The 70755-nt window shown below is 44.1% G+C and overlaps 5 protein-coding genes across 9 annotated transcripts in view; 1 reads left to right on the top strand and 4 right to left on the bottom strand.

Moving 5' to 3' along the window:
* LOC121582311 (Y+L amino acid transporter 2) overlaps positions 1-9554 on the top strand; it is a 24266-nt gene extending 14712 nt beyond the window's left edge. The window contains exons 3-11 of one of the 2 annotated variants that reach the window (XM_045218311.1): positions 2097-2675; positions 3300-3425; positions 3542-3686; positions 4185-4308; positions 4771-4874; positions 7758-7854; positions 8121-8270; positions 8476-8604; positions 8780-9554. In XM_045218311.1, coding sequence (XP_045074246.1) covers positions 2174-2675; positions 3300-3425; positions 3542-3686; positions 4185-4308; positions 4771-4874; positions 7758-7854; positions 8121-8270; positions 8476-8604; positions 8780-9124 — 1722 coding nt within the window. In that variant the 5' untranslated portion in view covers positions 2097-2173 and the 3' untranslated portion in view covers positions 9125-9554. Of the gene's footprint in view, positions 1-2096; positions 2676-3299; positions 3426-3541; positions 3687-4184; positions 4309-4770; positions 4875-7757; positions 7855-8120; positions 8271-8420; positions 8605-8779 lie in introns of both variants that reach the window. The other variant, XM_041898029.2, reaches the window with a different exon arrangement.
* Positions 9555-10892: 1338 nt separating this feature from the next.
* LOC121582312 (probable RNA polymerase II nuclear localization protein SLC7A6OS) lies at positions 10893-14005 on the bottom strand. Its single transcript, XM_041898030.2, has 5 exons — positions 13752-14005; positions 12723-13031; positions 12306-12512; positions 11523-11655; positions 10893-11405 (listed from the first exon to the last, which is right to left on the bottom strand). The coding sequence occupies exons 1-5, from the start codon at positions 13941-13943 to the stop codon at positions 11305-11307; spliced, it is 942 nt and encodes a 313-aa protein (XP_041753964.1). The 5' UTR covers positions 13944-14005; the 3' UTR covers positions 10893-11304.
* A 23998-nt stretch (positions 14006-38003) lies between these two features.
* On the bottom strand, positions 38004-47699 carry LOC121583274 (adhesion G protein-coupled receptor G3). Its single transcript, XM_041899455.1, has 12 exons — positions 47591-47699; positions 47062-47125; positions 46604-46694; positions 44684-44812; positions 44276-44404; positions 44058-44112; positions 43808-43899; positions 40978-41096; positions 40462-40742; positions 40262-40361; positions 38310-38590; positions 38004-38189 (listed from the first exon to the last, which is right to left on the bottom strand). The coding sequence occupies exons 1-12, from the start codon at positions 47649-47651 to the stop codon at positions 38080-38082; spliced, it is 1512 nt and encodes a 503-aa protein (XP_041755389.1). The 5' UTR covers positions 47652-47699; the 3' UTR covers positions 38004-38079.
* Positions 47700-50270: 2571 nt separating this feature from the next.
* LOC121582313 (adhesion G-protein coupled receptor G2-like) lies at positions 50271-56859 on the bottom strand. Its single transcript, XM_041898031.2, has 14 exons — positions 56480-56859; positions 56005-56073; positions 55315-55551; positions 54964-55138; positions 54712-54862; positions 54038-54160; positions 53755-53874; positions 52812-52851; positions 52501-52631; positions 52282-52400; positions 51812-52080; positions 51586-51691; positions 51054-51343; positions 50271-50777 (listed from the first exon to the last, which is right to left on the bottom strand). Exons 2-14 carry the CDS (start codon positions 56066-56068, stop codon positions 50632-50634), a joined length of 1971 nt encoding a protein of 656 aa, XP_041753965.1. The 5' UTR covers positions 56069-56073; positions 56480-56859; the 3' UTR covers positions 50271-50631.
* A 93-nt stretch (positions 56860-56952) lies between these two features.
* Positions 56953-66198, bottom strand: LOC121582314 (adhesion G-protein coupled receptor G5). Of its 4 annotated transcripts, XM_045218319.1 has the most exons (14): positions 65604-66197; positions 65473-65501; positions 65034-65128; positions 64737-64839; positions 64456-64597; positions 63926-64051; positions 63677-63796; positions 62113-62158; positions 61893-61987; positions 61615-61730; positions 61189-61457; positions 60897-60999; positions 60274-60554; positions 56953-57292 (listed from the first exon to the last, which is right to left on the bottom strand). In XM_045218319.1, the coding sequence occupies exons 3-14, from the start codon at positions 65125-65127 to the stop codon at positions 57204-57206; spliced, it is 1584 nt and encodes a 527-aa protein (XP_045074254.1). In that variant the 5' UTR covers position 65128; positions 65473-65501; positions 65604-66197; the 3' UTR covers positions 56953-57203. The 4 variants fall into 4 exon arrangements, with proteins under 4 accessions (XP_045074254.1, XP_045074252.1, XP_045074250.1 ...); XM_045218317.1 differs by having other exon boundaries at positions 65034-65501; positions 65604-66198; XM_045218315.1 differs by having other exon boundaries at positions 65473-66197.
* Between the last annotated feature and the right edge of the window lie 4557 nt (positions 66199-70755).

The following is a 70755-nucleotide window of genomic DNA, read 5'->3' as shown; positions in this document are numbered from 1 at the left end:
TGTCTGTCATAGTTGACGTGTACCTATGATGAAAATTACAGGCCTCTCTCATCTTTTTAAGTGGGAGAACTTGCACAATTGGTGGCTGACTAAATACTTTTTTTCCCCACTGTATTTTTCTTTTTTTTACATGATTTGTTATCATATAAGGCACTTTTTTGCTCTAGATTGCAAGAAATGGCAGTTTCAGGTGTTCAAAAAACGCAAAAATCTTTGAGTCCTAAGGCCTAACCAACATCACCTTGTTAAAAAATCCTGTCTCTGACTCACCTACTACCCATGTAGATTGGACAACACAAACACGTCACTTTAGGGTGACACATCGTCCCATCCTCCTGTCCAAATATCGTTGAGATACAATCGTATCTTCTTCTTTTTTCTCTATGGGGGCGAGCACGAAGGCGTCAATTGGTGGGCGGGAAGAACAAAATATATAAAGGACACATTGCTAGGCCTAAACAGTGTTACACCTAGTTATTTTTTATCTAGTCTAGGCTGCATGATTTTCAAATTGGTAGGGCTATGTTTCTCTTGTCCATAACAATACTCATATCAGTATAGCCGCGGGAAGTAGGGGTGCTGAGGGTGCTGAAGCACCTGATAAATTAAAATATCGTTTTTTCCCCCACAAAATTTGTGAACTAGGCCTTTATTACTCCTGTATGAAAAATACTCAGGGAAAAGTATTTACAAGTCCATCATCCTGCTGAGTTCGTCACTGGGTGAACATGCTGGTGTTCCTTGCCAGAAACCTTTATGGGGCCTAAGACATGGTAAAAAACAACTAGACCTAATGGTTCCTCATTGCACTTTTTTATTTAATTTTAAATGTAGCCTATATTCAAATCCAGATTCATCTTAATCGAAAGACATAGCCTATAGGATAGCCTGGAATATTCTGTCAAACCTTGAAAGACTACAGTTTTTTGCACTAATTTAGGTTATTCCGTACTTATTTTGTTTAGGCTACTTGATATATTTTCTAACTTGTGAAAGGATTTGTACAGTACCCTAATAGGCTTATTTGTTTTTAGCATATGTTAATTCGTTTTTAAGTGTTACAATTATTATTTATAACATTCTTTATATCTGATTGTATATTTATGGTTTGTACAGTTCGATAAGCAAGGCATAATAGGCCTATTAGTTTTTAGCCTAAATCAATGTTCCTTCAAGTGTTATAAAGATTGTTAAAGGCTAAATAATCATTTATTTTATCTGATTGTTGTTGACTTGTATATACATGCACAATTTGTAAGCTATAGAAAACATTGACTCATCATTCATTCATACATACACCGACTCATCATTCATTTAGCCTATTTTTTTGTTCCCGCTTATTGAAAGTGCTGCTGCGGGAGCTTATGCCCGATTGGCCATTGCGCAATTTAAGGACATGAATAGGCTAAACACTTGGACAATATTATCCATATTAGTTTATACATTTAACTTGTAAAAGTAACGTTTACTGCAACTTTTATTGACAATAGCCTATGTGTAGGCCTATATTGTTGTCTGTTTGGGAAAAAGGGCCCTATCTGACATTTTGGGCTGCTTTGGTGCTCTCTGCTCTTTAAACAATCTACATTGTTCTCTTGCATTATGTTAATAGTCTAACTACTACATTTTATATTGAAATGTAATAGGCTATGGCAAATGGGGAATAGGCCATTTGGCATGTCTCCCTGCTGTGGAGGTGCAGTCAAATTCAAATATACTAAATCATTGTTTGTGACTTCACAATGTTGTCACCATCCACGATGGCTGATGGCTGTCAAACATCGTCATAGACGATGCAATTGTAAAATCGCTTGCTACATGTGTAAATTAAAAAGCAGGGTTACTGTCAAAATGATTTCTTAAAAAAAGTAACACAATTTAGACATAGGTGTGAGATGATGGGCACATGGGCCCCCAGAGCTGCGGGTGTTTCCGCTACACCAGTGAGTGGGCCTGGAGGAGAGTAGAGGGATTACATTTGGACTAGACCACTCCACGCTCTCTGTCTGCTTCAGAGACATTAGCTACTCTAGTTTTCCTTTTCTTTCTCTCTTTCAAATCTCGAATTCTCAGTCTTCCCCTTTCTTGTCTCTTAGGGCAGGTAGCACCCAGTCAGAGGGGACCCTTTTCCCAGAAGTAGCCAGCCAGCCAGGCCCCCAGACAGAGTCCCAGCATGGAGAACCAGGACGAGTCCAGGAAGCTGAACGGGAGCTCCTCGGACCCCGGCGAAACCGCAGCCGTGGCCCCCGAGCAGGCTAAAGAGAGCATGCAGATGAAGAAGGAGATCTCCCTGCTCAACGGAATCAGCCTCATCGTGGGCAACATGATTGGCTCAGGCATCTTTGTGTCTCCCAAGGGCGTGCTCATCTACAGCGCCTCCTACGGCCTGTCGCTGGTCATCTGGGCCATCGGTGGAATATTCTCAGTGGTCGGCGCTCTGTGTTACGCAGAGCTGGGCACCACCATCACCAAGTCCGGGGCCAGCTATGCCTATATCCTGGAGTCCTTTGGTCCATTCATTGCCTTTATTCGCCTGTGGACATCACTGCTCATCATTGAGCCCACCAGTCAGGCAGTCATCGCCATAACGTTCGCTAACTACCTGGTGCAGCCGCTCTTCCCTACGTGCGAGCCCCCCTACTCAGCCTCGCGCCTCATCGCAGCCGCCTGCATATGTGAGTAATCCCTTATGACGCGCTTACGCACTCTGACTAACTTTTTCCTATATCCTTCTCTCACAAATGGCAAACAAAGTGTCAAAGGACACTCTGAAAATGCAGACAATGTAAAAATAGAACATTAGCAGACTGTTTAATTTAAGTTGAGTCCCTAAAATGCTCTCAAATTGCTCTTAGTAGGACTTGCTCTCTAGGTTTTCCAGAACCTTCCTACCTCATACCCATTTCAGTAACCCTACGCTACTTCAGCAGACAGTTATGCTAACATTGGGGCCAAGAAATAGTACATACTGTTCCTGCATTACAGGGTGTACATTAACTGATTCCAGATCTGTTTTCATGCATGTGTGTGCACTCACTGCACTGTGCATCTGTACAGACAGAAGCCCAACAGAACAGAGCTGACAGAACTACTCTCAGAGTTAAGAAGCTTCGAGTCCTCTCATCATGTGACCTGTGAATTGTAACACATAACATGTAACTAATTGAATGAGTACTCCGTGATTGAAAGACTCACAGCACAGTAAAAGGATTTGGCTCTGATCTTTGACCTTTAACAGTCCTCTGCTAAGTACTAGTCTGCTGATGTTGTGTGAACACTCCTGTCTTTGGTTGGCCCAGGTTTGCTGACGTTCATCAACTCGGCCTACGTGAAGTGGGGCACCAGGGTGCAGGATGTCTTCACTTACGCCAAAGTTCTCGCCCTCATCGTCATCATCATTACAGGCATAGTGAAACTATGCCAAGGTCAGTGACACTGTATCACTGCTGCCAACACACTACAGTTGATTCATTTTCATATCAGATTTTTATCCCATTGCATGAATGGTTGTATAGTAATTACTGTGTCTGCCTCCCCTCAGGATACACCATGAACTTTGAGGCGTCGTTCCAGGGCTCTTCTACAGACCCAGGAGACATTGCCTTGGCCCTGTACTCTGCCCTGTTCTCCTACTCAGGCTGGGACACACTCAACTTTGTTACCGAGGAGATCAAGGACCCAGAGAGGTACTCATGACACCCTGACAACACATACCAAACATACCATTATTGACCTGCTTGATTTCCGCCTCTATAGTCAGTCATTAACTAGCCTGGCCGCAGATCTGCTTGTGCTTTAGCCAACTCCTTTGTCATTCATTGTCATACATGACTGTTTGGCATGACAACGAATCCAACAGAAGGGTCGGCTGAAGCACAAACCGCTCTGCTCCCATGCTAGAACAGTAACTGGGTTCCATTACTAATCGGAGGAAGCTTTGGTTACAAAGATGTGTGAATGCAGTGGTAGATAATGGAGTGCCATAGTGATTGCTGGCAGCTGGGTGTTATTCCAAAGTAGAACCTACTGTATGTACATTCACACATTAACGCCAGTGCCATGTAACCTTACCACCATGTTGCACTGTAGGTTTAAGCAAGTCAGCTCCGGTAAGAGTATATGCCAAACAAAGAGAGACGTATACTGTATGAATGATAATGTTTGACCTTACTCTGTTCCCATAGGAACCTGCCCCTGTCCATTGCCATCTCCATGCCCATCGTCACAATCATATATATCATGACTAACGTGGCTTACTACGCCGTGCTGGACATGAGTGCTATCCTCGCCAGTGATGCCGTGGCTGTGGTGAGTTCAGAATTAAGAGCTCTTTCTTTTATATCATGGAATAGGTTTTATTTAGTTTATTGGGCCAATGGGTCTCTGTTGGAGAGCAGATTATTTATGGCTCTGATTTCCGGGAATGTAGTTTGAGAGGGAAATTGTATACAGTGCCGACCCACATGCCACATGTTGAAGTTATTACCAATGCGATTACCGCCCTTGCTTGTTTTTTATGTATACATTGAGTTGATGTTCAGTTCTGTTCCTAGGCCTGTTTGTCTTTGTTTCTATAAGCACCTGATCACCCTCAGGCATCTGTGTCAGGGCTGTCTGGCCCATTGACAGTCTGGATGTTTAATTGGAGTCTGACAGACTCCCATTTAGATATGGATCTTTCTTTATCAATGTGTAAAAGTGCCCCCTGGAAAGGTGTGTGTTTTAAGATTCTGTGTAAAATCCTAATATGTTTTATTTTCTCCTCTGTAGACGTTTGCAGACCACACTCTGGGAGTGATGAGCTGGACCATCCCCATCGCTGTGGCTCTGTCCTGTTATGGAGGGCTAAACGCATCTATTATCGCTGCATCCAGGTAAGCCCTGTGACACACACACACACATACACAAACACACACACACACACTCCCATAAGCTTTATGGTTTTGCTGTACAGTCTAAGGCCTTGATTTCCATGTTCCATCTGGTTATATCTCTGGTTATGTTGTGCTCCGATGGTTTTTATAGTGACGTTCTATAATAAACACCATCTGGAGTTGCTTTCTGGTAATGATTACGGAGGTACACTACTGACCAAAAGTATGTGGACACCTGCTCGTCGAACATCTCATTCCAAAATCATGGGCATTAATATGGAGTTGGTCCCCCATTTGCTGCTATAACAGCCTCCACTCTTCTAGGAAGGCTTTCCACTAGATGTTGGAAAAAAGGGGGTGTTACGGATACAGGTATCCTGTGTTTTTTCTCTCCTTCTGCCCTAATCACAGGTGTCCTGTATGTTCCTGATTGGTGGTCGTTGGGGTGTCTGCTGATTGCTGAGGTGGACCAATCAGTGGACATTCCTCTGCATTGCACCACCTGTTTCTGGTTTTTCAATCACACATCCCATTGTTTAAAAGCCGGTCAGTTGTGTTTGTTGTTAGAGACTATTTTTCGTATGTGAGTATGGATACTGTGGTGTCCTGTGTTTTGTGTACTTACTAAGTTGCTGGTTACTCTGTTTGGTAACTTTGTTAGAGACTACTTGCTTCCATTCGGCCACAAGAGCATTAGTGAGGTCAGGCACTGATGTTGGGCGATTAGGCCTCGCAGTCAGCGTTTCAATTCATCCCAAAGGTGTTCGATGGGGTTGAGGTCAGGGCTCTGTGCAGGCCAGTCAAGTTCTTCCACACCGATCTCGACAAACCATTTCTGTATGGACCTCACTTTGTGCACAGGGGCATTGTCATGCTGAAACAGGAAAGGGCCTTTCCCAAACTGTTGCCACAAAGTTGGAAGCACAGAATCGTCTAGAATGTAATTGTATGCTGTAGCGTTAAGATTTCCCTTCACTGGAACTAAGGGGCCTAGCCCGAACAATGAAAAACAGTCCCAGACCATTATTCCTCCTCCACCAAACTTTAAAGTAGGCACTATGCATTCGGGCAGGTAGCGTTCTCCTGGCATCTGCCAAACCCAGATTTGTCCGTCGGACTGCCAGTTGGTGAAGCGTGATTCATCACTCCAGAGAACGTGTTTCCACTGATCCAGAGTCCAATGGCGGCGAGCTTTACACCACTCCAACCGACGCATGGAGTGGCGCAGTGGTCTAAGGCACTGCATTGCAGTGCTAGCTGTGCCACTAGAGATCCTGCTTCGAATCCAGGCTCTGTCGTAGCCGACTGCGACCGGGAGACCCATGGGGCGGCGCACAATTGGCCCAGCGTTGTCCAGGGTAGGGGAGGGAATGGCCGGCAGGGATGTAGCTCAGTTGGTAGAGCATGGCGTTTGCAACGCCAGGGTTGTGGGTTCGATTCCCACGGGGGGCCAGTATAAAAAAAATAATGTATGCACTCACTAACTGTAAGTCGCTCTGGATAAGAGTGTCTGCTAAATGTAAAAAATTTAAATGTCATGTAAAATGTGATCTTAGGCTTGTGTGCGGCTGCTCAGCCATGGAAACCCATCTCATGAAGCTCCCGACCAACAGTTATTGTGCTGATGTTGCTTCCATAGGCAGTTTGGAACTCGGTAGTGAGTGTTGCAACCGAGGACAGACGATTTACGCGCTTCAGCACTCGGCAGGCCCATTCTGTGAGCTTGTGTGGCCTACTGCTGAGCCATTGATGCTCCTAGACGTTTCCACTTCACAATAACAGAACTTACAGTTGACCGGGGCAGCTCTTGCAGGACAGAAATTTGATGGACTGACTTGTTGGAAAGATGGCATCCTACGACGGTGCCACGTTGAAAGTCACTGAGCTCTTCAGTAAGGCCATTCTACTGCCAATGCTTGTCTATGGAGATTGCATGGCTGTGTGCTCGATTTTATACACCTGTGAGCAACGGGTGTGGCTGAAATAGCCGATTACACTAATTTGAAGGGGTGTCCACATACTTTTTGTATCTATAGTGTATGCTGTATGCCACAGATGTACCATTAGGTTGACCAGATACTCTAGTGGCCGCTAGTGCTGAGCGATTAACCGAAATGTTGGTTATTTTTTGGTTTTTAAACAACAAATTAAATTATTTGAATTCCATTTAGTTCGTTTTTTTTTTATGTGAGCTCAATGCACACATTGGCTGCAGTTTCTCTAGAGATAAATCAGATCATGCCTGAACTGTGCGACGTAGCAGGGAGTTGTAGTTACCTATAGGCCAATGTTCTACATAGTTTAGCGCAGAACACGTGATAATTAACTCAAATGACCATAATCCATTGCGCGGCTACTTGTCCGGTCTGTGTGGGGCAGACACGGAGAGAGAGAGAAGAGACAGAAGACGCACGATGGGATAGAGGGCATGTATCTCTACCTGAAAATACATTATCTAAGTGATTGTTAGTTGGTATTCAGCAGTCATAAAAGTATGCCTTATTTACTTTGAATAACTACTAAAATAGTGATTTTGGGCTCTATAGAGATGAGATGATGACTTGGAATTAAATAATAAAGTAATCAAATAAAACAAATGCAATATATACAACTGAAATATTTTATAAAAGTAAAATAATGTGAATAACTGATGATTAATAAGTGATAAGCAGTAATGGGCAGTCACTACCATCATGGGACTTTTAATAATTGTTTTATTCTGTGTTGTTCAACCCACATAATGCATAGTGCATTTAATGTACAAAATAATCATCTAAATCGAAAACCGTGATTATATTTTTATAATCTATCCGAAACCGAACCGTCCACAAAAAGCACTAATCGCTCAGCACTGTATCTAAGTGATACCTCCGCCGTTGGCAGGCTGTTCTTCGTGGGTGCTCGTGAAGGTCACCTCCCGGACGCCTTATCTATGATTCATGCGGAGAGGTATACCCCAGTCCCTGCTCTACTCTTCAACGTAAGCACCCCCTTTCCTTACATCACCTACATTGCATACTTTTGTACATTTTCATCAACTTTTATGCCAAACAAACAAAGTAGAATCATCGCCACTGTCCACATCAACTCAATGCTGCTGTCAGTGCTGACACCTGGTGGATAGACATGACCAGTGCAGCTTCCTTACTATCTGGTGTGGATGATTTTGATGAGCCATGTCTCCCCCTGCTGGCAAGTCATACATTCTGCCTCTTGTTGACCAGTGTCTTTTTTGTGTGTCCACAGTGTGCCATGGCCTTGGTATACCTGACTGTGGAGGATGTCTTCCAGCTGATCAACTACTACAGCTTCAGCTACTGGTTCTTTATGGGTCTGTCTATCGCTGGGCAGATCTACCTGCGCTGGAAGGAACCAGACAGACCCAGACCACTCAAGGTAAGAACTTGACGGTCTCACCTGTGAACCAATATGTTCATACTTTATCAATGAATAGACTAAAGATAAAATATCTTGGAAGATAAGTAGTTACATGTAAGACAACAATGAATGTCTGTGCTTGTCTCCCCAATGTGTTCCTGTGTGCAGTTGACCCTGTTGTACCCCATCATCTTCTGTTGTTGCACTGTGTTCCTCGTGGCAGTGCCACTGTACAGTGACACCATCAATTCTCTCATTGGCATCGCCATTGCCCTCTCCGGAGTGCCGGTCTACTTCCTGGGCATCCACCTACCCGAGTCCAAACGCCCACCCTACATTACCAAGTTACTACGTGAGTTAACCTCTCTCAATAAGAGCCTTTCCACAGCCTGTTTCCAAGTGAGGACTGATTTTAAATTTCTATCTTGTATAATAGTTGAAAATATTTCCATTGAAAGATGTGGAAACAGTATTTTATTTTAGTAATTTATGATTGCGCTCTGACCTCTTTCTTTCCATTGTGCTAGGTTCTTTCACACGTTTTACCCAGCTCACCTGTTTCTGTGTGCTCACCGAGATGGACATCAGTGAGTAAACCTCACTCCCAACCACGACATAAAGTTCTCACCATGTTACCCACCACCCTTTGCAATTCACAAACAGACACATGGGACCAACTCATGGAAATTCACCTCTTTTGCAAAAACAAGGGAATATTTCAACATTTTACTTCCAGTAACCTGACTACTACATTAGTCTGTAGTTTACAAGCTGGGACACTATACACGTTTACACGCACAGACAGGTATAGAAAGGTGACAGTGTGGGACTCTTTTGACTGCCATCAGCCTGGTGCCTTATGGTTCGTGTGAAGTTAAGCATTGGCCAAGGACAGATCCCAAGGAAAGCCATGGTCATCTGGCCAGTACTCTGGGACATCCCCTCCTCCTGTCATTATCCTACTCATAGTTTCACTTCTCCCAATCTCCTGACATCATCATCCCCTGCCTGGTGTATGAGCTGAGGGGGTGAGATCCACATCAGGGCCTATAGAGGTGGTCTCTCCCTTCTCAGTGGCTGGAAATCCATGTAAGATGGCAATACTGCTCTTATCGGGTTATGGAATTACCTAGAGAGGTTGGACAAGACTACTTTTGTTTTTATGATCTCAAAGGGTATAGGTATACACTTTCATTTTTAGTCTTTTGATATGCTGTGCCTGTCAAATTCATATACACTGAGTGTACAAAACGTTAGGAACACCTGCTCTTTCCATGACATACAGTAGACTGACCAGCTGAATCCAGGTGAAAGCTATGATCCCTTATTGATGTCACCTGTTAAATCCACTTGAACCTGTCTCCTCCCCTTCATCTACACTGATTGAAGAAGGATTGTAAAGCCTTGAGACAATTGAGACATGGATTGTGTATGTGTGCCATTCAGAGGGTGAATGGGCAAGACAAAATATTTAAGTGCCCTTGAATGGGGTATGGTAGTAGCTGCCAGGCGCACCGGTTTGATCGTGTCAAGAACTGCAACGCTGCTGGGTTTTTTACACAACAGTTTCCCGTGCATATCAAGAATGGGCCAACACCCAAAGGACATCCATCCAAGTTGACACAAATGTGGGAAGCATTGGAGTCAACATGGGCCAGAATCCCTGTGGAATTTCGACACCTTGTAGAGTTCATGCCCAACGAATTGAGGCTGTTATGAGGGCAAAAGGGGGTGCAACTCATTAGGAAGTTGTTACTAATGTTTTGTACACTGTCTATGTCTGCGTATCCCAAAAGGACATGCAAACAGACTGATTTTTATAAATAAAGGTGAGGCTAAGGTCTGTGTTCTCGTGGAGCTTTTGAGTTATGGATGATAGTTTATTGGTTATTATGGATGATGGTTTATTGGAAAAAGGGCACAAATGACTCAACGTCTGCTGCTACATGGTTGTTCAACACAGCTCTACTACAGTCCTTAGTTCAGTGTTTTTTCCAGCCCTCTCACTCATGGTGTTTCAGTTTTGATCATATGATCATTTTTCTGTGAACTGCAGACTGACCTCAGTAAGGTTAATGTAGCATTCAATTATGCAAACTATCTATACACAGTTTTCGTCCATACGCACCATTTTCTTTAAATGGGGCTGGACCTCTAATATCCATAATACAATATTCATAAACCTGAAAACCCAATCCCACCCACAAATAAATTGTTATTCTGTACTGTATTGCTTTGGAAAATGTGCAATAGCCAACTAAATGCCATGTCATCTCAGCAATGGCAAATGTAACTCTCCAAAGACCATGGTGACTCATGAGTCCATGTCAGCTTTACCAAGTTTGGGATCACTTGATGGGCCTATTGGGGCAGCAGCCATGCATAGGATCTCCTGGGACAATATTGAATGAAGCCACTATAAGAAGTTATTCAGTGAATATGAAATACACTGAACTTGTTCAGTGTACATATTTGAGGAATGACAGTTGGCTCTGTCATTGGTTTGCCTGCTAACTTCATGAAATGCCCCATGGAAGATTGGTTATTGATAGTTTTATCTAATTTATTGTGTCGTTTATCAATAAAACTTTAAACCAGTTTGCAGTATGTTTCTATTCATTACAGCAATAATGCACATAATTTCTTTGGCAGTTTTACATTTATTTTGAAAGCTTTATTTTATACACATCTACATATTTACAAAAGGGATTCTGAGTTAATCTTTCATCAAACATCTCTCACACATCAAGAGTACAATCTCCATGTGACAGGGAATGTAGACCCAAACATATTGTAACACACAAAACGCTCCACACTTTCAGATGCACAATCACTACCATACGCTTACACGTACATACTACCATGCACAAAATGCAAACGCAGTCCAAACCATCTCACCAACAAACAAGTTTAACAAGAAGCACACAAAGCATACCAGTTATGTGCAACACATCTACCACCATTCACTTTGAACACTCACACAAAATCACACCAACAATTGCACAGTAAAAAAGGACACTCAAACACATCCACCAGTGCTTGAAGTTGGAGATCAGTCAGAGTCATCCTTGTCGTCATCTAACTCCTGCATCACCTCGCTCTGGTACCGGTCCCAGGATCTCCGACTGTACGAGTGCTCCTCTTCCCAGTACCCTTCAGGATGAGAATGGCAAAATTAGGTTTAGAGAGGAACTAGTAACGCAACTACGCTTACTATGGGAGCTTTGATAATCATTGTGTGACGCTTTAGTGAACTTTGTACTAGCCTACCTCCATAGCGCTCCTCTCTGTCGCTGCCATCCTCACCGTCTTCATCTGGGTAGTCATTCCTCCAGTTCCCCTCTTCATTCTCATCATCCTCGTCCTCATACACTTCTTCCTCATTCACCACCAAGTCAGGCACCTGGAAAACCAAGACATCAAGGTTATTCCTCCTGCACCATTTTATGTTATTCAGATACTAACCTCGTCCCAGGCTCAATTGCTTCGGCATTTAGAGCCTGGAAACACTGGGAAACAGTGGGACTTGAATTGAAAGTGGTGTGGGTTAAAATCGAGGCGAGAGAGCCTGTTACAGCTGTATTAGAATAAAAAAAAGTTATCACAGCACTTTTTTGGGAAGCCCAATTGATTGAGTTTGGGCATATAAAGTTTGAAAACTAGTTCTAAGATACACATTTTCCGATTTCACGAGCTCACTTCCTTGTTTAGCCTAAATCGCTTGCGCTTTGAAATCCCCAATGTAGAGGGGAGGTTCTGAGGGTTATGCTAGATGGTGATGACAGATCAGCCAATAAATTCAGCTGGACTTCTTCCCGGTCCTGCCATAGGCTCTATTAAAGTCCCTTTCTGAGGCACTGTGAAACCAGACCGTTTGAAAGAGAAAGAGCCGGCTGGTGGACAAGATTAGTCAGACACCACAGCAGTTTACCAAATCAATTAAGCAGGTACAATTGAGATTGGTCTATGTGTTAGGCTAAGTTATCTGCATGGCTATGAATGTTCATACTTGTATCATGCATGTGCATTGCAGTATTGTGTTCTGAACCTTACCAACTCTCCCTCGTCTGAGTAGGGCCTGACGGACAGGATGTCCTGGATCCAGCCTGCAGTGACTGTTTCCTGGTAGTAAAGGTCATACACGTAGTCGTCCTCCCGTTGACGATGCTCAACACCCAGACCCGCTCCAGACACACTCAGCTTCTCACGGATCATCTTCATCGAGTTACACAGGATAGTCTCTGGGTCAGGGTTCAGCAACTGGGAAACAGAGGGCAGTCACAATAAGCATAACATTCTAGCCATCCAAATACTAGGCCTATGTGTCAGTGGCAGGTAGGCTATAATCTGGCTCAACTGAATTCATCATATGGGAACTGTGGGCACTGACACGTTTACATAGGACATCCTGGTTTTAAGAAAGTTTCCCCAGCTCTAGCTAAACCTTAGGGGAGCCCAGCTCACACTTACCTTACTAGGAGCTTTGTCCTGGTCCCCATCTTCCTGGATGATGTCAAACACCTGATATTCACCCAGGCTCCAGGCATTTTTGCCTGGCTCCTCCTCTGTGGGCTCTGGCTGCGTTGAGAGGGGCTGTTCCGCAGGCAGCCCTGCTCGATGGCTGGAGAGGATCCTGTATCGCTCCTCCCGCCTTGTGTTCCACTTAGCGCTCCGCAGATCTCCCACAATCCTCTGGGAGCTGCCTGCGGAGGGGCGCTGGGCGTGGGCCATGCGGGGGCGGGCCAGTGCTTCACGAACCTGTGTCTGGACTGGGGCATCCTGAGAATAGTGACAGTGTAGGGAAGCAGTTATCCTAACAAAGAGGGTTGAGACTAATAAGACTTGCAGTGCATTACATGAATGGTTCACTAAATTAACTTAGCTACCAGAACTGTTTGAGTGCTAAGAATACATTAAGATTGAAAATAAAACAATGTAGAAGAAATAGGTTATGGAAACTAGCAACCTAGCTATGACTGAATTTCAGGACCATCACCACACAACTCAAATGCCAACCAAGTTATTTTCTACCCAAACAACAGGTGATGCGAAGGATTATCTCCACATAGCTAGCTAACTATACAAATAAATATTGTCCCACGGTCTTGAAAGGGCAGGTGTGCAAAAGGCAGGTACACCAGATAATGGTGCTGTGAAGTTAACGTAGTTAGCGAGAACGTAGGCTGGCTGGCTAGTTTGCTAACGATAGCTACCTAACTATCTCGGTTGTTAGCTAGCTAGCTTGCTTGCTAATCAACACAAAGCGAACTAGCCAGTTAGCTAAGTAAGGATGACTTGGGCTGGATAGAAAATCTAATTTAGATAGCTAACTAGCAATAAACATAACGTTCGTTAACCAGCTGATAAGCTAACTACAGTTAGTTAGCTAAACATCAAAGACGCTAGCTAAACAAAAACAGCAGACTTGAGTGTCTTGCACAGCACCAGCCGATTGTGTCCAGCGCCCACGAGACACCGTGGTTTGACAGCGGCCCATACCTGTGATGCTACGGTCGCCACGAGTTTGAAGACTGAATTCTCAACCTCTGTATCATCGGGCTCAGGCACAGTTTCCCCAGCGGTCTGGGATGTGGTCTCCGGTCGAATACGTTTACAGGCAAGCAGCAAAGCATCGGCAGGGTCGGTTCCTCTCTTTCTTTTCACCCGGAGAATAGTGGTGCTTGGATCCATGACTACTGCTCCAGCTGGCGCTACCGTAACTAGCTAGCTATAGTCGCACTTGTGGAAGAGGAGGCATGGTTCTTCTTCTACTACTATGGTATCTTCTTCGATGAGGTTTAACGGCGGTTGGCATCCAATAAATGTTGCATTACCGCCACCTACTAGACTGGAGTATAACTCCCTTATACTTGAAATAAATAATCATAAAATAAATGAATCAACATATACTCTTTCATCTAACCCTACACTCACTAAAAACCCACCACCCTACTCCACTATTTAAATATATTTAATCCTACCTCAGGCCAACAGCCTGAAAGGATGGGACACCACCACTTAACACCATGTAACTCTTGTCTCGCAAACCCAAATAACTCTGCAGCTGCCACCACAACCTCAATTTTCTGTGACTTACATTCCATCCCTGCAGTACAGTTGATAACCATTGCTATAAATGCTAAAAATCCAATCCAACTGAAACATATCACTTGTTGGCCTATCCCTCTGTACTGGTACATCTCTACTACTCACCCCACTACTCTCAGAATCTCTCCCCCTTGACCCATCTTCCTCTACTTTCTTCACCGCCTAAGCAAACGACAACCTCTGCACTACTCTAACCCTGGAAACCTCAAACTGCCTCTCTCGCACTGGACATTTCTGATCCCCAGCCCCATGGGCACCCCTACAATTAACACATACCACTACTTGCCCCAATGCTACACATTCCTTTGTCTCATGCCCTTCTGCACATTTCTCACACCTCCCTCCTACACACTGCTGTCACATGCCCATAAGCTTGACACCTGTAACAACGTAATGTATTCGGCACAATACAGTGGCTTGCGAAAGTATTCACCCCCTTTGGCATTTTTCCTATTTTGTTGCCTTACATCCTGGAATTAAAATGGATTATTGGGGGGTTTGTATCATTTGATTTACACAACATGCCTACCACTTTGAAGATGCTCCAGCTCCTTCAAGTTGGATGGGTTTTGCTGGTGTACAGCAGTCTTTAAGTCATACCACAGATTCTCAATTGGATTGAGGTTTGGGCTTTGACTAGGCCATTCCAAGACATTTAAATGTTTCCCCTTAAACCACTCAAGTGTTGCTTTAGCAGTATGCTTAGGGTCACTGTCCTGCGGGAAGGTGAACCTCCGTCCCAGTCTCAAATCTATGGAAAACTGAAACAGATTTCCCTCAAGAATTTCCCTGTATTTTTTTCATTTCACTTCACCAATTTGGACTATTTTGTGTATGTCCATTACATGAAATCCAAATCAAAACCCATTTAAATTACAGGTTGTAATGCAACACAATAGGAGAAACGCCAAGGGGGATAAATACTTTTGCAAGGCACTGTATCTTTTCCCACAGGAGTATAACATTGTGTGATAGAACAGATTTTTTTTATCTGAATGATGATCTTTAATCCTTTAGTTGTGGCAGATCCTGTTGATGAAGAGGACCATGGTATACAAATGACCTTAACTGGCAATCAATACAGTCTCCTGAGGGTTGCACTCAATGTGCCAAAGGGATGAACAGGGCAGTTTTTCCATGTTATTAATTCCACTTACTGAGACTGAGCCAGGTCATTAGCTGTTTATCAAGAATGATGCTGGCACCTATTTCATAAACAGCATGTCACGCTCTGGCTCCGGGACTCTTTATGTTGAGCCAGAGTGTGTTCGTTCTGTGTGGGTTATTTCTATGTTGGGTGTTCTAGGTTGTTGTTTTCTGGGTTGGCTTAATTGACTCCCAATCAGAGGCAACGCGTGTCAGCTGTTCGCTGGTTGTCTCTGATTGGGAGCCATATTTAAACTCTGTTTTCACTTTGTGTTTGTGGGTTCTTGTTTCGAGGTAGTTTAGTTTCACCGTGTACTGTCACGTTATCGCCTTTGTTTGTTTTGATCGTGTTTCATTTATTAAAGAAGATATTTCGCCTGTCATGTGTGTTTTCTTGTAGGGTTTTGTGTTCTGTGTATTTTACGCATGTTTTGCGTAATTGGGCATTATTCCGCCTCCTTTGTTTTAGAGGCCGTGCCTTGTTTTTGGGATCTGTCTTTATTAAACTTTTGGACTTAGCTTCGGTGTCCTGCGCCTGAATTCACCCCACATCCACCTCACAAGATGACAGAACAACACACCTTAACCAGACCAAGCAGCGTGTTCAGGAGCCATCGCTGGCAGATCTCCGTGGCAACCTCGACTGGATCAAGCAGCGTGACGAGGAGAGAGGATGGACGTGGGAGGAGATGATTGCGAGTTTGGCAAGAGGGAGAGAGGCCTTGGCCACGGGGAGGAGAGACCCCCAGGAAATTTTTAGGGGGGGGCTCACGACGTTGGGGCAGCAGGTGTACGGGTTAGAGCGGTGCAAAGCGTTGGCAGAGAAGGCCGCCAGGTTAGGGGGGCCACTGGGCACAGAGGAGAGGGAAAGTGTGGAGGCACGGCGAGAGGTACTGGGGTGTGTTACCAGTCCGGTCCGGCCCGTTCCTGATCCCTGCGTGGGGCCAGTGGTGTGTGTCCCCAGTACGGTCCGGCCTGTTCCTGCCATTCCCACCAAGGCAGTGGTGCGCGTCGTCAGCCCAGCCCGGCCTGTTCCTGCCATTCCCACCAAGTCAGTGGTGTGCGTCGCCAGCCCAGCCCGGCCTGTCCCTGCTCCACGCACAAAGCCTACGGTGTGCGTCGCCAGCCCAGCCCGGCCTGTCCCTGCTCCACGCACAAAGCCTACGGTGTGCGTCGCCAGCCCAGCCCGGCCTGTCCCTGCTCCACGCACAAAGCCTACGGTGTGCGTCGCCAGCCCAGCCCGGCCTGTCCCTGCTCCACGCACAAAGCCTACGGTGTGCGTCGCCAGCCCAGCCCGGCCTGTCCCTGCTCCACGCACAAAGCCTACGGTGTGCGTCGCCAGCCCAGCCCGGCCTGTCCCTGCTCCACGCACAAAGCCTACGGTGTGCGTCGCCAGCTCGGCCCGGCCAGTTCCTGCTACTCGCACCAAGCCAGGGGTACGAGTCGTCAGCCTGGTTCAGCCCGTTCCTGCTACTCGCACCAAGCCCGGGGTGCGAGTCGTCAGCCAGGTCCGGCCCGTCGCTGCTCCACGCACCAAGCCAAGGGGGCGCATCGTCAGCCAGGTCCGGTCCGTTCCTGCCTCACGCGCCAAGCCAGGGGTGCGCGTCGTCAGCCTGGTCCAGCCCGTTCCTGCTACTCGCACCAAGCCAGGGGAGCGAGTCGTCAGTCCGGCACAACCCGTGCCTGAGTATTCGGTGCCAATTCAGGTACCGCTCAACTGCTCCACTAAGGAGCTGAAGCCTACCGCTCCTGCTACGTCCAGTCCAGCTCCAGCCAGCAGGGCCAGACCGGACCAGGGGCGCTATGGGGTGTTTGTTGTAGGGTTTTGGTCAAGCCCGGAGCCGGAACCGCCGCCGTGGAGGTATGCCCACCCAGCCCTCCCCTGTTTTGCTATTTTGAGGCGCGGTCGCAGTCTGCGCCTTTAGGGGGGGGTACTGTCACGCTCTGGCTCCGGGACTCTTTATGTTGAGCCAGAGTGTGTTCGTTCTGTGTGGGTTATTTCTATGTTGGGTGTTCTAGGTTGTTGTTTTCTGGGTTGGCTTAATTGACTCCCAATCAGAGGCAACGCGTGTCAGCTGTTCGCTGGTTGTCTCTGATTGGGAGCCATATTTAAACTCTGTTTTCACTTTGTGTTTGTGGGTTCTTGTTTCGAGGTAGTTTAGTTTCACCGTGTACTGTCACGTTATCGCCTTTGTTTGTTTTGATCGTGTTTCATTTATTAAAGAAGATATTTCGCCTGTCATGTGTGTTTTCGTGTAGGGTTTTGTGTTCTGTGTATTTTACGCATGTTTTGCGTAATTGGGCATTATTCCGCCTCCTTTGTTTTAGAGGCCGTGCCTTGTTTTTGGGATCTGTCTTTATTAAACTTTTGGACTTAGCTTCGGTGTCCTGCGCCTGACTTCACCCCACATCCACCTCACAAGATGACACAGCACTTTCATTACTACACACAAACGAAGGGAATTTGTGGTACCAAAAACTGTAAGCTCTAAGTGTGTTTTCATCCATCTCTTATAGGCTGATGGTGAGGAATAGACTTAAGCAGGAATCGCAGGCCCTCAACAACCATTATTTCAAAGCAACGAGTGCTGGGCTTTGTCATAAAGAAATAATAAAGACTGTAAATGTCTTCAGGGGTTGTGATTTGCTCGGCCTGTCCAGGCTGAAATGAGGAGACGAGTCTCTGTGTTTTAATTAACTTCTCTCTCCTCCGGTACACACAGAGGACAGAGGCACCACGCACACCCTTTGACAAACTACATGTCAGCTCCTCAATCATAAAACAGGGCTGGGAGGACAATCACAATTTAAAGAAAGAGATTCATAATATTTTGTCTGCACTCTGACGGTCTCTCAAGATATTTTTATATTTTCTGCTGGCTTGACTTGCCTAAAAATGTTGTGCTGATCTAGAGATCTGCTCTTGTTGGGAATGAGGTGAGAGCTGTATGTGAAATACCACAGGAAAAAGTACATAAAAAAACACATGAACAGCATATAAACCAACACAGTCATGCATATACTCTAACAATGAATGGTTCAGTGGTTTCATGGTAGTCTCATGCAATTACGGTTTGCTCAAGAGAGGGCAACATTTTCTCTGCTGCTACAAATGTTAATTAAGTGGGAGGATGCAAAAGGATTCATGTGAGGTGAAACGGTTTAAACATGGTATTATATTGGTCTTGGTTGGTTTTAGAACATTGTATCCCCACAGCCGTCCTCTGTAGCTCAATTGGTAGAGCATGGCGCTTGTAACGCCAGGGAAGTGGGTTCGATCCCCGGGACCACCCATACGTAAAAATGTATGCGCACATGACTGTAAGTCGCTTTGGATAAAAGCTTCTGCTAAATGGCATATTATTATGATGCTGCCAACACCATGCTTCACTGTGGGGATGGTGTTCTCGGGGTGATGAGAGGTGTTGGGTTTGTGCCAGATATAGTGTTTTCCTTGATGGCCAAAAAGCTCAATTTTAGTCTCATCTGATCAGCGTCCCTTATTCCATATGCTTGGGGAGTCTCCCACATGCCTTTTGGCGAACACCAAACGTGTTAGCTTATTTTTTTCTTCAAGCAATGGCTTTTTTCTGGCCACTCTTCCGTAAAGCCCAGCTCTGTGGAGTGTACGGCTTAAAGTGGTCCTATTGACAGATACTCCAATCTCCACTCTGGAGCTTTGCAGCTCCTTCAGGGTTATCTTTGGTCTCTTTGTTGCCTCTCTGATTAATGCCCTCCTTGCCTGGTCCGTAAGTTTTGGTGGGTGGCCCTCTCTTGGCAGGTTTGTTGTGGTGCCATATTCTTTCAATTTTTTATAATGGATTTAATGGTGCTCCGTGGGATGTTCAAATGTTCTGATATTTTTTTATAACCCAACCCTGGTCTGTACTTTTCCACAACTTTGTCCCTGACCTGTTTGGAGAGCTCCTTGGTCTTCATGGCGCGGCTTGCTTGGTGGTGCCCCTTGCTTAGTGGTGTTGCAGACTCTGGGGCCTTTCAGAACAGGTGTATATATACTGAGATCATTTGACACTTAGATTGCACACAGGTGGACTTTATTTAACCAATTATGTGACTTCTGAAGGTAATTGGTTGCACCAGATCTTATTTAGGGGCTTTATAGCAAAGGGGGTGAAAACATATGCACGCACCACTTTTCCGTAATTTTTTTTGTAAACAAATTTTTAAATTCACTTCACCAATTTGGACTATTTTATGTATGGCCATTACATGAAATCCAAATAAAAAACAATTTAAATTACAGGTTGTAATGCAACAAAATAGGAAAAACGCCAAAGGTTGATGAATACTTTTGCAAGGCACTGTAGCTTGTACGGGATAACTTATATATCCTAACATCACTTTGTTGGGCAAAGACTCAAGATCAAAACTCAAAAGGACAGACTCTTCTGTTTCACCACTCCCGCCACCCTGTCTGCGTCGCTCCAAATGACGAGCATCACAAACACTGGGAATCTTCCCCTTCAGTTGGTCAACTTTCACATTTACCCCTACCCCAGTGATCACTCCTCTCAATGGTGTGACGAGTACTGAGTATACGAAGAGGCAGGACGCAGACGCAGGAATTAACAAGGTCAAGGTTTACTTAAACAATGACAAAGATAGAGTACACGACACGAAGCTAAACAATCACACGCAACATCATAAGGAACAGTCCAGGGCTAAATAGGGGTGGTGATGAGATGAGGTGCAGGTGCGCTGTAGGTGATTAGGGTGCGTTGGGTTTCCATTCCGGTGTTGCCGAGGTGGTGCGCTCAGACCGGTGGCTCAGTAGACCGGCGAATCAGAGCACTGGAGGGGAGCAATGGGAGGAGACGTGACAGTACCCCCCGGACGGGATTAGGTTGGGGTCCAGAACGTCCCCAGCCGGAACCCAGCTCCTCTCCTCAGGACCATACCCCTCCCAGTCCACCAGTTAATGGAGACGTCAATGTCCAGGGGCGGAGGAGACGTACCCCGGGGACGGCATCCGCCAGAGGACCAGGATCCACCGGCCTGAGGAGAGACACATGAAAAGTGGGTGAGACATGATAGTGAGGGGGAAGGAGCAGCCGGTACGATACCTCATTTATCCTTAAACGGCCCCACAAACCGGGGGCTCAGTTTCTTGCAGGGCAGGCGGAGAGGGATGTTTTTTGTGGACAGCCAGACACGATCCCCAGGCTGGAATACAGGGGCCTCACTGCGGTGGCGGTCGGCTTGGTCCTTCTGCCGACGAATGGCCCTCTGGAGATGGACATGGGTGGCCTCCCAGACCTATCCGGCCCTGTGGAACCACTCGTAGACAGCGGGCGCATCGGTCTGGCTGGGTGTCCAAGGGGCCAGGGCCGGCTGGTACCCCAGGATGCACTGGAAGGGAGTGAGCCCCGTGGAGGAGTGAACAAGGGAGTTCTGGGCATATTCTGCCCAGGGAAGAAACCTCGCCCACTCACCCTGCCGGTCCTGACAGTGGCAACGAATAAACCTCCCCAACTCCTGGTTCATGCGCTCCACCTGCCCATTCGACTGAGGCCTATACCCGGAAGTGAGGCTGGCCGTGGCCCCGATCTTCTCCAGGAAAGCCTTCCACACTCGGGAGGTGAATTGGGGGCCACGGTCCGAGACGATGTCCTCCGGAAGTCCATAATGCCGGAAGACCTGTTGGAACAGGACCTCAGCGATGTGGAGAGCAGAAGGAAGACCAGTTAGTGGCAAAAAAACGGCATGATTTGGAGAACCGATCTACGACCACCATGACTGTGGTGAAGCCATCAGAACATGGAAGGTTGGTGACAAAGTCTATGGACAGGTGTGACTAAGGGCTCCCGAGTGGCGCAGCGGTCTAAGGCACTGCATCTCAGTGCTTGAGGCGTCACTACAGACCCCCTGGTTCATTTCCAGGCTGTATCACAACCAGCTGTGATTGGGAGTCCCATAGGGCGGTGCACAATTGGACCAGCGTCGTCCGGGTTTGGCCGGTGTAGGCCATCATTGTAAATAAGAATGTGTTCTTAACTGACTTGCCTAGTTAAATAAAGGTACAAATAGAAGGTCGCTGAGGCACTGGGAGAGGAACTAGTTTGCCTGCTGGGGCGTTCCGAGGTGTCTTCGTTTGGGCACATACGGAACAGGAGTTGACATAGTGGGAGACATCAGAAGCGAAGGTGGGCCACCAGTATTTTTGGGCTAGAGAATGCAGGGTGTGCGTAATACCAGAGTGACCTGCCGTAAGGGTAGTGTGCGCCCAGATCAGCAGGCGGTCACGGACACTGGTGGGTACATACAGTCGTGGTCAAAAGTTTTGAGAATGACACAAATATTAATTTTCACAAAGTCTGCTGCCTCAGTTTTTATGATGGCAATTTGCATATACTCCAGAATGTTATGAAGAGTGATCAGATGAATTGCAATTAATTGCAAAGTCCCTCTTTGCCAAAAACATTTCCACTGCATTTCAGCCCTGCCACAAAAGGACCAGCTGACATCATGTCAGTGATTCTATCGTTAACACAGGTGAGAGTGTTGACGAGGACAAGGCTGGAGATCACTCTGTCATGCTGATTGAGTTAGAATAACAGACTGGAAGCTTTAAAAGGAGGGTGGTGCTTGAAATCATTGTTCTTCCTCTGTTAACCATGGCTACCTGCAAGGAAACATATGCCGTCATCATTGCTTTGCACAAAAAAGGCTTCACAGGCAAGGATATTGCTGCTAGTAAGATTGCACCTAAATCAACTATTTATCGGATCATCAAGAACTTCAAGGAGAGAGGTTCAAGGAGAGAGGTTCAGTTGTTTTGAAGAAGGCTTCAGGGCGCCCAAGAAAGTCCAGCAAGCACCAGGACCGTCTCCTAAAGTTGATTCAGCTGCGGGATCGGGGCACCACCAGTGCAGAGCTTGCTCAGGAATGGCAGCAGGCAGGTGTGAGTGCATCTGCACGCACAGTGAGGCGAAGACTTTTGGAGGATGACCTGGTGTCAAGAAGGGCAGCGAGGAAGTCACTTCTCTCCAGGAAAAATATCAGGGACAGACTGATATTCTGCAAAAGGTACAGGGATTGGACTGCTGAGGACTGGGGTAAAGTCATTTTCTCTGATGAATCCCCTTTCCGATTGTTTGGGGCATCCGGAAAAAAGCTTGTCCGGGGGAAAAGACAAGGTGAGCGCTACCATCAGTCCTGTGTCACGCCAACAGTAAAGCATCCTGAGACCATTCATGTGTGGGGTTGCTTCTCAGCCAAGGGAGTGGGCTCACTCATAATTTTGCCTAAGAACACAGCCATGAATAAAGAATGGTACCAACACATCCTCCGAGAGCAACTTCTACCAACCATCCAAGAACAGTTTGGTGACGAACAATGCCTTTTCCAGCATGATGGAGCACCTTGCCATATGGCAAAAGTGATAACTAAGTTGCTCGGGGAACAAAACATCGACATTTTGGGTCCATGGCCAGGAAACTCCCCAGACCTTAATCCCATTGAGAACTTGTGGTCAATCCTCAAGAGGCGGGTGGACAAACAAAAACCCACAAATTCTGACAAACTCCAAGCATTGATTATGCAAGAATGGGCTGCCATCAGTCAGGATGTGGCCCAGAAGTTAATTGACAGCATGCCAGGGCGGATTGCAGAGGTCTTGAAAAAGAAGGGTCAACACTGCAAATATTGACTCTTTGCATAAACTTAATGTAATTGTCAATAAAAGCCTTTGACACTTATGGAATGCTTGTAATTGTACTTCAGTATACCATAGTAACATAATATATATTTAAATATTTAAAAACACTGAAGCAGCAAACTTTGAGAAGACCAAACTTTTGACCACGACTGTACACGCGCCCTGGATGTCTTCGTCCATATCCCAAAAGACAGGTGCAACGATGAGAGACGAGGGCAGGATCCCCCCAGATCCTTCCTTTCTCTGGTATGGTGCATCCCAGAGAGTGCGTTGGCCTTCACATTCTGGGATCCTGGTTGGTAGAACAGAATTAATTTGAAGCGAGTGAGAAATTGGGCCCACCTGGCTTGACGAGAGTTCATCCGTTTCGCTGCCCGTATGTGCTTCAAATTCCGGTGGTCAGTAAGAATCCGGAATGGATGGACTGCGCCCTCCAGCCAGTGTCTCCATTCCTCCAGAGCGAGGACCACCACCAACAGCTCCCTGTCTCCAACTCCATAGTTCCTCTCTGCGGGGCTAAGCTTTTTAGAGAAAAAGGCACAGGGATACATATTCTCTGGCTTACCGTGCCGCTGGGAGAGGACCGCACCCATGCCCTCCTCCGATGCGTCCACCTCCAGGATGAAAGGATGAGATGGATCTGAGTGTGTTAGGATGGGTGCTGTGGTGAACCGCTCCTTCAGCCTCTTGAAGGCAGCGTCAGCCTCAGGGTTCCAGGCCAGCTTCTGAGGCCCACCCTTAAGGAGAGGTGAGCGGGGCGGCTATGGAGCTGAAGGACCTGATGAAACGCCGGTAGAAATTAGTGAAGCCCAGGAAGCTCTGTAGGCCCTTGATGGTGGTGGGAACTGGCCATGACCTGACGGTGTCAGTCTTCACTCCTTCCATGAACACCCCCTGAGGACTGATCCGGTATCCCAGGAAGGAGATGGCCTGTTGGTGGAATTCACATTTCTCCCCCTTCACCAACAGGCTGTGTGTTCCCGGAGGCGGAGTAGGACCTGACGTGCTCCTCGAACGTAGCCGAGTAGATCAGGATATCGTCGATGTACACCACCACCTGTCTACTCAGCATGTCCCGGAACACGTCATTGACGAAGAACTGGAACACAGAAGGTGTGTTGGTTGAGGCCGTAAGGCATGACGCAGTATTCATAGTGGCCTGAGGTAATGCTGAATGCCGTCTTCCACTCGTCTTCTTCCCGGATTCGGATCAGGTTGTAGGCACTCCTCAGGTCCAACTTGGTAAAGTATCGGGCCCCTCGTAGCTGCTCGATGGCCGACGGAACCAGAGGGAGGGGGTACCGGTACTTGGTGGTGACTGCGTTCAGCCCCCGTAGTCAATGCATGGTCTCAGTCCTCCGTCCTTTTTGGCTACGAAGAAGAAGCTGGCGGAGGCAGGAGAGGTAGAGCGTCTAATGAACCCCTGTCTCAGGGTCTCCGCCACATACTTCTCCATGGCCTCCGCCATGGAAAGGGGGTAAATGCGACTCTTCTGGGGGTGTTGTCCCTCCAGCAGGTCAATGGCGCAGTCCCAGGGCCTGTGAGGAGGGAGACACGTAGCCTTTACTGAAGAGAAGACATCGGAGAGATCTGCGTACTCACGTGGAATGTTGGGCTGGAGGACGGACTCCGGACTCTCCACTGACGTGGAACAACAAACCACCGGCAGGCAGGTCTTCCGGCATGAGGTAGACCAGGCTGTGATACTCTTGGTGCTCCAATTGATGGTGGGGTTGTGTAGTCTGAGCCAGGGCAATCCCAAGACGATCCGGTGAAGGGGTGACGTGACGATGTGGAATGACAGCTCCTCGTGGTGCTCCGGTAGTGTGGGAATGGTGATGGTGATGGGGAGAGTGACGTGCGTAATGGTGCCTGATCCAATGAGTTTCTTGTCCAGTGAGATGACATGTAGCAGAGATGGCAGTGGCACAGTGGGCAACCCCCACTGAGACCAGCTCCCTATCAAAAGGTTCCCCGCTGATCTGGAATCTATCATAGCAGTAGAAATGGAAGAGAAGGAATAACCAGACACCGTTATGGGAACTAAAAACAATGGTTTTGTGATAGGAGCTGACGTAACAGTCACAACGGGAGTCATACCACCTAGATAGGGAGCCGCCAGGAGATCTGTGGTCCGTGGTGGTGTAGGGGGTGCTGCCCAGGGTGAGGACTCGGAAGCAGGGCGGCTTCCATAGCTCAGATGGGGTGAGCGTCGAGACTCTGGGAGGTGTTGGGAACACCGTCTCTCTCTCAACATGGACGTGGTGATGAGGGTATCAAGGTCCACCTCGTCGTCCCGACATGTGAGTTCCGTCTTGATGTCGTCTCGTAAGCCTCTCCTGAAGGCTGTGCGCAGAGCACGCTCATTCCAGCCAGAAGACGCTGCCACCGTGCGAAAGCTCAGAGCGTACTCGGACGCGGGCCCCTCTCTCTGTTGTAGATGGAGGAGACGCTCACCCCCGTCCTTTCCCTCCGTGGGATGATCAAACACCGCCCTGAACCGAGCGAGGAAGGTGGGGTAGGGTAGTGCCACTGCCTCCTCTCCTTCCCAGACTGCCGTGGCCCAATCCAGCGCCTTCCCTTTAAGTAGCGAAATCACCAACGCTATCCTGGCTTGGTCAGATGGATATGCCCCAGGCTGATGCTCCAGATAAAGTGAAACCTGTAGCAGGAAGCTGCTACATTTAGTAGTTTTACCGTCAAAGCGCTCCGATAGGGCGAGGGTTCCCGCAGAAGTGGGTGATAGCCCGGGAACAGGTGGATTTGGGGCACTCGCCGCTCCCTGAGGTGGAACCGGAGCGCTGGGCAGATTATGCAGAGTTTGGAGCACTTCCTGCATGGCAGCGTTCAACTTGGCAAGCTGCTCCTGGTGCTGGTCGAGGCACTGGGAAACTCCTGCTGCATCCATTTTCATTTGGTGTGTGATTCTATTGTGAGTCCTGAGTATACGAAGAGGCAGGACGCAGACGCAGGAATTAACAAGGTCAAGGTTTACTTAAACAATGACAAAGAGAAATAACAAAGATAGAGTACACGACACGAAGCTAAACAATCACACACAACATCATAAGGAACAGTCCAGGGCTAAATAGGGGTGGTGATGAGATGATGAGGTGCAGGTGCAGGTGCGCTGGAGGTGATTAGGGTGCGTTGGGTTTCCATTCCGGTGTTGCCTAGGTGGTGCGCTCAGACTGGTGGCTCAGTAAACCGGCGAATCAGAGCGCCGGAGGGCAGCAACGGGAGGAGACGTGACAAATGGCACCCTTTCCTTGAAAGCAAAACAATTAACCTCTCTTGTCCCCATGCGCCTGCTCCCTCTGACCAACAGAAACACAAACAATTATCACTAGACCACTTCTGGTTATCTTCACCGATTCCACACCACCCAACTCAGTTTTCACCCACCCTGAAACCACAAATGGATCAGCCAAAAGGCAAGGGTGCACTTTTTCCAAAAATGTCACTCCTACTGTCACAGACTCATCTTTATCCTGACCCTCGGTGCAAGCCTTGGGCTCCTAGAACTTCACCACACCTACCACCTCCGATACTTCGCCCTCATTCACTTCCATTTCTCCTCTTGTCTTCGATCCGACATACAGCTCACTCTGCTTTCACTTTCTACCATTCTTCTGTAACAAACCATCTCCCTTTTTTCTGCCATTTTTAACCGACTAAAGCTCACCCTCTTCCTCCCGCTCTCTCTTCATCCTCCTCTGCCTCTCTTTTACCCTCCATTCCTTCTCCGTATTCCAAGTATACTTCTCCTTATGATAATACTGCACTTTTCCTGATATACATCTTGTTCTTGCCCTTTCAAGGGACGCCATTTAACTGGCTGTCACAATCTCCGTACAATCAACACGAACCCCTCAGGATGTAGAGCTCAACAGTGCATCCCACTTGTAAAGCAACTGCTTCATCTTGAAGTTATTCTTCGTCCGTAGCTACCAAGAATCTTTTCCATTTCAAACAAGTGCGCTCTTCCAACCACCATCCACAGACACTTCCTCCCCCGACAGCCTCTCACGGATCTCTCCTCCAGTATCTTCCCTTCTATGGTATATTGTTGATCGCACAATTTAATGTGCGTCCCTCCACCGACTGTGCGGGATGGAAACAGGATTCTCCAAAAACTGAACAAACTACCAAAAAATAAAAGAAACAAAATCAAACAACTTTCTTGTTAAAAAAATAAAACAGATCTGATCCCTACATAGTGTCACGATCGTCGGAGGAAGTGGACCAAAGCGCAGCGTGATAAGTGAACATACTTTATTTTTAGAGAACACCACACGAACAAAACAACAAACGATACGAAACGTGAAGTCCTTGGTTACAATACAAACCATACGGAACAAGATCCCACAACACACTGTGGAAAACAGGCTGCCTAAGTATGGTTCTCAATCAGAGACAACAAGCAACAGCTGATACACGTTGCCTCTGATTGAGAACCACACCGGCCAACATAGAAACAAATGAACTAGATAATCCCCCTAGCACACAAAACACATAGAAACAACACACCCTGGCTCAACATAACAGAGTCCCAGAGCCAGGGCGTGACAGTACCCCCCAAAGGCGCGGACTGCGACCGCGCCAAACATAAACCGAACAGGGGAGGGCCGGGTGGGCATTCCTCCTCGGAGGCGGTTCCGGCTCCGGGCTTGACCCCCACCCTCCAACAAACCCCCCAAAGCGCCCCTGGTCCGGTCTGGCCCTGTTGGCCGGAGCTGGACTGAACACTGGTGGAGCGGAACGCTTAGGCTCCGATGCTGACCTGACCAGGCACCGGTGACTCAGGCACGGGCTGTGCCGGACTGACAGCGCGCACCACAGGCTTGGTGCGGGGAGCAGGGACGGGCCGAACCGGGCTGACGAAGCGCACCACAGGCTTGGTGCGGGGAGCAGGAACGGACCGGACCGGGCTGACGACGCGCACCACAGGCTTGGTGCGGGAGCAGGAATGGGCCGGACCGGGCTGACGACGCGCACCATTGGCTTGGTGCGGGGAGCAGGAACAGGCCGGGCTTGGCTGGCGACCCGCACCATTGGCTTGGTGCGGGGAGCAGGAACAGGCCGGGCCGGGCTGGTGACGCTCACCACAGGCTTGGCGCGGAGTGCAGGAACAGGCCGGGCCGGGCAGGCGACGCGCACCATAGGCTTGGTGCGGGGAGCAGGAACAGGCCGGGCCGGGCTGGCGACGTGCACCATAGGCTTGGTGCGGGGAGCAGGAACAGGCCGGGCCGGGCTGGCGACGCGCACCATTGGCTTGGTGTGGGGAGCAGGAACAGGCCGGGCCGGGCTGACGACGCGCACCATTGGCTTGGTGCGGGGAGCAGGAACAGGCCGGGCCGGGCTGGCGACGCGCACCATTGGCTTGGTGCGGGGAGCAGGAACAGGCCGGACCGGGCTGGCGACGCGCACCACAGGCTCGGTGCGAGGGACAGGCACAAGCCGGACCGTACTGGGGACACACAACACTGGCCCTACGCGGGGATCAGGAACGGGCCGGACCGGACTGGCAACACACCCCAGTACCTCTCGCCGTGCCTCTACATTCTCCTTCCCCCTGGTGACCAGTGACTCCCGTAACCTGGCGGCCTCCTTTGCCAACCCGCTGAACCACTCTATCCCGGCCTCCTGCTGCCCCGTCGTCCACGGCGTGAGCCCCCCCCCCTAAAAATGTTCTGGCCGTCTCTCCTCCCCGTGGGCCAGGCCTCCATGGCTCTCACCAGACTCTCGCTCCTCTGCTCCCACGTCCAACCTCTCTCCTCCTCCCGCGGCTTGACCCAGTCGAGGTGGATATCCGCTAGAGTCCTCTCTGGCGTTGGCTCCTGGACATGCTGCTTGGTCCAGTTATGGTGGGATCTTCTGTCACAATCGTCGGAGGAAGTGGACCAAAGCGCAGCGTGATAAGTGAACATACTTTATTTTTAGAGAACACCACACGAACAAAACAACAAACGATACGAAACGTGAAGTCCTTGGTTACAATACAAACCATACGGAACAAGATCCCACAACACACTGTGGAAAACAGGCTGCCTAAGTATGGTTCTCAATCAGAGACAACAAGCAACAGCTGATACACGTTGCCTCTGATTGAGAACCACACCGGCCAACATAGAAACAAATGAACTAGATAATCCCCCTAGCACACAAAACACATAGAAACAACACACCCTGGCTCAACATAACAGAGTCCCAGAGCCAGGGCGTGACACATAGACTCAAGGGGAACCTGGGAGGGCAGGTCTTCCGGCACCAGTACCCCTTGCAAGTCTTCAGATGTAAAATCCTTAAGTCACAAAAACTTTTCTGCCGCAGCCACAATAATGTCTAGTTTCTTAGACTTCTTTGAGACTTGTGCCATACAGTTTATAATTACACCGCATAGGAGATTCGATTAACCGCTCTAACTTTTGCCACCTCAATCTCCTTCACCCTTACAGGGCACTCCAGGAACTCGGGATCATGATCCCCACCATAATTGCAACACTGTCGTCCTTCTACACACCGTTCTTCAGTATACTCTGTCCATCTGCACACACTTGAAACATGGCCAAATCCTTTACAATTCTTACACTGCAATGGTTTAGGGACAGAAGCTCTTACAGCGTATCTTACATAACCAAGCTTCACATGCGTAGGTACAGTTGAAGTCGGAAGTTTACATACAGTTAGGTTGGAGTCATTAAAACTTGTTTTTCAACCACTCCACAAATTTCTTGTTAACAAACTATAGTTTTGGCAAGTCGGTTAGGACATCTGCTTTGTGCATGACACAAGTAATTTTTCCAACAATTGTTTACAGACAGATTATTTCACTTATAATTCACTGTAGCACAATTCCAGTGGGTCAGAAGTTTACATACACTAAGTTGACTGTGCCTTTAAACAGCTTGGTAAATTCCAGAAAATGATGTCATGGCTTTAGAAGCTTCTGATAGGCTGATGGACATCATTTGAGTCAATTGGAGGTGTACCTTCAAACTCAGTGCCTCTTTGCTTGACATCATGGGAAAATCAAAAGAAATCAGCCAAGAACTCAGAAAAAAATTGTAGACCTCCACAAGTCTGGTTCATCCTTGGGAGCAATTTCCAAATGCCTAAGGGTACCACGGTCATCTGTACAAACAATAGTATGCAAGTATAAACACCATGGGACCACGCAGCCATCATACCGCTCAGGAAGGAGACGCGTTCTGTCTCCTAGAGATGAACATACTTTGGTGCGAAAAGTGCAAATCATTCCCAGAACAACAGCAAAGGACCTTGTGAAGATGCTGGAGGAAACAGGTACAAAAGTATCTATTTCCACAGTAAAACAAGTCCTATATCGACATAACCTGAAAGGCCACTCAGCAAGGAAGAAGCGATACTGCTCCAAAACCGGCATAAAAAAGCCAGACTACGGTTAGCAACTGCACATGGGGACAAAGATTGTACTTTGTGGAGAAATGTCCTCTGGTCTGATGAAACAAAATAGAACTGTTTGACCATAATGACCATCATTATGTTTGGAGGAAAATGGGGATCGCTTGCAAGCCGAAGAACACCATCCCAACCGTGAAGCACGGGGGTGGCAGCATCATGCTGTGGGGGTGCTTTGCTGCAGGAGGGACTGGTGCACTTCACAAAATAGATGGCATCATGAGGAAGGAAAATTATGTGGATATGTTGATGCAACATCTCAAGACATCAGTCAGGAAGTTAAAGCTTGGTCGCAAATGGGTCTTCCAAATGGACAATGACCCCAAGCATACTTCCAAAGTTGTGGCAAAATGGCTTAAGGACAACAAAGTCAAGGTATTGGAGTGGCCATCACAAAGCCCTGACCTCAATCCTGTAGAACATTTGTGGGCAGAACTGAAATAGCGTGTGCGAGCAAGGAGGCCTACAAACCTGACTCAGTTACACCAGCTCTGTCAGGAGGAATGGGCCAAAATTCACCCAACTTATTGTGGGAAGCTTGTGGAAGGCTACCCAAAATGTTTGACCCAAGTTCAACAATTTAAAGGCAATGCCACCAAATACTAATTGAGTGTATGTAAACTTCTGACCCCACTGGGAATGTGATAAAATAAATAAAATCTGAAATAAATCATTCTCTCTACTATTATTCTGACATTTCACATTCTTAAAATAAAGTGGTGATCCTAACTGACCTAAGAGAGGGAATGTTTACTAGGATTAAATGTCAGGAATTGTGAAAAACTGTGTTTAAATGTATTTGGCTAAGGTGTATGTAAACTTCCGACTTCAACTGTATTTGCTCTTTATCAAAAAACAACAGGACCAACAGACTTTCTTATTTTTCTCCATTCACCCAGCGGGTCAGATGCCGGGCAACAATCACACCAGGAGTTCTCTTCAGGTATTCAACCTGAACATCCGTCGTCACCCCTGAGATGACTCCTTTGATGGGTGCTCTACTCCGAAGTTCAAAACACAAAACTTCTGTTGTCCGGATTGTTTTGAGGCTCACTGCAATCTTCCTCTGTTCTTCAGAAATACAATTAATCAAAATAAGACCACTCCTGGTCACTCTGACAGACTCCAGCGCATACTTCACCATTTTCGACACCTCAAACAGGTATCCCACATATGCATCCTTACTCAACAAAAGCATCCCAACAAGAAGCGATTCATTATCATTCATACACGTATCCTCCACTACAATTTTAGACAATTTCCTTTTTGTTCCAGTTTTCGATACTACTGTCTTCACCAACTTTGCTCGACGTGCTGCTTGATCCGAACTCAGCATCCACTTCCTGTCATGGTTCCACCTGTCACCAGAGGGCGGCAGAGACCATCCTAGAGACAATAATGACACTCAGGTATGTTCTGTCACTAATTATGATTTCCCTTTAAGAGAGGTGTGTTTTCTGTTTACCTTTGTAGAAGCTTGATTAATTTGCCATGTGCGTTTGTTTCCTGACTGAGTTTTCTAGCCCTATTTGTTTTCCCAGTATTACTGTGATCCTTCTGTTACCAATTCTCAGTAAAGTATTTACGTTAACCTAAACGGGACCATGGTCTGACAAGCCCAGACCCGAGAACCTGACTCCGGTGGGGGTCCCACTAACATACTTTATGTTCCGCAATCAGCCCGTTCCCGAGTACTACAATGGGGACACTCCTCTAAATTATCTGGGCATCCAGGGGTTAATCGGACACTAGAGTTCCTGAGGCGGATATTCTGGTGGCCCAACATGACTGAGGATGTGAGATCCTTCTTGACGGCCTGCTCCAAAGCAAGTCCTCATGACAGCGACCGGCTGGGTGGCTCCAACCTCTGGCCATCCCCAGCCGGCCATGGTCCCAACTGTCTGTAGACTTTATCACAGGGTTACCTCCATCCCAAGGGCTTACCACTATCCTGGCCTAAATGGCCTATTTGCGAGATTAACTTATTTCAATGGGCATAGGCTAGGTCTACTGCCTAAAATCTGGGTTTATTGTAAGTATTGTAATTATACTTTGCCAGGGTTTGGTTATCTAGATGCAGGTAGCCTATAGCCCCTGGTAGACCTACATCTAATTTCAGATAGCCTGCAGTAGCCTAGGCAAAATGTAGACAAGATGTAAAATGAACGATTAAGCAGCTTGCTTTGTTCAAATTGACAGACTAATTTATTCATCAATAATAGCGAGGAGATTTTGAAGTAAGAAGTGCTTCCGTTGCCCAATAGGCTGGGTCGTCATTTCAATCACTGAATCAAATATTAATAACATGGATACAGTGATGTAAATATACTTTTAAGTACTACTTAAGTTGTTTCTGGGGGTTATCTGTACTTTACTATTTATATTTTTGACAACTTTTACTTCACTACATTCCTAAAGAAAATAATGTACTTTTTACTCCATAGATTTTCCCTGACACCCAAAAGTACTCGTTACATTTTGAATGCTTGGCAGGACAGGAAAATGGTCCAATTCACGCACTTATCAAGAGAACATCCCTGGTCATCCCTACTGCCTCTGTTCTGGCGGACTCACTAAACACAAATGCTTCGTTTGCAAATTATGTCTGAGTGTTGGAGTGTGCCCCTGGCCATTTGTTAAAAAAATGTGTTTTAAATAAAATAAAATTGTGCCATCTGGTTTGCTTAATGTAAGGAATTTGAAATGATTTATACTTTTACTTTTGATACTTAAGTATATTCTAGCAATTATATTTACTTTTGATACTTAAGTATATTTAAAATCAAATACTTTTAGACTTATACTCAAGTATTTTACTGGGCGACTTTCACTTTTACTTGAGTCATTTTCTATTAAGTATTACAATTGGGTAACCTACTTTTTCCACCACTGATTAAATCCGTTTGTCAGCTCCAGGTAGGCTACACAAGTGTCACAAATTGATTTGCAATGACTCCAGTGATACCGTCATTTCAACATATTTATTGTAGAACATGGTAGGCTACAGTAGCCTCCAGATGCAAATGTATCATTCTCCACATTTAATGTTAGTTTCATTGAGGGCTTTTCCCTATAACGGACGCATGCTAGGGAGTTCCATAACTTCCATTTCAAATTTCCACTCGTGCTGCACTCGAGACTTACTTTCAATAAGTAGTCCACTTTAGAATACAGTTTAAATCTAATGCACGCCATTATTATCAGTTCTAACGCGTTAATAGCCTGTGTTTTATGGAAAAGGGGTTGGAAATAATGATGACAATTTAAATAGCCAACCTACAACTGGTAAAAAGTTGTCACGACGTGCATGCATGCTGCTCTATCTCCTCTCACTCACTTGACTCTGCTGCCTGCTGCAGCGCTCAGTCGCAACACCCCCCCACCCCCCATTAAAAAAGTTATCCTATTTCGATAAAACTATACTAAATATATTCACGTTACCAAATAATTGATTAAAACAAACTGTTTAGCAATGAAGGTCTACAGTAGCCTCAGCAGCACTCTGTAGGGTAGCACCATGGTGTAGCCGGAGGACAGCTAGCTTCCGTCCTCCTCTAGGTACATTGACTTCAATACAAAACCTAGGAGGCTCATGGTTCTCACCCCCTTCCATAGACTTACACAGTAACTATGTCAATTTCCGGAGGACGTCCTCTAACTGCCAAGACAACATCTATATTCAGTGATTTACGTTCCATTTCTGTGGTACAGTTGATAACCATGGCAATAAATGCTAAGAAGCCAATCTTACTGAAGCACAAATTCATATCACTCTGTATTGGCCTAGGCCTACTACTCACCCTTGACCAATCATCCTCTACTCTCTTTACTGCCTAAGCATAAGACACCTTCTGTTCTACTCTGACCCTGGCAATCTCAACCTGTCTCTCTCACACTGGACACTTCACCGGACACAATTGACACACATTTTTGTCCACCAATACTACACATTCCTTTGTCCTATGCCCTCCTGCACACTTCTGCTGCAACATGACCATAAGCTTGGTATCTGAAACACTTTAGTGGGTTCGGCACAAAAGCTATCACTGGATAACTGACATATCCTAACATGACTTTATCAGGTAAAGACTCAAAAGGACAGACAATGTCTTCTCGGTTTCACCACGCTCGCCACCGGGTCTGTGACGCACCAAACGTTGGGCGTCACAGACACATGGAATTTACAATTTCAGTTGCTCCAGAGCAAAGCAAGTCACAGATCTTGTCCCTAGTCGTGTGGCACGATGCACCCGCTCCCTCAGGACAGAAGAAATGCAGAAAATCATCACAAGTCCACTTCGAGCTACCTTCACCGATTTAACAGTTCCCAACTTATTTTCTACCCAGCCTGATAATACATATGGATCAGCCAAAACGCAGGGATCCACTTTCTCCAAAAATGTCACTACCACTAGGCCTGAATCATCCTTTGCATGACCATCGGGGCGAGGCTCGGACTCGGAGGTCTTCACCACACCTGCCACCACAAGTAATTCATTCTCACTCTCGTCAGGTTCAATTTCTGAGCCATCAGAGACAGCAGAATGTGGTTTATACTTGGCGCCATTCTGCCTCAACACACATCTTCCCACTGCACTCAGCATTCTCCTTCTTCCTTGCTGTCCATAACCACGTCTATCAGTTCACCACGCTCTTGCCACGCCTTCATCCTCTGTATTACTTGTAGAGCACACGCCGATGGTGTTCCTCCAAAACCCATCTTCTGTTCCTTAGCCCAATTTACAAATCTGTCCTACCATGCTTCACCTCACACACCTCACTGCCATCAATACAACGAGTCAAAACATGTTTTGTTTTTTATTTACAATAAATTACATTATATTAAAGTTCAAAGTGACATTCTATTATGTATCATTAACGCGTTGGGGAAAAGGCTGAATCATAGGTCAAATAGCATTGGTAAATTATTTGAATTAAACAATAAAAAAACATTCAATTACTCAATTATCTGATCAACACCACAACACCAAACATAATTTTATCCAGTACATAGGCTGTGTGCTAACAGCTATTGGCTCCATGTGTCACACTTTATGTGTCATATCGTGAATGTCATGTTTATACCAGGGGTGAAAGTAAGGCGGTACGGTCTGGTACAGCGTCCCCACAAAATAAATAGTGGGGGTATGCTGTACCGGTACAAATGAGCCTATCACAATCATTTAAATCAAAATGTCAAAAAAAACTGTAGGCTATTACACCACTTTTTATCAGTACCGCATTTCAGAGGCATGAAAAATGTGTGAATTGACATGAAAACAGGTGGTAGGCCTATGCTCCAAAATGCAATGTGGTTCAACAAAAATAAACACTGAAATTATGCCAAGGCAGAGATGAGTGGCCGACACCGAGATGCGCGCAGACAGCAGTGGACGCATAAATTCTGGCCTAATGACAAAGCTCCAAATGTCATGACACTTTTTGGTGTTTTGTGTAACAGTCTCTTTCCATTCACCACTGTTTGGAGGCTGGAAATATGTTGTGAGTGAATAAACGGGTAGCCTAGTAAAGGAGCCTTTTGAAGTGATTGTTTGACAATCAGTTGAAAATATCATGACTGGTTTTGTTTATGCCATAATAAAAGGTCATACATTTTACAAGTTCAATCTTAATGACAAGGCCCAGAGAGATCCTATTGAATTGATAGGGATTCTATATGTAATTCTATGAATAGGTCCATACACATTTTTCAGGATAAGAGGTCCGTACCGGGAATAACTTAATTATACTTTCACCCCTGGTTTATACTCAGAGTATGTACAGTGGGGGAAAAAAGTATTTAGTCAGCCACCAATTGTGCAAGTTCTCCCACTTAAAAAGATGAGAGAGGCCTGTAATTTTCATCATAGGTACACGTCAACTATGACAGACAAAATGAGAAAAAAATATCCAGAAAATCACATTGTAGGATTTTTAATGAATTTATTTGCAAATTATGGTGGAAAATAAGTATTTGGTCAATAACAAAAGTTTCTCAATACTTTGTTATATACCCTTTGTTGGCAATGACACAGGTCAAACGTTTTCTGTAAGTCTTCACAAGGTTTTCACACACTGTTGCTGGTATTTTGGCCCATTCCTCCATGCAGATCTCCTCTAGAGCAGTGGTGTTTTAGGGCTGTCGCTGGGCAACACGGACTTTCAACTACCTCCAAAGATTTTCTATGGGGTTGAGATCTGGAGACTGGCTAGGCCACTCCAGGACCTTGAAATGCTTCTTACGAAGCCACTCCTTCGTTGCCCGGGCGGTGTGTTTGGGATCATTGTCATGCTGAAAGACCCAGCCACGTTTCATCTTCAATGCCCTTGCTGATGGAAGGAGGTTTTCACTCAAAATCTCACGATACATGGCCCCATTCATTCTTTCCTTTACACGGATCAGTCGTCCTGGTCCCTTTGCAGAAAAACAGCCCCAAAGCATGATGTTTCCACCCCCATGCTTCACAGTAGGTATGGTGTTCTTTGGATGCAACTCAGCATTCTTTGTCCTCCAAACACGACGAGTTGAGTTTTTACCAAAAAGTTATATTTTGGTTTCATCTGACCATATGACATTCTCCCCAATCCTCTTCTGGATCATCCAAATGCACTCTAGCAAACTTCAGACGGGCCTGGACATGTACTGGCTTAAGCAGGGGGACATGTCTGGCACTGCAGGATTTGAGTCCCTGGCGGTGTAGTGTGTTACTGATGGTAGGCTTTGTTACTTTGGTCCCAGCTCTCTGCAGGTCATTCACTAGGTCCCCCCGTGTGGTTCTGGGATTTTTGCTCACCGTTCTTGTGATCATTTTGACCCCACGGGGTGAGATCTTGCGTGGAGCCCCAGATAGAGGGAGATTATCAGTGGTCTTGTGTCTTCCATTTCCTAATAATTGCTCCCACAGTTGATTTCTTCAAACCAAGCTGCTTACCTATTGCAGATTCAGTCTTCCCAGCCTGGTGCAGGTCTACAATTTTGTTTCTGGTGTCCTTTGACAGCTCTTTGGTCTTGGCCATAGTGGAGTTTGGAGTGTGACTGTTTGAGGTTGTGGACATGTGTCTTTTATACTGATAACAAGTTCAAACAGGTGCCATTAATACAGGTAACGAGTGGAGGACAGAGGAGCCTCTTAAAGAAGAAGTTACAGGTCTGTGAGAGCCAGAAATCTTGCTTGTTTGTAGGTGACCAAATACTTATTTTCCACCATAATTTGCAAATAAATTCATAAAAAATCCTACAATGTGATTTTCAGGAAAAAAAAATCTAAATTTGTCTGTCATAGTTGACGTGTACCTATGATGAAAATTACAGGCCTCTCTCATCTTTTTAAGTGGGAGAACTTGCACAATTGGTGGCTGACTAAATACTTTTTTCCTCCACTGTATGGGTTGAATGGGACATGGTCTGCAAACACTATTTAAAGTATTCTGGAATGTGTTGCACGTCCCACAGTATCAGTTGAGGTTTGTCTCCATCATCTTTTGACTGGAAAGGTCTTTCACAGAGGAGCGCTCTGGGCGGCCCTTACGTGAAAGGACAAGAAACCACAGGAACAAGAAGACACCTGTAGTAGGAATAATGTTGGAGGGATTGAAAAGCAACAAATCACCCAGTGATCACTCAGATTTAAAGCAGTCAATCATATATCTTTCCTTAGAGAGGTTGTGTGTGATAGGATACTGACCCTGGAAGCAGTTGAATATACTGAAGAGGTACAGTCCAGGGAGAGAAAGGGGGCCGTAGGTGCAGAACGCCAGCCCCCATGGTACTCCTAGCACACAGCTGAGCCCCAGGACCGTGGCCCAGTCCTTCCACATCCTACCCTTCCCTCTCTTCCCCCATAGCTTCACCACCACCACACCTAGCATGGCTGTGTTGAAGAGGAAGACCAGGCCCAAGTATCCACTCACTGTGACGTAGCTGACCACCACTCCAGGGCTGTCTGTAGCACTGCTTATCCAACATCTGCAGTTAGAAAAGAGTCCATTTGAACTTTTGTTTGTTTTCATGGCTACGTATATAATACCAGAGTAGGTGTGTCCAAACCTTTGACTGGTACTGTATATTTAAATATTAACTTCTTGTGACAAAAGTTTGGACACACCTACTCATTCAAGGGTTTTTCTTTATTTTTACTATTGTCTACATTGTAGAATAATAGTGAAGAGATCAAAACTATGAAATAACACATATGGAATCATGTAGTAACCAAAAAGTGTTAAACAAATCAAAATAGATTATTCAAATAGCCACCATTTGCCTTGTTGACAGCTTTGCACACTCTTGGCATTCTCTCAACCAGCTTCATGAGGTAGTCACCTGGAATTCATTTCAATTAACAGGTATGCCTTCTTAAAAGTTAATTTGTGGAATTTATTTCCGTCTTAATACGTTTGAGCCAATCAGGTGTGTTGTGACAAGGTAGGGGGTGTATACAGAAGATAGCCCTATTTGGTAAAAGACCAAGTCTATTTTATGGCAAGAACAGCTCATTTAAGCAAAGACAAACGACAGTCCATCATTACTTTAAGACATGAAGGTCAGTCAATCTGGAAAATTTCAAGAACTTTTAAAGTTTCTTCAAGTGCAGTCACAAAAACCATCAAGCGCTATGATGAAACTGGCTCTCATGAGGACCGCCACAGGAATGGAAGACCCAGAGTTACCTCTGCTGCAGAGGATAAGTTCATTAGAGTTACCAGCCTCAGAAATTGCAGGCCAAATAAATGGTTCACAGAGTTCAAGTAACAGACACATCTCAACATCAACTCTTCAGAGAAGAGTGTGTGAATCAGGCCTTCATGGTTGAATTGCTGCAAAGAAACCACTACTAAAGGACACCAATAAGAAGAAGAGGCCTGCTTGGGCCAAGAAACACACGCAATGGACATTAGACCGGTGGACATTTGTCCTTTGGTTTGGAGTCCAAATTTGAGATTTTTGGTTCAAACCGCCGTGTCTTTGTGAGACGCGTTGTGGGTGAACGGATTATCTCCGCATGTATAGTTCCCACCGTAAAGCATGGACACACTTAACCAGCATTGCTACCACAGCATTCTGCAGCGATACGCCATCTCATCTGGTTTGGGCTTAGTGGGACTATAATTTGTTTTTCAACAGGACAATGACCCAACACACCTCCAGGCTGTATAAGGGCTATTTTACCAAGAAGGAGAGTGATGGAGTGCTGCATCAGATGACCTGGCCTCCACAATCCCCCGACCTCAACCCAATTGAGATGGTTTGTGATGAGTCGGACGGCAGAGTGAAGAAATAGCAGCCAACAAGTGCTCAGCATATGTGGGAACTCCTTAAAGACTGTTGGAAAAGCATTCCAGGTGAAGCTGGTTGAGAGAATGCCAAGCGTGTGCAAAGCTGTCATCAAGGCAAAGGGTGGCTACTTTGAGGAATCTTAAATATAAAATATATTTTGATTTGTTTAACACTTTTTTGGTTACTACATGATTCCATATGTGTTATTTCATAGTTTTGATGTCTTTACTATTATTCTACAATGTAGACAATAGTAAAAATAAAGAAAAACCCTGGAATGAGTAGGTGTGTCCAAACCTTTGACTGGTACTGTATATTTAAATATTAACTTCTTGTGACAAAATACTGTGAATTAAACCTTACATGTCTGTTGATGAGCCATTATTGTCACCCTTCATGTAGAAACTATGTCTGCCGTAGACTCCTGAGAAACCACAGGCTACCACAGTCGCAGTGGGTATGCCTGGAATCAGGGACTGCATTTAGACTATACATTGAATGGTGTAGAATATTGCTCAACTGTCAAAGTAAGAAATGCTTAGAAGTGTAACTTGTGATCTCACCCCATCCAACCAGGCTCAGTTTGAGCAGGTATTTGCTGATATAGATGTTGAAGATGCGGACTAACAGCATGTAGAGATGGAAGCCTTCAATAGCCAACCAGGTGAAGGTGGACAGGAGAGCCCAGTGCAGTATCAACCCAAAGGCCAGACAGACACGTCCCTCAGCCCCATCAGCCTCATGCCACACCCACCACTCGCTCAAGAGGTAGGAGAGGTGCAGAAACAGGAGTGCTCCTGTCAGCTGCACATGAATACCTATTGACTGTTCAGAACGCCCCTTCCTATGGGGACAGAAAACAAGAGGCTAAGGCCCACAGAGATGTTTATATAATGTATAATTTATTTATGATCTATTTCTATGATCAGGCCTTAGTCTGTGGACAGATTAGTGAGTTCTCTCACTTACCTCTACTTTGAATTTAATTGGTAAATATTTTTGACATGTTTGTGAATGTGTAGCTGCATTGTGAATGGTTTAACTACTCTGTTTATTTTCAAGGAAGAGAGAACACTTACCTAAGACATATGTACATGACAAGGGTTGCTGTTGTGAAAACTACAGTGAATGATGAACCAATGTAGGAGATGTAGCCTAGGTTGGCAGCATTCACAGGGTCTACAGACAACTTTGAGTTCTGTCAGTGGGAAAATAGGATAAGGAATCAAGAGTATGCTACCAGCTAGGACTGACCCCCCCAAAAAAAATAATAATTTTTTTGTAATTATTAAAGTGATAGTTCACCCAAGTTAACGTTTTAGCATCTGTGGTACAAATCCAATGCAAGTCAATGGTACCTGTTAGCATTTTTCACACTTCATGTCCAAATTATCCTAAAGTATCTACAATTGATTGCATAGCACAATTAAGTTACTTATAGATGATTTGGACATGAAGCACAAAATATGCTAATATCTGTATCATTGACTTGCATTGGATTTTTGCCACAAATGCTAAAACATTAGCATTTGGAAACAGTGGCCAGGTAAACAAACCAAAGCATGGATTGCTGTCATACCTTGTCGTTAGACTGCTTATAGAGTAAGGAAACCAATATGATATGTTGTAATTTGGGTGAACTATCCATTTAAAGTGAGTGTTTTGAAGACTCTATATCAGTCTTTGCATGTGTAACCGGTGTGAAATGGCTAGCTAGTTAGCGGTGCGCACTAGTAGCGTTTCAATCGGTGACGTCACTCGCTCTGAGACCTTGAAGTAGTTGTTTCCCTTGCTCTGCAAGGGCTGCGGCTTTTGTGGAGCGACGGGTAACGGTGCTTCGAGGGTGACTGTTGTCGATGTGTGCAGAGGGTCCCTGGTTCAAGCCCAGGTAGGGGTGAGGAGAGGTACAGAAGCAACACTGTTACATTGATGCTGTTGACCCGGATCACTGGTTGCTGCGGAAAAGGAGGAGGTCAAAAGGGGGGTGAGTGTAACCGGTGTGAAATGGCTAGCTAGTTAGCGGTGCGCACTAGTAGCGTTTCAATCGGTGACGTCACTCGCTCTGAGACCTTGAAGTAGTTGTTTCCCTTGCTCTGCAAGGGCCGCGGCTTTTGTGGAGCGACGGATAACGGTGCTTCGAGGGTGACTGTTGTCGATGTGTGCAGATGGTCCCTGGTTCAAGCCCAGGTAGGGGCGAGGAGAGGGACGGAAGCAACACTATTACACATGTATTACACAGCTTTGTATAGAGTTATTCAAATTATCAAAGTAATGATCTATACAGTGGGGGAAAAAAGTATTTTGTCAACCACCAATTGTGCAAGTTCTCCCACTTAAAAAGATGAGAGAGGCCTGTAATTTTCATCATAGGTACACGTCAACTATGACAGACAAAATGAGAGAAAAAAAATCCAGAAAATCACATTGTAGGATTTTTAATGAATTTATTTGCAAATGATGGTGGAAAATAAGTATTTGGTCAATAAAAGTTTCTCAATACTTTGTTATATACCCTTTGTTGGCAATGACACAGGTCAAACGTTTTCTGTAAGTCTTCACAAGGTTTTCACACACTGTTGCTGGTATTTTGGCCCATTCCTCCATGCAGATCTCCTCTAGAGCAGTGATGTTTTGGGGCTGTCGCTGGGCAACACGGACTTTCAACTCCCTCCAAAGATTTTCTATGGGGTTGAGATCTGGAGACTGGCTAGGCCACTCCAGGACCTGAAATGCTTCTTACGAAGCCACTCCTTCGTTGCCCGGGCGGTGTGTTTGGGATCATTGTCATGCTGAAAGACCCAGCCACGTTTCATCTTCAATGCCCTTGCTGATGGAAGGAGGTTTTCACTCAAAATCTCACGATACATGGCCCCATTCTTTCTTTCCTTTACACGGATCAGTCGTCCTGGTCCCTTTGCAGAAAAACAGCCCCAAAGCATGATGTTTCCACCCCCATGCTTCACAGTAGGTATGGTGTTCTTTGGATGCAACTCAGCATTCTTTGTCCTCCAAACACGACGAGTTGAGTTTTTACCAAAAAGTTATATTTTGGTTTCATCTGACCATATGACATTCTCCCAATACCTTCTGGATCATCCAAATGCACTCTAGCAAACTTCAGACGGGCCTGGACATGTACTGGCATAAGCAGGGGGACACGTCTTGCACTGCAGGATTTGAGTCCCTGCCGGCGTAGTGTGTTACTGATGGTAGGCTTTGTTACTTTGGTCCCAGCTCTCTGCAGGTCATTCACTAGGTCCCCCCCCGTGTGGTTCTGGGATTTTTGCTCACCGTTCTTGTGATCATTTTGACCCCACGGGGTGAGATCTTGCGTGGAGCCCCAGATCGAGGGAGATTATCAGTGGTCTTGTATGTCTTCCATTTCCTAATAATTGCTCCCACAGTTGATTTCTTCAAACCAAGCTGCTTACCTATTGCAGATTCAGTCTTCCCAGCCTGGTGCAGGTCTACAATTTTGTTTCTGGTGTCCTTTGACAGCTCTTTGGTCTTGGCCATAGTGGAGTTTGGAGTGTGACTGTTTGAGGTTGTGGACAGGTGTCTTTTATATTGATAACAAGTTCAAACAGGTGCCATTAATACAGGTAACGAGTGGAGGACAGAGGAGCCTCTTAAAGAAGAAGTTACAGGTCTGTGAGAGCCAGAAATCTTGCTTGTTTGTAGGTGACCAAATACTTATTTTCCACCATAATTTGCAAATAAATTCATTAAAAATCCTACAATGTGATTTTCTGGATTTTTTTTCTCTCAATTTGTCTGTCATAGTTGACGTGTACCTATGATGAAAATTACAGGCCTCTCTCATCTTTTTAAGTGGGAGAACTTGCACAATTGGTGGCTGACTAAATACTTTTTCCCCCCACTGTATATACAACTGTAGCACATGTTTACCACAAGCACTGCAAAGAAGCTGAGATGGTTGCAGCTGCACACAAACTCTCCATGAATGAGGCTTGTAATACAACCCTCTGAGCTCCAGTCCCCTGCAGACAGAAAAGCCACAAATGTCACACACACACACACCTAGCAAAGGGAGTTCAACACACACACACACACAAACACCCACATACACAGGAAAATAACATGGTAGTCTACAGCAGTCATTCAACCATTAAAAGATGAGTTGAGCCATATCCCCCACCTTCGCCATTATTATTTTCTGAGTCCTTCCAGAAAACACAAGTCCCTCTCTCAGTCTGAAACAAAGAATGTAAAACACACAGTGTGTAAAATGTATGGTTACTTCATTGAAGTATAGACTAGACTAATATTTGTTTTAGAGATAGGTGCACAGTCACAGTCTTATTCCTCCAGTTAGTGTCAAGTGGCCTCCTTTCCACAGGCTGTCCATTCACCCACCACATTTGTGTTTCTGAAGGCGATTCTGACAGGCTGGTCAAGGTCACTCACACCGTGGTCCCCCACCCTCACAGCCAGCACAGACTGCCCCAGGACCTCCCCTGATCTAAAGCCTCGAACTGGACCAAGCTGTTGGCAACATTGGAGGGAAGTGCAACAGAACGCAGCAAAAGAGGAGCAAATGTCATTCAGAGAGGTCATATGTGCCTTTTACTTTCATAAAATCCTTCCTCAAGGGCCTTGTAAGAAACATTTGTCTTAAATGACTTCATGATACTAAATAATATATTCATTGTTTTACTGTAGTGATAAATTGTATACCTGATATGGCAGCAGTGATACTTTTACATCCATTACCATTGGTGGTTTCAGCTAAAACTAAGAATAGCCTTAGAGTCAGTTACCAACCCTGAATAGAGAGCTGTTGAGTACAGCCAATGTAATGTGCACAGTGCTATGAGAGACGTTCCTCTTGCTTCTCTGGAGGGCATGTGCAGGGATGTGCACTCTGTGTCCAGAATCCGTGCTCTCTTCTGCCTATGGTGGAATTAATGGACATTACAATTTTGTGTGCAACATATCATTGGAAATACCCAAAATTGCAATATGCAACAGTAAAAAAAACATGAGATTAGCTTGTATCGGAAGTCTTCACTGTTGCTGCACCCCGGTATACAGTGGGGAGAACAAGTATTTGATACACTGCCGATGTTGAAGGTTTTCCTACGTACAAAGCATGTAGAGGTCTGTAATTTTTATCATAGGTACACTTCAACTGTGAGAGTCGGAATCTAACACAAAAATCCAGAAAATCACATTGTATGATTTTTAAGTAATTAAAAATTGCATGACATAAGTATTTGATCACCTACCAACCAGTAAGAATTCCGGCTCTCACAGACCTGTTAGTTTTTCTTTAAGAAGCCCCCCTGTTCTCCACTCATTACCTGTATTAACTGCACCTGTTTGAACTCGTTACCTGTATAAAAGACACCTGTCCACACACTCAATCAAACAGACTCCAACTTCTCCACAATGGCCAAGACCAGAGAGCTGTGTAACGACATCAGGGATAAAATTGTAGACCTGCACAAGGCTGGGATGGGCTACAGGACAATAGGCAAGCAGCTTGGTGAGAAGGCAACAACTGTTGGCGCAATTATTAGAAAATGGAAGAAGTTCAAGATGACGGTCAATCACCCTCGGTCTGGGGCTCCATGCAAGATCTCACCTCATGGGGCATCAATGATCATGAGGAAGGTGAGGGATCAGCCCAGAACTACACGGCAGGACCTGGTCAATGACCTGAAGAGAGCTGGGACCACAGTCTCAAAGAAAACCATTAGTAACACACTACGCCGTCATGGATTAAAATCCTGCAGCGCACGCAAGGTCCCCCTGCTCAAGCCAGCGCATGTCCAGGCCCGTCTGAAGTTTGTCATTGACCATCCGGATGATCCAGAGGAGAAATGGGAGAAGGTCATGTGGTCTGATGAGACAAAAATAAAGCTTTTTGGTCTAAACTCCACTCGCCGTGTTTGGAGGAAGAAGAAGGATGAGTACAACCCCAAGAACACCATCCCAACCGTGAAGCATGGAAGTGGAAACATCATTCTTTGGGGATGCTTTTCTGCAAAGGGGACAGGACGACTGCACCGTATTGAGGGGAGGATGGATGAGGCCATGTATCGCGAGATCTTGGCCAACAACCTCCTTCCCTCAGTAAGAGCATTGAAGATGGGTCGTGGCTGGGTCTTCCAGCATGACAACGACCCGAAACACACAGCCAGGGCAACTAAGGAGTGGCTCCGTAAGAAGCATCTCAAGGTCCGGGAGTGGCCTAGCCAGTCTCCAGACCTGAACCCAATAGAAAATATTTGGAGGGAGCTGAAAGTCCGTATTGCCCAGCGACAGCCCCGAAACCTGAAGGATCTGGAGAAGGTCTGTATGGAGGAGTGGGCCAAAATCCCTGCTGCAGTGTGTGCAAACCTGGTCAAGACCTACAGGAAACTATGATCTCTTTAATTGCAAACAAATGTTTCTGTACCAAATATTAAGTTCTGCTTTTCTGATGTATCAAATACTTATGTCATGCAATAAAATGCAAATTAATTACTTAAAAATCATACAATGTGATCTTCTGGATTTTTGTTTTAGATTTCGTCTCTCACAGTTTAAGTGTACCTATGATAAAAATTACAGACCTCTACATGCTTTGTAAGTAGGAAAACCTGCAAAATCGGCAGTGTATCAAATACTTGTTCTCCCCACTGTATATGACTGAACCAGAAGGTTGTGAGATCAACAGCAATGTATTAATGATCTCACCTGGTTAGATGAGTTGACAGACCATCTGTAGAAGTTTGGGATGGGCATTCTGGCCTTTACAGTGCACCTTGTAATTCTATCCTCATAACACCTACCAAAAACACAAACCCCTTTCTTATATTCAACTAATAAATGGATACAAATGGATATAAAATCCTGTGTACCTCAGTTGGTAAGAGCATGGCTCTTGCAACGCCAGGGTTGTGGGTTCCTTTCCCACAGGGGTCCAGTATATGAATGTACAAATATGTATGCACTCACTACTGTAAGTCGCTCTGGATAAGAGCGCTAAATGACTAAAATGTAAACATAATGGACATTGCAATATGGACTAGCTAAATGTTTAACTTTGTAGTTAAAAGGCTTAACAGGTATGTCAATTTTTGTGATATCCATGGCATGTTAAAACCCAATTACAATAAAGGATAAGGATAGGTGCAAGACTTTTATTGGAGTACCTGGTCCATGCCACTTCTTTGCGAAGACAATCTTCAAGAGCATCTTTACAGTTTGGAAGATTGTCTGGAAACGTTATTGACAAGGTTAGCCATTATAGTGCATGTATCACTCTGAAAATGACAATGCTTCATCTCAAGACAATCACATTAAAACAACCAGATCAAAAACTACTGTAGGCACTCTAGCACTAAAGCCAATGTTGGTGACAAAAACTCAGTGGGGACCACGTCAATCTGGGGTGGCAAACCCTGGTCCTCGAGAGCCGCAGTGAGTGCAAGCTTTTTTTCAGCCAAGTTGAGACACACCTGGTTGAACTAATCACGTATATTTAACAGACCTTGATTAGGTATCTTATTTAAATATGACAGCTCTCCTGGCCAGGGTTGGCCAATCCAGATTTAATATTTAACTGGTCCACCTCTTTTCACTGATGTCCATGAATGTCAACCTATACTCAACCTATACTCATCCACATGTGCCATCCCTTTTAACACTTGGTCAAAACATAGAAACAAAACAGGAGCTTACCATTGGTACTCAGGGTTGCAGGGATGCATATAAATATGAGAATGAAATCACTGGTCTTCATCACTCTCTCCCTCTTTCAATCTGTGACCTCTGATGGGTTAAAGGTCTGTCTTAGTTGATCTTCGCTTGTGTGTTGATGTTTCCTGGTTTCATATCGTCACTACAATTACAGATGGGGTTGGACATATTTGCACATGCAGGAAGTTGATTTCTTTATCAAATTCCACGATAGTCTACTTGGGTGAATACAAGTAGGCTATTGTAAACACAGCATGTAATGAATACAACACTTTTATTAGTGATTGATTCAATTTATTAAACAATAAAATAAAATAAAAACATACTGTATATAAGACGCCTCCACACACAATTTAAGAAAAATCATCAAGAATAACACAATAAAGCTTGAAAGCTTATTTCCTTTATAGTCCTTTTGGGGGGGAAGGGTTGGTGTGTGAGGGGTTAATGTTAGGTAAATCAATATATTTAAAACATTTCAGTGAGAATCAGAAAAAAATCCTAGATGGTGGCATTTGTCTCATACAGACATTCATCATTACAACAACATCTCTAAGATTCATTCTGCCACTCACCAGAACATTACTAGAAAAGAGGATCTCTGTTTCACAATCATAAGGAAATGGTCAATCGCGAGCGCATTTGAGAACCTATTGCTCACAGTGAGACACTTTCTGCAGAAGTGATATTAGTTAAAATGTAAAAAAAACATTACAAGATTGCAACACACTTTCCATAGTTGGCTAGACTGTAGAAAAGCAAGGGATAGATTGTGAAACTAATATTGATGAGGCTGTGTGAAAAGGTCTATCACATAAGAGTGCTGTGTCTCAACGTGTTGAGAATATGTGGGCTTTATCCTGACTTGCCCTCATGGGCTGAGGATTAAAGATGCCGGCTAGGCAAAGGTTTGAACACCCCCTCTCCTGGGGGCCAGTTTTATGACCGGTCGTGAATACCGTGCAGACTTTCTCTTCCTTGCCATGAAGTATTGGGAGAAAGGACCCCTTTGTTAACACAGAGATTCTTCACGCCAAAACTCCGACATCCAAAAGTGGATAATGAAACAATATTTCTACCACAAAGAATGTGGGAAATGGTCGGTGGGGACTTAAAGAACAATCATGTCGAATTCGTTACTATGTTGTGATGTCATTAAAGATGGTGGAACAACATAACTGTATATCTGGGGGTGTACACTTCCCAGTTATGGGATTTGCATCTAATTGTTGTAGAAAACGAATGATTAAGTATAATAATATTTTTGTGAAGATAACAATGTGATTTTAGCATTCTAGATGAGATGATTGTTTTCCATATTGACTTGTTCTCAGTCAGTGGCCACGCCCAGATGAGCATAAACATGATGAAACGCCCACTTTTCTACTCAAGTATAAAACCCCTCCTGACGAAATTCACCTCAGACCAAGCAGATTACGGTATAAGACGGATGTTGCAAATGGTTGAATTTCTACTAGACCAGGAAGCGTGAAGCTGAAGCTACACGGCTTAAAATGGTTAGACCAAGAAGACCAGGAAGCGTGAAGCTGAAGCTATACGGCTTAAAATGGTTAGACCAAGCAGACTATGGTATAAGCCGGATGTAGCATGTGGTTGAACGTCTACAGACCAGCAGATGTGAAGCGTGAGCTATACTTTACAAAATGGTTTAAACTCTACAGACCAGCCGACATGCAGCACGAGCTGAATATGGGAAAATTGTGAAACTCTGAAACTCTCAACCTCTACACGAGGTGAAGAAGAAGAGAATGTACTAGACCTTATCATCTCAGTCTGCAGCTGGCATGTATAGTCGTCTAGAGAACTTTCACTAAAGACACGAGTTGGGAAGGACAATCCCTCTCCGACAACCGTTGGTACATCTGAAGTATCTATCTAACAGATCAACTCTACGAACTACAGGGTACGCTGAAGTATCCATTCTAACAACCACTACAACCAGAAACTCTACCAAGGACATTGGGATCTCTGGTGGGCAAACCAGAGTCCTACATCATCAACTCAACTATCGAGGACAGCTACACGTAAATACATGTTGCATTTCTAATCCGAATGAGCGATGATTAGGGTTCTAAGCATTTGTATTTCCGTGAGCGTAGTTTACAAATGTCCGATAGGTGAATTCCTTTGTCTCCTCCCCCCCCTCTCTCCCTTCCACTCTGACCCTCCTTCTACCCAAGCATTCATGCTATTGTTAGTCCAGTCCACTAGGGACCGGTTTTCATTGTATTACGTAAGTAATCAATAACCTGTGTGTGTGTGTGTTTGTATTGTGTTAGTTAGTAAATAAGTAAATAATTAAGCCAATTTGTGTATTGCTGATTCATCAATAAGGTTAGGGTTCTTGCAGGTTCAAGGATTATGCGGCATTCAGAATGAGACTGATAAGAGGTAATTATTTGATAAGTGACTTATTGATATATAACATATATATATATCGAAGAGTTTAATTTGGGAGATGGTAACTCGTTAAACAACTTATTCCGTGATGCCCCAAATTCATAATGAGTTAATTGTTACATGATTAATGTGACAATTAAACATAGTTAGGTGATTAGATAAATAACAGTCATACATTAAAGTAAGTCACGTCACGACAACATTATCATAACTAATTTGAAACAGAATATTGACAGTATCATAAAATAATATATATATATGTGCCTTATTATCAGTACAGTTGAGAAGCTAATTTTATTTTGCTTTACAACAGCAATCACAGAGAAACCTCATGGTATGCAGGAAACTAAATCCTTTAGTTTTTCACTGACTAATTATGCAACAGTCAGTTCAGCAACTTGATAATCATAAACAACATACACTTCAAAGCACTTTCCCAATAAATGCATTGCAATGATACAGAAGAAAATACATCAACACAACCAGTGTAGAAACCATAACTCAATTTGAAAGAGACAATGCTTATGCCATTAGACGCAGAGCAAAAACTCCCCTTGCCATCTAAGTAGACATGAGTGATCTCCATTGTGGACAGACATTGTTTACTGGTAGGGGATGTTGCCAGGGAACATCTCCTCCTTGGGTTTGGCTGTAGAGGTGTTCAGAGCTGCTGATGTGCTCTTGGTGTTCGCCGCCCGATCCCTGTCTTTCCCGGCAGTGCCACAGATCCATAGGAATATAAAGAATCCTTAGAGAGAGAAACACAGACAGATCATCACCCAAACTGCACCCACATAGGTGCTCAATAACAGGTGCTTTCAAACTATTCAAGATCATGGGGCTGATTAGAGTTAGTGTGATTGAGAATCCTAAACATCACACGCCCTCCTTTTCTCTACCTGAGACTCCTCTCCCTTTGTACATAATCTTATTTTATCTCCACTCTCTTCCCTTCCACCCCTCTACATCAGCTTTACTATCTCTTTCTGTCTGTCCCTGTCTTTCGTGATGTTCCCTGGGTCACCTTGGAGGGAGTTGAAGATGCTGAACAGGTAGAGGATGGGAAGGTTGACATAGCCGTAGCTGAGGAAGGCCAGGCCCCAGGTGATGCCCAGCAGGCAGGTCAGACCCAGGACGGTGCAGATTTCCTTCCAGGCCAGGCTTGCCTTCCCAGGCTTGCCCTTACTGCCATAGCGCTGCAGCTGGCAGATCCGGGTGGTCACCGTTAACAGAATGCCAGAGTTAAGGACAAAGATGAGGGTGAAGTAGGCCAGGTTCATAGTGTAGAAGAAGGGGATGTCCATGATCCAGCAGCTGGGATGGGGAGAGAGTGTTGGTTAAAATGCAGTGACATAGTGATTAAACAGTGATTCTATTGGACAAACTGCATCTGGTCTTTACCAAACACATAATCACCTTGTCCTTAATATTCACCTATTGATCTCCAAATAGATCGTTGAATAGGAACATAAATATACAACTGTACATTAGGCCACCACTGAAATTGTATTGATATAAAGTGAACATTCAAAAAGAGAAAGATAACATTTACTCACATTGTATTTGTTTGGTTAGTGTCTGCCATAGTCATTTCTGTAGGTCCATATAATGGTTTGATATCCTTGACTGCCAATGAAACTCCCACAATGATACCAGGGACTCCTGAGCAGTGCACACACAGGATGAGTGTATTCACATTTCTGACCACGGTTGCATGTACGCAATATCTTGTTTCACTGTCGCTCGCACCTGAATGAACATGTTTATAACTGATTCATTTACCCCAGCCAATGACAGACAGCTTGGCCATATAGTGTCGGTAGTAAGTGTTGAACACCTTGACCAGGAGGAGATACAGGTGGACAGCTTCAATGGCCATCCAGGTGAAACAGCTGAGGAGGCTGTAGTGAATGGCCGCCGCAATGAAGATACACACGCCTCCGATGCCCAGACTGGCCCCCCACTCGTTGAGCAGGAAGGAGGTGTTGAGCAGGAACAAAGCCCCGCTCAGTGACACGTGGATGCTGTTGGCGTTGTCCACCCTGGACTTCCTAAAGTAAGGGTACAATAGTATCAGACAACTGATATAACAGGGTGGATAGATAGACTAATATGGGTGCAGTCATATACAGATGCAGGGATAATGCTTAAATAGACATGGGATAAAACATACAACTGAAGAGATACAATTGAATATTGAGAAAGAAGGGAAAAGAGGGCACACAACATTTGGGTGAGGTGGGGTCACATACGCGGTAATGACGTAGGTGAGGAGCGATATGGCGGTGAAGAAGGCAGACAAGCCACAGCCAATATAGCTGATGTAAGACAAGACCTGCCAGTGCACACTGTCAATAGATAGGTCAGCGATCTGGAGGGGGTAAGAATGGATAAAGCATGACGACTATCACCAGATTACATTTACGATAGAATGATGTGGATAGGTAAATAGATTGATATAAATTGATCACCAGTAGCACGGCAAATGGAGTAGCATGGTTACAGATACACTCCACCACACTGTTGTTGATCACACTGTTGTTGATCTTAGTAACACATCCATCCGTTTTCCAAAAGACAGTGTCTGGGAGGTTTATGTTCCCTTTTTGGAAGAGAGTACAATTTCTAGTCATTCACAAATGCAGTCAGTATGTGTACAGCTTATATTGCCACATGAGACAACAACAAAATGTTATGCAAAGGACTGTGGTATGTAAAGGACTGTAGTTTTATGCTAACATAGTTACTGTAGGCCTACATACTGTAACAGAAATATACACACCATATTCATTGAAATATTTACATGACAGGCTGTAATTCACCTGTAGAAAAAAACAACTGCAACTGTAAGATACACAAATGCAATAATAGAATCAACTATGAACTACAGTGAGCTCCAAAAGTATTGGGACAGTGATACATGTTTTGTTGTTTTGGCTCTGTACTCCAGCACTTTGGATTTAATGACTATGAGGTTGAAGTGCAGACTGTCCGCTTTAATTTGAGGGTATTTTCATCCATATCGGGTGAACCGTTTATAATAATAATAATGATGAGTGAGAAAGTTACAGATGTACAAATATCATACCCCCAAGACATGATAAACTCTCACCATTACAATAACAGGGGAGGTTAGCATTTTTGTGGGGGAATTATATTTGTGCATCTGTAACTTTCTCACTCATCGTTATTCACGATTCATTCAGGACTTTCCGTAATCATGGTAGCATCCACATTAATGTGTTAAAGTGTTTAGAAACATATTCTATTGTTATTTACAATAAAAGTGACTCCAAAATGACACAATACATTATTTAACATTAATTTATATTGGGCACAAAGTAATCTGAAACACAACCAAAACAAACAACAAATGCATCCAACAAGTTTGTAGATTCACAAGCTTGATGTAATCATTGCGTGCTAGGAATATGGGACCAAATACTAAACTTTTGACTACTTTAATACACATATAAATTAATTAGTCGCAATACCTTTGGTCCCCTAAAATGGAGAGACTATGTACAAAAAGGGCTGTAATTTCTAAACAGTTCACCCAATATGGATGAAAATTAAAGCTGACAGTCTGCACTTTAACCTCATAGTCATTGACTCTGTACTCATAGTCCTGGAGTACAGAGCCAAAACAACCAAAAATGTGTCACTGTCCAAATACATTTGGAGTCAATTACAGGAACATCCTAAATCTTATGATGACAATTTACTGGTATTTTAGGGTCAAGCAACTTGAACTTCATCTTCAGTGGAGTGATCAAGTTCTCAAGTCGTCTGTCGCCCTCCATCTCTATCCGCATGACTATGGTTCTCATGAGTTCCTCTTTAAACTGGATAGAAGAGGGTGATATTGACATGGAAGATTATGAGGGTCGCGATTTCATGAAAGCCTAGTCCATCAAATCACACAATTCTTCATTTATTTAAATTCATTGAATTGGAAGAATGATTGAATTGAATTATAGAATAGATGCATAATATGAGAAGTCCTACCAAGAACTGATTGGGTGATGTATAGGTGACCACGGCCACTTTACGCTCTTCCTCTGGGATGTTCTGGAGTGCATCAATAGGGATCCACATTTCCGGAATGTAAGGTTTGTTCTCAGGGAGGAGCTAAATGATTTTAAGCCATGGATTACATTTACATTCACATTTTAGTCATTTAGCAGACGCTCTTATCCAGAGCGACTTACAGTTAGTGAGTGCATACATTTTTCAATCTATGGCTATATTGGGTATCTATACCTTCAGTAATAGTAGTGACATGTGAAGTGCAGTGATTAGCGAGAAAATAAGTACCTAGCTGACATACTATACTCATTCTCATTAGCTGGTCCCTTTCTGCAGTCAGAGTATTACAATATGTACATAAAATATACAAAAATAATAATAAAAAAAGAATATGCCATTTAGCAGACGCTTTTATCCAAAGCGACTTTCAGTCATGCGTGCATACATTTTTTTTTGTGTATGGGTGGTCCCGGGGATCGAACCCACTACCTTGGCGTTACAAGCGCTGTGCTCTACCAGCTGAGCTACAGAGGACCACATATTTACTCAGGACGTATACATTTGACATTTACACGTTCTATAGGTTGGGTACCTCTCTGACCTCAATTTGAGACAAGATGCCCAAACACAAACCCAGATAACAGCAGCCCTACCTCTGGGACTATTATTTGGACCATTTTGTCATTAGCACTGGTTAGGTTGGTCAGGTTGAACACAGTCAGAGCCAGATCCCTGAAGTTGTAGGACACAGAATCTTTAGTGAATGAGATGTTCATGATGTTGTGTACGAGGCCCCGTTCAGCGCTGAAAATACAGCACAGATACAGGGCAGGTTATCAAAGTTAATGTATGACTGTTAAAATCTCTGTCAGAAGTCAATGGAAATCGGTTGGCTGGTTACTTACCCAATAAACATCATCGCCATGGTCGGATTGGCTTTAAACAGGTGTGTACACATATTTCGCATGTTCAGGATCCTTCCAAGGTCCTTTAGACCTTCATTGGGATGGCCTTGTATCCCTCTCATCAGGGCAGTGATTGCTTCCACAGTACAATTGGTGACCTCACACATGGAGGAAGCTGAGAGACAAAAAAGAGCCTTTGTACTAACATTACAGTTTAGGAGGGATTATTACTGTCATTTTGCAATGAATATACAAAACCTATGAAATGACAGAGGAATCACAGCTAAAGTTTCACATTTCATCCAGAATTTCTACATTATGAATATAATAAAAATACGTTGATTTGCTCACATATCTTGAAGATGAACTTGTTGGTTGAGTTCTTCACTTCAGTAATCTGCACCGTCTGACACTCAGTTAGGTTAATTGAGGTCAGATTCATTGAGGTGCACTCAACATAGCATTCACTGGACGCCCAATAGCCTTTCAAATTATCATTAGCTTCATCTGTGATTGTGATAGTCTCTTGTAGAATCTTTATTGTCATCGAAATATCCCCAGTTGTGGTGTTTAAACAAAAGGTAGCATCTATGGAAATGAAATAGCAATAGATCTCTAACATTTATAAAATTATTATTATTTGGTTGATACCCTACAATTCAATTTATGAGTTACAACAACCATGAATGGGGTTATTTACAGCTTTTACTCTAATTATTACAACAGTATAAAATAATATGCCAATTGTACCTATATCAACACAAATCAAGTGTACTTAAGTCCTCCCTATCAATACTTTATACAATATTTTGTCCACAGGAGGTTGGTGGCACCTTAATCAGGGAGGACGAGCTCGTGGTAATGGCTGGATCGGAATGGTATCAAATACATAAAACACATGGTTTCCATGTGTTTGATGCCATTCCATTAGCTCTGTTCCACACATTATTATGAGCCGTCCTCCCCTCAGCAGCCTCCACTGATTTGGTCCCACAGTGCATTAAAATGAAACACAGTTTGAGATAATTAGTGTGTTAGTACCTGCATTTGAGCAATTCACAGCCAGTGTTCCAGATATCAGTAGAAGTAGATGCAGAATAAACATCGTGGCTGTTTTAAGGGTAGCGCAGTACAAAATATGAATGACAAAAACATACAAAGTAATCCGTTTTCAACATACTGTCATAGCCCTTACCACTCATTCAACATTACACTCAGTACACTATACAGCCTGACAATTTAATTTCAGCTTGACACCTAGGCTAACACTACTTAATACTACAACGTATACCTAACACATTCTGTTTGTTTTCAACAATGCGTCAGCACTAACAGAACCTAGCCATGCCTTCTGATTATCAACACAGTGATGTCTGCTTATTCCCAGACATATCATTCTGCCATCACTCAGGTAAGATAGTGATACAACATCATCAACTCAATATTTGAATTTTACCATGACAAATAGGATTGAATCATATTCCTCACACATGAACACAAACATAGAGTTACTTACATGCTAGGAGTTGATTTCACTCACATGTGATGTCCTTGTGGGGTGAGCAAACAGTCCATCAAACCACTGTGTGCTTTGAGAATTACATCATTGAACACAGTAAACTCCCATTCCATTTACATATCCAACTGTGGCTTTAACGAACTTATCTTTTAATGTTTGGAGCTTCTTTTTTCATGTTTGTTCATAGTCAAATGTGTTCTCCCTATATCATTTTATGGCCACAAAATGTTAATATCTTTATGTTACCTTTAGCGGAACCTGGTGGCATTGCATTTGTTTTATGCAAATCTAGTTTGAACTTCAGCATGCTCCAGAGGAGCATCAATGAATAGGCTACAGTTCAGCTTACGTCAACATATTCATTTTCTGTTGCAGGTTTATCAACTAGTGAGGGATAGGATCTCATAGCATTACATCAGATCCTGTTGGCTCACATGATTTATAATTGAACAAACCACACATGAAAACAGTTCTGTAAACACCTTCCTTCATTCCATAACTAAACAATCACAAAAAGAATAAAGAACAATATGACATGCTATTGTATTGGTACAACACAAGTGGGTGGTTTGTAGACATTTTCGAAGGTCTACAGTTGTGTTAAGATTATGCAATTTTAAGGATAGTATTCTCAAAATAAAACATCTCAATAAAGTTTGAAATGAACATTGATAACAACAGTTCTGGATTGGTTGACAACAGACTTGTGTCCTCAGGCAGATCAGGTTTTGGTAGAGTGAGCGTCACTGCCAGGTTGGCTGTCTTCAGCCTTCCATTTGAACACACAAAACCAGAGGAAGATGAAAAAACCTACAAAAGAAGATGACACATATTACTCTTCGAGACAGAACTTCATTATAGTATTCCGTCGACCTCTTATAACCCACACAATATATTCCAAATATCAATACTTATCCAACTTCCAGAAGGCTTCAAATGTGTTGCTAGTGTTGGTGAGTTCACACAAAAAGTAAAAAAGTGGTTCAAGGAACAGCAGGGTATGAACCTTTTCTGTTGCTGTTTGTACTATTTGGTTGTTTGTACAATGTGATTGTATTTATTATATTTTATTTTTCACAATTAGGCCTATTCTACTTTTTTATTACTATTATTTTTTACTTCTTGCTTCTATTATTTTAAAAAGTCACTGAACATGGCGATTGGCACATGTGTTTTTCTGTTGCTCATATAAAAAAAAACTAGATTTCAACCTTGGAGGTGTTTCCTGACCGATTCCACATTTGGTTAATGATGTTTGTCCCCCATGAGACAGTGTAGACGCAGAAGTCTATTTCACTTCCTCAAAATCCCCAGAATGAATCTAAGATAACTCAAGAAATCTGTAATTAATTTTGACGCTTTTGCCGAGGATGTTTTAGTTGACAATTTTACATCTACAGTTGAAGTCGGAAGTTTACATACAGCTTAGCCAAATACATTTAAACTCAGTTTTTCACAATTCCTGACATTTAGTCCTAGTAAAAATTCCCTGTCTTAGGTCAGTTAGGATCACCACTTTATTTTAAGAATGTGAAATGTCAGAATAATATTAGAGAGAATGATTTATTTCAGCTTTTATTTCTTTCATCACATTCCCAGTGGGTCAGAAGTTTACATACACTCAATTAGTATTTGGTAGCATTGCCATTAAATTGTTTAACTTGGGTCAAACGTTTCGGGTAGCCTTCCACAAGCTTCCCACAATAAGTTGGGTGAATTTTGGCCCATACCTCCTGACAGAGCTGGTGTAACTGAGTTAGGTTTGTAGGCCTCCTTGCTCGCACACGCTTTTTCAGTTCTGCCCACACATTTTCTATAGGATTGAGGTCAGGGCTTTGTGATGGCCACTCCAATACCTTGACTTTGTTGTCCTTAAGCCATTTTGCCACAACTTTGGAAGTATGCTTGGGGTCATTGTCCATTTGGAAGACCCATTTGTGACCAAGCTTTAACTTCCTGACTGATGTCTTGAGATGTTGCTTCAATATATCCACATAATTTTCCTTCCTCATGATGCCATCTATTTTGTGAAGTGCACCAGTCCCTCCTGCAGCAAAGCACCCACACAGGACGATGCTGCCACCTCCGTGCTTCACGGTTGGGATGGTGTTCTTCGGCTTGCAAGCAGCCCTTTTTTCCTCCAAACATAACGATGGTCATTATGGCCAAACAGTTCTATTTTTGTTTCATCAGACCAGAGGACATTTCTCCAAAAAGAACGATCTTTGTCCCCATGTGCAGTTGCTAACCGTAGTCTGGCTTTCTATGGCGGTTTTGGAGCAGTGGCTTCTTCCTTGCTGAGCGGCCTTTCGGGTTATGTCGATATAGGACTTGTTTTACTGTGGATATAGATACTTTTGTACCTGTTTCCTCCAGCATCTTTACAAGGTCCATTGTTGTTGTTCTGGGATTGATTTGCACTTTCCGCACCAAAGTACGTTCATCTCTAGGAGACAGAACGCGTCTCCTTCCTGAGCGGTATGACGGCTGCGTGGTCCCATGGTGTTTATACTTGCGTACTATTGTTTGTACAGATGAACGTGGTATCTTCAGGCATTTGGAAATTGCTCCCAAGAATGAACCAGACTGGTGGAGGTCTACCATTTTTTTCTGAGGTCTTGGCTGATTTCTTTTGATTTTCCCATGATGTCAAGCAAACAGGCACTGAGTTTGAAGGTAGGCCTTGAAATACATCCACAGGTACACCTCCAATTGACTCAAATGATGTCAATTAGCCTATCAGAAGCTTCTAAAGCCATGACATAATCTTCTAGAATTTTCCAAGCTGTTTAAAGGGACAGTCAACTTAGTGTATGTAAAATTCTGACCCACTGGAAATAATCTGTCTGTAAACAATTGTTGGAAAAATTACTTCTGTCATGCACAAAGTAGATGTCCTAACCGACTTGACAAAACTATAGTTTGTTAACAAGACATTTGTGGAGTGGTTGAAAAACTAGTTTTAATGACTCCAACTTAAGTGTATGTAAACTTCCAACTTCAACTGTAACTAAGGTGTTTGGTCAAGTATTTCTCAAGTAAAAACATGTCAGAGCTGCTGGGCAGGTCTGTCTCACTGTCTATGCTACTGGATAGAGAGCAATCACTGCAGCTGTTCACCCCATGTTAGTGGGCAAATGGACATCTTCAAATCAAAACCCAACCTTCATTTACCCGTTGGGAAACACAGATGTTCCAAACTCCATTTTAGACGAGACTGACTTCATGACCAAAATTATTCTATTTACACTTTGTAATCGATTTTGACAGTAGAATAACTGTTTCTGGCTCATATCGATGCCACATGCTCTTTAAGATCCATCTAGGGATTTGAAATAAATAAGAAAATGTGGAATGTTGTGACGCTAAATTATTGTATCTATCTGCCCAGACTACAGATGAAAACTAGCCAGCTAAATTTGGCACATTTACAGAAATGTAAATTGATGTATATTGTTTCAGTCCAATAAATAAATAAAAATAAAGTCTCCACTGAAAGCAAAAGTACATAGAGAAAGTCAATGTGAAGATAGAGGAGATTATCCTGCATGTTGACGTATTGGTCATTCTTGCATTACTGCACAGTTGTTATGACGTTAATGTTCCTAAGGCAACGATTGGAAACAACATTATGTTTAGCACTTCATCTATATAGCACACTGATTGCATACACACAATGGCAGTAAAGTAACTTTTTGTATCAAAATGAATATCATTAGGTTACTACTGAATAATAAACACAATCAGTTTGACCTGCGTCTATAAATAAGAGTCATGATAATGACTCTTACCTTGTAGAGAGTTGAGGACACAGAAAAGGTAGATGCCAGGTGTGGTAAGCTGGCCGAAGGAGAAGAAGATGATGCCCCAGGTGATGCCCAGCAGACAGGTGATACCGAGCACGGTGCAGGTGTCCCTCCTGGCCCGACCCTTCTCCCCTGACATCTGCTCAGTGTGCAGAGACAGGAGGCGCCTCACAGTCACAGCCAGCATACCGAGGTTAAACACAAACACCAGGCCAAACAGACCCACCGTGGTCACCAGCTTCATCACATCATTAGAGAGGTAACACCTAGTTAGGGGAGAGAGAGAGTGAGATAAAGAGAGAGAGAGAGAGGGAGAGAGAGAGAGAGAGAGAGAGAGAGAGAGAGAGAGAGAGAGAGAGAGAGAGAGAGAGAGAGAGAGAGAGAGAGAGAGAGAGAGAGAGAGAGAGAGAGAGCGAGAGAGAGAGAGAGAGAGAGAGAGAGAGAGAGAGAGAGAGAGAGAGAGAGAGAGAGAGAGAGAAACCTCTTAACCTCTATGGGCGGTCCTCATATTTCAATGCAGACTCTAATAATAAAATGTGACAACAGGTTTTGGGGTTTAAACACAGCTGCCACAAGAGTCAGTCATTTAAGAAGTACAACAGCCTTACATCTCCACAGCTGTGCCATTGGTCTTAGAGGGATGAAGAGTCACACGCCTGTATGTGTCTTTGTCAATGATAGCAATCACAATGACAATGACAGCAGGGAATCCTGAAACAAAATGAGACACTAGCGTATCTATTATACTGTATGTCCCCTCGGATCAACAAAACTCACAGAGGACAGACAGAAGGTTGGCCCATCACCCATGCCTCTTTTAACAGATCGGTTTTTTTGTTTTTGTTTTCCTTACTGTTTACAGTCATTTGACCAGTTTCAGGTTGTAAAGTGCAATCTCACCCCATCCTACCAGGCTCAGTTTGAGCAGGTATCTCCTGACATAGATGTTGAAGACACGGACCAGCAACAGGTAAAGGTGGAAGCCTTCGATGGCTGTCCATGTGAAGGTGGCCAATAGAGAGTAATGCAGAAGGACAGCAACATAGATACATGACCCAGAGGAGGATAATGCTGTGACCTGCTGGCTGATCAGGAAGTGCAGGTTGAGGAGGATCAGGGCCACAGCCAGGTTGATATGCACCTTCAGGGAGATGTCTGTGCCTGTACCTCTGAACAACGGAATAGAGAGAAAGAGTATGGTGAAAACCAGGTCTGTTGCTTTAAACATTTCATTTAATCTTGGTGTCACTTTCTGATGATGTCAAACTTATGACAAACTATGGGTTCCTGTGAGGAGCTGACCATGACGCCCAGAGACTGACATACCTTCGAGTGGTGTACAGAAAGATTGTGACCACCAGGAAGAACAGAGACAGACTGCAGCCAATCAGAGTGATGTAGCTTAGCATCTCCTGATCGCTTTCAGAGATGGAGGGAGACACCTAAACGCAGGAAAGCACAACTATTGCTAAAGTGTATCTTAGTAGATGGGTATACTTCACTGACTTTTGACTGTAAATAATTTTTTGCATTTTTTTAAAACGTGTGCTTATGCTGTGATAAGGAAACTAAGGAAGCACTGTGATAGTTGTAAAGTAGTCTACCATCAGCACAGCAAAGTATGTGAGGTGGTCACATGAGCACACCACACGGCCCTCATCTCTCCTCCACTGTGTGGTACAGCCATCCTGGTAGAACTCTGAACATTCATTTGTACACAAAAAACACAGTAATGCGATATCACATTCATTGATATCTTAAGGGTATTCAAAGTTTCATAACATTATTATAATCAGTATTATAACATTTCATATTGGCACTTACTGTTGGTTGAAAAATTTAAGAATTGACAAGATGGTTGTTTGTCAGCCTATGAACAACAACAGAAATTAGTAATCTAAGTTTATATTCTTGCCACTATCATAATCATAGAACTGGTGTAGGTACAGTTGAAGTCGGAAGTTTACATACACCTTAGCCAAATACATTTAAACTCAGTTTTTCACAATTCCTGACATTTAATCCTAATAAAAATTCCCTGTCTTAGGTCAGTTAGGATCACCACTTTATTTTAAGAATGTGAAATGTCAGAATAATAGTAGAGAGAATGATTTATTTCAGCTTTTATTTATTTCATCACATTCCCAGTGGGTCAGACGTTTACATACACTCAATTAGTATTTGGTGGCATTGCCTTTAAATTGTTTAACTTTCGGGTAGCCTTCCAAAAGCTTCCCACAATAAGTTGGGTGAATTTTGGCCCATTCCTCCTGACAGAGCTGATGTAACTGAGTCAGTTTGTAGGCCTCCTTGCTTGCACACGCTTTTTCAGTTCTGCCCACAAATTTGAGGTCAGGGCTTTGTGTATGCTTGCGGGCATTGCCCATTTGGAAGACCCATTTGCGACCAAGCTTTAACTTCCTGACTAATGTCTTGAGATGTTGCTTCAATATATCCACATAATTTTCCTTCCTCATGATGCCATCTATTTCGTGAAGTGCACTGTGCTTCACGGTTGGGATGGTGTTCTTCGGCTTGCAAGATCCCCCTTTTTCCTCCAAACATAACTATGGTCATTATTGTACCCATGTGCAGTTGCAAACCGTAGTCTGGCTTTTTTATGGCGGTTTTGGAGCAGTGGCTTCTTCCTTGCTGAGCAGCCTTTCAGGTTATGTCGATATAGGACTCGTTTTACTGTGGATATAGATAATGTTGTACCTGTTTCCTCCAGCATCGTCACAAGGTCCTTTGTTGTTGTTCTGGGATTGATTTGCACTTTTCGCACCAAAGTACGTTAATCTCTAGGAGACAGAACGCGTCTCCTTCCTGAGCGGTATGACGGCTGCGTGGTCCCATGGTGTTTATACTTGCGTACTATTGTTTGTACAGATGAACGTGGTCCATTCAGGCGTTTGGAAATTGCTCCCAATGATGAACCAGACTTGTGGAGGTCTACAATTTTTTTTCTGAGGTCTTGGCTGATTTCTTTTCATTTTCCAATGATGTCAAGCAAAGAGGCACTGAGATTGAAGGTAGGCCTTGAAATACATCCACAGGTACACCTCCAATTGACTCAAATGATGTCCATTAGCCTATCAGAAGCTTCTAAAGCCATGACATCATTTTCTGGAATTTTCCAAGCTGTTTAAAGGCACAGTCAATTTAGTGTATGTAAACTTCTGACCCCACTGGAATTGTGATACAGTGAATTATAAGTGAAATAATCTGTCTGTAAATAATAATAATACAGACCAAACCGAATTGCCAAAACCGTCGTTTGTTAACAATACATTTGTGGAGTGGTTGAAAAACGAGTTTTAATGACTCCAACCTAAATGTACGTAAACTTCTGACTTCAACTGTAGCTGAGAGTTGATATTGCACTCACCTCACTTTCCACTGTGGGGCGCTGTAGAGCCATGGAGAAGTTGACCTTGTCATGCAGACCAAACACTGTCTTCTTGCTTACAGACAGACCTACTACTCGGCCATCAAGAACCCCCAAAGGCTAGAGGAACATTTCAAAATACGGCTAAACTGAAATAATTAAGCAAGGTACTAAAAACCCACACAGGCACACACACGCATGTACGCACCACGCACACACACACACACACACACACACACACACACTTACCCCATATTTTTCAAGTGAGGTAATCATGCAGAAGACGATGGTACCGTTCTCTTTGGCTTTCAGGAGCTCTTTGGGCAGGTGGACCTTGACGGTAGTGTTGGCCACATGGTCACTGTCTGATGTTACCTAGGTAACAGTACCATCAGGGATAATGATATACCTCAAATATTATATTTGCATTTCCATTCAAATTATCTATTTGCATGTGACGCGGTTCGCAGGTTTTACGTTTATTGGGATGAATCGTCACCTGGAGGCAGAGCTGAGAAGTTTCCGCCAGATGGGCCAGCCGCACAGTCAAAATTGGTTATATCGTAAAATGTTTTATAAAAACAAACAAAAAATATGTTTGGCTTAATTTAAGGTTAGGGTTAGGCATAAGGTTAGCAGTGTGGTTAAGGTTAGGATTACGTTTAAAATCTGATTTTATGATTCATCCTATTCCAAATAAATGCCAAACTTCACGTGGTTCACAGAAAACTGTGTCTAAACTTCCTCAAGCATTTCGTCGTAGGTCACTGTCATTTTACCGTTTCTTGACTGGCAGATATATTAAGCCCAGTAAAGTTGCCCTCGGTTCTGAATATGTGGGCAACAAGCCTCTCAACAATGATTGAAGTCGTCTCATTCAAAGCTGTGTTTTCAAGAACCCTTTCTAGTTTCTCCACAGATCTGTAAGGAAACCACAGAGAAACATAATACATATTCCTTGAGGTTTGGCAAACTTACAAATATCAATACCACATTTGGAGTGAATGAAATGTATAAGATATATAATATATATTATCTTGCAAAATTATTTGATTCATACTTAAAAATAGTGCTGAGGTTCTCAGTCTTAAACTGCTCATTGACAACTTCCATCCAGCATCTTGCACCATACACATCGATTACAGATGGACAATCTGATAGAACTGTACAAACAAACAATACCATTCATGAAACATCTGAGTTCATTATATTAGTTGAAAATAAAATGTACATTTGATGCAAACTCAGGAAATCAAAGTGATAAAACTAGGCAACAGAATATCAGTAACATAATAATCAAGTTCATACAATTGAACTTTTGAAGTCAGCAGGTTAACTCATCATATTTTTAAGCTACCTTGAGTGTAGTTGGAGTACAAATAGTTTATTCCTTCATTCATAGACAGACCCCCTGTGAGCAGAACCATGATGTAGAACAACCTGGATTTCATCCTGTGTTGGTGCAAAGACATCCCATACTCCATTATTCTGACTATTTATCTGATATCTCAAATTGGTTGAATCAATCTTCCAGGTGTTGCAATGCCCAAATATTCTAATACACATTCTCTGTATTGCACCAATAGAGTAGCCAATGTGTTAAGAAACTATACTTGAATCCAGTGAAAATGGTCAGTCACAAAATATTTGTTTGCCTTTAACATCAGAAACACTCATTTTCATAAAACCAAATTCAATCTCATCACCTACGCATCTGTTATGTGACCTTACAGTAAATGGCCCTAAGGCACAGTAATGCTGCTATCATTTTGTAAATAACCCATCTTCTCACGTACCTGTCACCACTGAATACTGGTTGGATATGCTGAAATTGATTAAAATTAATACAATACATTTATGATTCTTGTAGCAATACATCTTTGGGTGTAGTAATAACCATGTGTCTCAAAGTCAAAGTAGAACTTACCTATCAACCTGGGAAGTCAAGGTTCAGGGTAAAATTGTTGAAATATTATTAGAACAGAACTTGGGTCATTACCACAGCACTCAAGGGAGTGCAGAGGAAGAAGAGAGGTTATATGCATTCTAAGGAAGTTATGTGTGAGCAAATAGAATCATAGAGGAAGTAGATACAGTTCAGTATACAGGAGATGACAGATACTGTGTTACACAGTTTGACTGTGTTGTTTCAACTTATACCCTTGCTGTACACTTACCTGTGCACTGACATTGTGTCATCACTGTCATGTGGTCTACGAGGCACTGGAAATGCCAAACAAACTTAAACAAAGGGAAATTAGTTTGTTCTAGCTGCTGGTTTTGCGCTATTATAGGAGTCCGTCATAATAGTAAACATGGCCCTAAAGAAGGTGCTTTATTTGGACTGAGATTTCACAGCCAGTAGTAATTAGAGGACTCTGGCTGGCTAAACCACTGGAGAGATATTATGTTTTCCAAGAAAAATCCCCTTTCCCCTGCCTTTCACTTCATTGAGGTTCAATACAAAATCCTGTGATGTGTTTTTGGTTCGCATTGGTCATTGCATAAGGCTTTGGCTGACTTGTAAGTGTGAATGCTCACTTAGGAGTGGCAGGAAATAAATCATTTTATGATGATGAATTTGATCATCGCTATCATCAACATCACAACCATAGTCTTCATTTTACATTTTACACTGGTAACCAACCAGCACAAACCTCTCCAATGGATCACAGTCTACCTATGACACAAGACAGCCATGCTGATGATGCCGAGCCATCATTCATGGATACTACCTTCCAGAGGCACAGGTCACAACTGACAAAAATCTATCAATAAATATATACAATTTGACTGAGAATCAATGCCAGTAGAGGGCGCCCAGAGATAACCAAATCTCTCTCAACTCTACTGAAGCTGTTTCAAGGTAGAGTTACATGGCCCGGATGTATCAAGTGCCTCAGAGTAGGAGTGCTGATCTAGCATCAGGTGGTCTCTGTTCATGATAATCTCATTCATTATGATCTAAAAGGCAAAACTGAACCTCTATCAGCACTCCTGAGAGGCTTGATAAATACGGGCCCTATTAGTGACAGAAACACAGGTCCTAGTCCTACCCAGTAGCCATACATACCCAGGGCAAAGCTGTGCCCATTCATTCTAAATACATTCCAGCCACATCTTTGTTTTGTCACTTAGTCCACTCTGCTTTATCAATCAGCATGTTTAGCGGCTGGATGGACCCATGGGACGGGAGGCCAAACATTCTCAGGTGGTGGTGTACATGCACACCACAGACACAGAGGTCCTTGCTCTGCTCATGTTTAAAATGACTAGCCTACTTGAGATCTCTCCCCAAATAATATTTGCATGCCTTTTTTCTAGTTAATTTTTCCAAAAAAAAAGCAATAACATATGTAGCTACATCAGTGGCATACCACAGTTTCGCGGGGGCCCCTGCAAGGTAGGAGTTTTTTTTGGGGGGGGGAAACAGCTAACTTCCTACAATTCTACACATTTTGCCATGGGGTAAATTGAAAAATGTTCAGTTTCATAGCTACTCTCATGCTATTTTACACATTTTGCAATGAGGTTGAGAGAATTTAGAATTTTTAAAGCAAATTTTCTGCAATTCTACACATATTGCCATGGGACAGAGAAAAAAATATGCTGTTTTATAGCTAACCTCATGCTATTCTACACATTTTGCAATGAGGCTGAGAGAAAATGTTGCCGTTTTACAGCTAATGAGCTACATCCTGTGCATCAAATGTGATGACACTTTGCCTGTGTACTCTGTGGTGAGGCTGAGGCAATATCCAATGAAGGTGAACTTCCTGTTATTAGGCAGGTGAGGATATAACCAGCCAGAGGCAGTCACGTAAAATAGATGATAGACACATAAGAAGGTGACAAGTGATTGATAGTACGGGGAGGCAAAATCCCCCCCTTTGATCACACTTGATAACGAAATGCAAAAGCTGTTCACCTGATCAGAATGTGCCTCCTTTGTTGTAAAGCAACCTTACTCATGGAGAGGAGGTATCAGGCTGCTTACTGAGGTGTGAATCCCCTTCCTTTGGAGAGGACTGCTCCATTGACTCTACATACATGTCTGTCGCCAGCTGCCATTAGGCAGGAGTCAGGACAGGACATAGGTTAGTCAAAGGAGTTGGCTGAATGTGACAGAACTAATGAGAGGGCTGCTATACACTCACCTGTCTCTGTCCACACATTTCCTCTGCAACTGGCTTGTTGTTGACAACCATGAATGCTCTGCCTGGCTGCTGCTAGTCCCCTCCTGGGGCATTCTATTGAGGGATAGACTATCAATGAATAAGATATTTAATGAGAAAGGGACACAACATCATAAAATAGGCCTACTAAGACGTTATCTCGTTCACCATGACTATTCTGCCCAAGGGTAATTAGCCTAGGGTGGTTAATTGAAGTTTTAGGGCTACCAGGCAGTAGGCCTACAGTATAATCATTTTCAGGGCTAGGCTATTTGTTATTTCCAACTATGAAGCTGAATGAATTCAACCAATAACAATATTAATAGAACGTTTTGTGAAACCTCTGAAAACGTAAATGCCATCAAAATACTAATTTGTAGCCTATACGCGCTCAATAGTTTCGAATGGGGTGGAGGGCTACATCCGCTAATGTGGTGGGGGGCTACATCCGCTCTCCTTACTGATTTGATAGCTGGAGGAGCGACTTTGACCGCGACGCACAAGGTACATAGTCACTGGTGAAGCAGCCAGTCCAGCTTCGAGCTGCCCCGCTCCATAAAACACACTTAAATCGACCCGGGAGAGTAACGGAACAGGGTGGACAGAGTCCAGGAAAACTGGAAGAAAAATCTAGATTTTAACGGGCGGAGAACTATCATATGAAATCTTTACAGGAGGCGCCGTGATTCAAAACAGGCTTACGGAGACACCGCGCAAGATTTGCACGAGTGTTGGACATCTGCAGCCGACTTCAACTTCTTTGTCGTGGTCTGTAAATAATTGTCAACAAACTTGGACCTGTTATTTAACCTTCAACCGTCTTCCGTTGCTATTGGGCTCATTTGCAATGTGTTTGTTCTGTCAACATTAAGCATGTTACACACAGCAGTTAAGTAAATGACTGACATATTAAGATTAAAGTCACTATGCGTGCTTTGTGAGCTGGCTTCTGGTGCAGTGACACCAACATGCCAATTACCATAAAGCTGGTTGTTAGGAAATTACTTTTTATCCGCACATCCTGATATGGAATTGTGAGTAAAATTGGGACACGCCCGCAAGCAATAATAGGCTACCTAAGCGTTTTAGAAATCCTGGCAACAGTGCAAGACTTATCTGATCCCCCTCCTGGGATTGTGGTCTATTCAAACAGAGCTGTGGAGAGGACCTGTAGTGTGGCAATCAAAAGGACAACCTTTCTAACAGCTGCAACACCTCTGGATACTCGAATGAACCTTGTTTTCTGGAAGCGATACTGACGGAATTGATGAATGTCACTGTCCTTATTGATGTCCTCGCCATAGCAAATGTTATATTTTTTCCTCTTAAAATTTACAGTATTTTTGAGGGACTCCTTGGAAGGTGACCAACATAAATTATTCTTAACAACTTGAAGCGCGCCTTTGTACCCAGTGCCTCAGTGGACACTTGGACAAGGTATCCATTTCATTGTCCGGGGTTTTGGCAAGCCACGAGTAGGCTATGGCATCCTCATGGGAAAACTGGATTTGGTTACTCTGGAGACGGATTTTAGTTCCCTCTCTCCTCGTGCTTTGGGTCACCTGTCTCGGGACACACGGAGGAGAGGATGAAGCTTTTAATGCAGAGGTAATTGGAACATCTTCACTGAAAATGTCAATGTTCAGAAAGTTCCCTGTGTTACAACAATGCTGTAGTGTTTATACAAAAACTAGTTTTAATGTATCATAATATGCTGCAAAACACACAAGTTATAAAAAACCTCTCACCAAATCCCTGTTAACTTTAGCTGATATTGCTATTTGACTGCCCATCTTTCAATAGAGATGGTTGCGCATAACCTTGACAACCTTGCACTCATCTGATGGCACAAAATAACAATTATGTGTGCTGGGGACAGGTATTCTTAATCATTTTGGATACCCTGCAAGAACACCAAAATATTTGTTAGGTCAAGTCTGTTCCAGTCCTGAAACAAAAAGTCAGATCACTACTATAAATGTCTCTTATTCGTAAGGCATTCATGAGTGCAAATTGGGCACTTTTACACACACATTTTGAACTTAATGACCCAGCTCATTCGGTCTGAGGAACTCGATCCAGCACCCCAAGCTGCATATCCTGCTCATAACTAGCTGTTCCACAATAACAGGACTATCCCTTGTGCGCCGCCAACAGGGTCCTCCTGGGCTGGAACTTCTCCCCAAAAAGGCCATGCCGCTAGCCAAACTACACAAATCTTACTCATTCACTGACACACTGACACACTCTTGCAGTCAGCTCCATATGTGGAAAGCTGCTGTTCTTAAAGGATCTCTGGGTCAGGTTAAGTAGTCCCACTGTTATTACCACATTCTGTAAGCACATATCCATATTATTGGTTCACCACTTTACCTTCCTACAGGTAGGGTTGTTTTGCTTTCTTGAAATATTACAACAGCACCTGAAAAGATATCTGCATCACTGACTGAGCCGTGCTCATCTCACTAGTTGCCCCCTGCTTTGGACATATTAATCAACTGAACGATTACATGTGGGGGGAATAGGCAAATGCTTTCGCAGTTCGTTTCCAGACCATCACTCTTTCTGTCTTCAGCAGCAGGCAGTGCTGATTCCCAACCTGCTCCAGATAGGTGAGAGTGAGCTGAGATGTAGGCTAATGAACTTAGCATTAAACATGTGTCCCATAGGGAATACAATGTCCCAACAAATGTGTAGAGAAGAATACGCCCCTCTAGTTTTCCTTTACAACACACCAACTGAATGTGGAGGGCCAGTTTCAATCCAGCAGAGCAGAATCGAATGTTTGTAATACCTTTTCTCCTTTGTTATTGTATAGGTCTGTGTTTTTGTGGACTTTGTCCCAGCTGCACCCACTTAACCATGCTGTGTTGACTTTAGTGCTTAGCCTCTTCTGTCAGGTCA

This window comes from Coregonus clupeaformis, unplaced genomic scaffold (genome assembly GCF_020615455.1).
Source record: "Coregonus clupeaformis isolate EN_2021a unplaced genomic scaffold, ASM2061545v1 scaf1497, whole genome shotgun sequence".
In the NCBI taxonomy this organism is placed as follows: Eukaryota; Metazoa; Chordata; class Actinopteri; order Salmoniformes; family Salmonidae; genus Coregonus; species Coregonus clupeaformis.
The sequence above is the reverse complement of the archived record's forward strand: the minus strand, read 5'-3'. Positions and strand labels throughout refer to the sequence as shown.

Coding starts and splice junctions, on each gene's coding strand:
- LOC121582312 (XM_041898030.2), bottom strand. CDS start 13,943: ATGGATCCAAGCACCACTATTCTCCGGGTGAAAAGAAAGAGAGGAACC. Junction 12,513..12,722: donor AGGACAAAGCTCCTAGTAAG/GTAAGTGTGAGC, acceptor TCTGTTTCCCAG/TTGCTGAACCCTGACCCAGA. Junction 11,656..12,305: donor ACTCAGACGAGGGAGAGTTG/GTAAGGTTCAGA, acceptor TTGGTTTTCCAG/GTGCCTGACTTGGTGGTGAA.
- LOC121582314 (XM_045218315.1), bottom strand. CDS start 65,531: ATGTATTGTATTAATTTTAATCAATTTCAGCATATCCAACCAGTATTC. Junction 64,840..65,033: donor GTACTCCAACTACACTCAAG/GTAGCTTAAAAA, acceptor TTGTTTGTACAG/TTCTATCAGATTGTCCATCT. Junction 61,731..61,892: donor CATACTTTGCTGTGCTGATG/GTAGACTACTTT, acceptor TCCTGCGTTTAG/GTGTCTCCCTCCATCTCTGA.
- LOC121583274 (XM_041899455.1), bottom strand. CDS start 47,651: ATGAAGACCAGTGATTTCATTCTCATATTTATATGCATCCCTGCAACC. Junction 44,405..44,683: donor TCAACAGCTCTCTATTCAGG/GTTGGTAACTGA, acceptor TGTTGCCAACAG/CTTGGTCCAGTTCGAGGCTT. Junction 44,113..44,275: donor CCTTCAGAAACACAAATGTG/GTGGGTGAATGG, acceptor TCTTTGTTTCAG/ACTGAGAGAGGGACTTGTGT.
- LOC121582313 (XM_041898031.2), bottom strand. CDS start 56,068: ATGTTTATTCTGCATCTACTTCTACTGATATCTGGAACACTGGCTGTG. Junction 55,552..56,004: donor TGTGAATTGCTCAAATGCAG/GTACTAACACAC, acceptor TCATTTCCATAG/ATGCTACCTTTTGTTTAAAC. Junction 53,875..54,037: donor CATCACCCAATCAGTTCTTG/GTAGGACTTCTC, acceptor TCTTCTATCCAG/TTTAAAGAGGAACTCATGAG.